This window comes from Silene latifolia, chromosome Y, assembly GCF_048544455.1.
Source record: "Silene latifolia isolate original U9 population chromosome Y, ASM4854445v1, whole genome shotgun sequence".
Lineage (NCBI taxonomy): Eukaryota > Viridiplantae > Streptophyta > Magnoliopsida > Caryophyllales > Caryophyllaceae > Silene > Silene latifolia.
Genome location: NC_133538.1, coordinates 195,166,281 through 195,238,369, shown reverse-complemented (window position 1 = coordinate 195,238,369; position 72,089 = coordinate 195,166,281). Strand labels below are relative to the sequence as shown.

General features: G+C 36.6%; 3 protein-coding genes across 3 annotated transcripts in view; 1 reads left to right on the top strand and 2 right to left on the bottom strand.

The window, feature by feature from the left end:
- The window catches only part of LOC141629745 (uncharacterized), a 12,957-nt gene extending 4,540 nt beyond the window's left edge, over positions 1 to 8,417 (top strand). Inside the window, exon 4 of the mRNA XM_074442702.1 lies at positions 7,847 to 8,417. Coding sequence (XP_074298803.1) covers positions 7,847 to 8,417 — 571 coding nt within the window. The remainder of the gene's footprint in view (positions 1 to 7,846) is intronic.
- A 47,399-nt stretch (positions 8,418 to 55,816) lies between these two features.
- LOC141629743 (protein FAR1-RELATED SEQUENCE 5-like) lies at positions 55,817 to 60,513 on the bottom strand. Its single transcript, XM_074442701.1, has 7 exons — positions 60,428 to 60,513; positions 59,321 to 59,427; positions 57,812 to 58,047; positions 57,075 to 57,514; positions 56,415 to 56,839; positions 55,922 to 56,331; positions 55,817 to 55,822 (listed from the first exon to the last, which is right to left on the bottom strand). Exons 1-7 carry the CDS (start codon positions 60,511 to 60,513, stop codon positions 55,817 to 55,819), a joined length of 1,710 nt encoding a protein of 569 aa, XP_074298802.1.
- Positions 60,514 to 61,276: 763 nt separating this feature from the next.
- Positions 61,277 to 65,168, bottom strand: LOC141629742 (uncharacterized). The gene is made up of 7 exons (XM_074442700.1): positions 64,800 to 65,168; positions 64,340 to 64,507; positions 63,118 to 64,218; positions 62,336 to 62,821; positions 62,159 to 62,243; positions 61,415 to 61,939; positions 61,277 to 61,317 (listed from the first exon to the last, which is right to left on the bottom strand). The coding sequence occupies exons 1-7, from the start codon at positions 65,166 to 65,168 to the stop codon at positions 61,277 to 61,279; spliced, it is 2,775 nt and encodes a 924-aa protein (XP_074298801.1).
- Between the last annotated feature and the right edge of the window lie 6,921 nt (positions 65,169 to 72,089).

Genomic DNA, 72,089 nt, shown 5'->3' with positions numbered 1-72,089 from the left:
GATATAAAAATATTTCTACACCAATAAATGAGAAAACCCATTATTGGGACGTCTCCAATAACGAGATTTAACACTTATTAATGTTAAAACCATTAAAAATCATAAAAGCATTTTCAAAATTTTAGTTTAAAGTTCTATAATAAGAATAATATCTTTACTAATTATGATTAAATACGGCTTAGTAACGCGGAAAAAGAGTAAGAAAAAGGAATACCTTACGAGAATAATTCAGGATATTTAGCTAACATAGAAGCTTCAGTCTCCCAAGTCTCCTCTTCGACATTTCCACAACGCCAAAGAACACGGAGTAGAGGTACAACTTTGCTCCTAAGTTGCTTGTTGGCTTTTTCGAGAATCCGGATTGGCCTTTCTTCAACCGCCAAGTTAGGCTCCAATTCAGGAATCTCTTCTTGGATGATATGGCTAGGGTCACTAATGTACTTCCTCAACTGAGAAACATGGAAGACATTGTGAACCTTGCTCAGATTTGGGGGCAATTCTAAACGGTAAGCAGCAGGACCAATGTTTTCAATCACCCGGAAAGGTCCAATATAGTTAGGGCTCAGCTTCCCTTTTAAGCCAAACCGTTTCACCCCTTTCATCGGTGACACTTTAAGGAATACGTGATCATCAACCTCAAAAGAAAGTGGTCGACGACGGACATCAGCATATGATTTTTGACGGTCCTGAGCGGCTTTCATCCGCTCCCGAATGATTTTAACTTGTTCAATGGACTCGGTCACCAAATCAGGTCCTAACATTGGAACATTTTGGGTTTGATCCCAACAGACTGGAGTACGGCATTTTCTACCGTACAGAGCTTCATATGGTGCCATTTTAATGGAGGCTTGATAGCTGTTGTTGTAAGAGAACTCAACCAGAGGTAAACATTTCTCCCAGGAAGTTTGAAAATCTAAGGCACAGGCACGAAGAAGATCCTCTAAAGTTTGAATTGTTCTCTCGGTTTGACCATCAGTGGCGGCGTGAAAAGCAGTGCTCATCAATAGTTTACTACCCAAGGCCTCCTGTAATGCGAAATCCGAAAAACGAGAACAAAATCGAGGGTCCCGATCTGAAACTATATCTTTAGGAACCCCATGATAGCGTACTACTTCATCCACATAGACACGAGCTAGAACTTCTAATCTCCAGGTCTCTTTGATGGGAATAAACCGAGCACACTTAGTCAATCGGTCCACAACCACCGAAACAGCATTCTTCCCAGTGGAAGTCCTGGGTAAAGCCATCACAAAATCCATGGAAATAGACTCCCATTTCCAAAGAGGAACATCCAAGAGTTGAAGCAAACCCCCGGGCTTTTGATGCTCTATCTTTACTTTCTGGCAGGTGAGGCATTTACTGACATACTCCATAACTTCAATCTTCATCCTAGGCCACCAGAATTGTAATCTCAAATCTTTGTACATTTTAGTACCTCCCGGATGAACGGAGTAAGGAGAGAGGTGTGCTTCATCAAGAATTCTTTTTCTCAAATCAGCTGCCTCCGGAACATAGATTCTACCATGATAACGAAGGTACCCATCATCATCAATCTTACAATCCTTAGCTTGCCCAAGTTGAATTTTAGCTCGAATGGATTTGAAAGTAGGATCATCGGGAAGGCAAGCACGGATCTCACGGTAGAATTCAGGTTCGGCTGACATGGCATTAAGATGATTAGAGCCCCTTTTTACAAGGCTTATTCCCAATTTTTGAAGTTCTAAAGCAAGTTCAAGAGGTAATTCCCGAAAAGAATTCAAAGAATGACAAGATTTTCTGCTAAGAGCATCGGCCACCACATTAGCTTTTCCTTCATGATAAATTAGGTCGGCATCATAGTCATTCACCAATTCCTACCATCTTCTTTGCCTCATGTTCAGATCTTTTTGGGTAAAGAGGTATTTCAGGCTTTTGTGGTCGGTGTAGATGTTGCAATGGACTCCAATGAGGTAGTGTCTCCAAATCTTCAAAGCATGCACCACCGCAGCTAATTCAAGATCATGACTCGGGTAATTAACTTCATGAACTCTAAGCTGTCGAGAGGCATACGCAATGACTTTTCCTTTTTGCATCAAGACACAACCTATACCGTGCTTAGAAGCATCACAGTAAACATCAAAGTCCACACCTTCTTCAGGTAAGGTCAACACCGGAGCGGTAGTCAACCTCTTTTTCAATTCCTGGAAAGCATTTTCACACTCCTCAGACCACACAAATTTAGACCCTTTCTTCAGCAACTGAGTCATCGGTCTAGCAATCTTTGAAAAATCCTTCACAAACCGCCGATAGTAACCCGCCAAGCCAAGGAAACTACGGATTTCAGAAACATTGGTCGGACTTTTCCAATTAACAACGGCTTCGATTTTGGCAGGATCTACCGTAACGCCCTCTTTCGAAATGACGTGCCCAAGGAAAGTCACTTTAGGTAACCAGAATTCACATTTAGAGAATTTAGCATACCATTTTTCACGGCGCAGAATCTCCAAAATAGCACGAAGGTGTTGGGCATGTTCTTCTTCAGATTTAGAATAGATCAGGATGTCATCAATGAACACTACAACGCATTTGTCAAGGTGTTCTCTGAAAGTACGGTTCATCTGATCCATGAATACTGCTGGAGCATTGGTCAATCCGAATGGCATCACTATAAACTCGAAATGACCATATCTCGTCAAGGCGGTTTTAGGAATGTCGACTTCTGGACTGGAATCGATGATAGCCCGAACGAAGGTCAATTTTAGAGAAAGTGGAAGCACCTCGGAGTTGGTCGAAAAGATCATCAATTCTAGGAAGAGGATATTTATTCTTGATAGTAACCCGGTTAAGTTCACGATAATCTATGCATAACCGCATAGATCCATCCTTCTTCGTTATAAAGAGAACAGGAGCACCCCAAGGTGAAGAGCTAGGTCGGATAAAACCTTTGGCAATCAAATCATCCAGCTGAGCCTTCAGCTCTTTCATTTCAGACGGTGCCAGTCTATAAGGAGCTTTAGCAATAGGGCCGGTACCCGGAATAAGATCAATAGTAAATTCAACTTCCCTTTCAGGAGGAATTCCCGGTAGCTCATCAAGAAAAACATCGGGAAATTCACATACCACCGGAACGTTCTCTTTAGAAGGCAGAGAGGAAGAATTTGAAGTAGTCACCATACACAAGAAGGCTTGATGACCCTTTTTCATCGCATTGACAAACTTCATAGCAGAAATTAATTTAACACCGGTTTGTCTTTTAACCACTTGATAAGACACACGGTGACCTGAAGGGCTTGTAAGAATTATTTTCTGGTCCCGACATTCAAATCGAGCATGATAAGTATGTAACCAATCCATGCCCAAAATGACATCAAATTCTTCAAGCGGAAATCGGAAAAGATTTGCTGGAAATATTGATCCCGCCATAGATAGAGGAACTCTCGGATAGATTTTAGAACAGGAAAAGACATCACCAGAGGGTAAGGATACAGATGTGCTTTCTCCATGTGATGATTCAAGTGATAACTTATCGGAGAGTTTCATTGAAATAAAAGATAAAGAGGCACCCGTATCAAATAGTACCAAACAAGGAACATCAAAAATAGAAAATGTACCAGTAATGATATCAGGGTGTGCCTCTCCTTCTGCTCGGCTCATGACAAAAATCCGGCCTTTCGGCCTCTCTGGGGCAGCAGGAGTAGTAGGAGCCGTCACTTTCTTCTCCGGGCAAACATTGGCCTTGTGGCCCGGTTTGTTGCAAGAAAAGCATATGATAGGATCAACGAAGCATTTACCAGGATGTGCTGGTTTCTTGCAGTTATAGCACACTCGGTCTTTAGCACCTTTATTGTTGTTAAAAGCCGAAGATTGACCACCCCGGTTAACTTGCACAGTAGGATCAAATCTCCTCTTGTTTGGGTAAGAGGGAGAAGAGGTGAACCTGGGCGAAGGAGTATAGGGCCTAGAAGATGGATATAAAGGCCTCTTGCCAAGACTGGAACTGGTTGCACGAGCTTCATTTTCAATGTCTTTCAGTGAATTCTCAGCCCATAAAGCATCATTGTAAATTGAAACAAAGCTGGTGGAGTCCCGTCGGACCATGCTTTTGATTTTAGGAGAGAGTTTTTCAAGATAAAAGAAAGCTTTTTCGTTGTCATCCTTCACCAATCTAGTTGCATAATGAGCCAACTCGTTGTATTTATCAGTGAAGGCCTGAACAGGAAGGCTTCCTTGCTTTAATTCCATGAATTCTTTCAACTTCTGCTGTTTAAGTTCTTGCGGATAGAATCGGGCCTCCACTAATTCCTTGAAACGTTCCCGTCAAAAAAAACCCGGTTCGGATGAAACAAGAGGGCCCACCATAGACCACCATCGATCTGCTTCTCCTACTAAGAAGTGAGATGCCAGCTTCACTTTATGTTCCTTCTTAACATCATACAACGTAAAGCTTTTCTCTAACTCTCGAAACCACCCCGCAAGAGCAACTGGATCAATTTCTCCACCATAAGTGGGAGTGTTGCTTCGGGTTAATTGGTTAGCCACCCAAGTATAGGTGCCTGGAGTACCCTCAGGAGGCGGGGGAGGAGGAGGAGCTTGTTGATTCTGCTGATTTTGTTGATTTTGGAGGATTTGAGTAAGAGCTTGTAAAATAGCATCATCAACTCTTCTTGGCGGAGCCATCTTACAAAAGAGAAAATTTAATTAGTACCTAACAATTAGCAATCACAAACAAAGCCACATAAAATCCTAAATCTACCCATCCTACCCATCTCTCAAGTTTATTATTTAAAGGTCAAGTGATTTTAAGTGGGGTGCACAAACGTGCGTCGGGAGCAACAAGCTCTGATACCAACTCTGACACCCTCATTTTTAGCGTTAAAAAAAAAACACGTAAATTCTACAGAAAAACTGACAGGATATGTTTGTAATTGGTTCAACTAGATAAAACCTGTAATTTTTAAAACTTTTCTAAACCATTCACAAACATTTCCAAATGAAGAGTGCCAAAACCTGCAAATACTAACAAACTAATTTACATAACATTGCTAAAGTCGCGAGAATAAAGTGATACAAACCAAAGTAAAAGAGGGAGACATATGTCCCTCCAAAATATAAACACAACCATATGTTTAAAGGGTTACTACAAAATATAACCAAACTAAGTCCAAGGTTCTTTTGCTCACTAGCTCGTCCGTGTACCCCATCTAATCATCATCAACCTGTCAATCGCATTTTATACAAACACGAAAGCCACAATTCAGTGGGGAGTAACTTCGAGTCCTCCCAGCCACGAAATATCATATTTAATGTAACATGTAAACATGTAAACAACATCATAAATAATTTAATTATCGAGTATTCTAACATATGAACACTAAGCTGACCAATTCGAACTATCATGTGAAACATATAACAAACAGTAATCCAAACTTTATCAATTGTAACCGGCTTGCATCTCACCTATTACAATTCATAAAGTCACCATACAAGAAAGGACAATATATCAAAGACAGGCATAAGTTCTTAGCACGGTCAATAGTCACTCTGTAACTCGAGTCTATACCACGAGGTAGGGAAGGTAATCGAACCGGTATCTTGGCTCAGAGGTTCTAGCAAAACATGGCCAAGACACAACACAACCCTAGTCCTAAATCTGCGCAGACCTAGACATGCGGATACACACCATCGCACCCAAGACCCACAATTTTATAAAACCATGTGAATACCCTAAGGAGTCCACCAAAGGGTTGGCTAGTACTTAAGCTGACCACTTACTCTCAAAATAAGTAACGAGGTCATGCCCCAACTTGGATATAAACCCACCAAGTCAGGAACACAAAGGCTATTAAGCAGTGAACATACACTCGCCAAAGACTATAAAGACCTATCTATGACAAACACAACAACCTGCAAGAAGTATTCAATACCAATTCCATTTCAAGCAATATTAACAATATTAAAGGTTTCAGGGAATCTAGGGCCGTTTCTACAATATAAGAAACCATTCAAATCAACTAACAACACATGTGAAATAAAAACATAATAGATGGCCTAAAACAAGAATAAGGCCAATTATCCCATTTACACAATAATTTCATCCAACCGAATTTTTACCCGCAACCCCAGCCCTGCGACAGGTACGGGTTCAATCGCGGCTGACCAATCACACAATTGATTGACATCGATTCAGTCAAAGGGACTAAGGGCTCAGTTTTCGGCATAATCATCCAAACATTGCAATTATCGCTATAAAATTCATTTCAAGCATATTCATTACAATTTCATCTCATAACCTATCCTAACATGTGCAAACTACCAATATAAGCATAATTTTACCATCAACATTATATTTACTACTGACATTATTCATTTCATATGATTACCCATATGTTACTTATACTAAATATAACATTAAATAACCCGAAACGACGAACAACGCATGAAAAATCGCGCAAACAAGCAACGGGCCGACCCGGGCCAACCCAGGGCTGCCGTGGGCCTGCATGGGCCTGCCGGGCCTGCTGGGCCAACTGGGCCGCCACCCCTAATCCCCCGTTTCTCCGTTTTTGTTCATTTTAACACCGTTTTAAGCATCAATTAACCATTCCCACTTCATTTCCATACTAATATGTGAACTTATACTTACAAAAGACATGAATTTAACCCATATTTTCATGTGAAACAAACCACTCAATTAACATACACAAAATCACACAAAAAGCAAAGAATATGACATTTATTCGTCGAGTAACTCGAAATATGTTACCTTAAGCTAAGAATGAGCAATTAGAACCTTGAAAACCAAACCCTAATATACATGATAGCCACTATCTTCAACTATATACGAGTCTCCAAACTCGTCTTCTAAATCTTCACCTAAACAAACAATAAAAACACAATTATAAGCACTAAAATCAAAACCCTAAAAATGGTGGATAAAATAAATTTAGGGCAAATGAATTTAATACATACTAGGATGTTGGAAATGAAGAGAGGATTCCAAATATGTAATCCTTATGAAATTTGGAGTAGAAATGAGTGAATTATGATGAAAATCACCTTAGAAAGCTTAGGTTTTAGTATAGAAATGGTGTTTTTAGTTAGAAGGCTTTAGAATGTTCAAGGAGAGTGAAGTAGGAAAAGAAAAAAAAACAAAGGGAAGGAGGGAGTAGTGGTGCCGCCCAAAAGGAGAGAGGAGACGGGATTTTTGGCGGAATTTCATTAGTCGGTTTTGGCTCGTTTCGATGATAATTAGAACCGTTTGTCAAATGCAAATTCCGATAATGCCAAAGTTCTTAAACACGAGATTACAAGAAGATTGAGTACTCATATGACCCATTTCCAAAATCGTTTGCCCAATTTTCATAAGAATTGCCATTTTTCCCGATATGCCCTTATTTCGAAATAAAAGGTTTTTACATGGTTTAAACTATTTTTAAACATTTCGAAACTATCAAAATAAATACTTTACTTCAAAATATAATAGAATTATATTTCATTTATTTATTATTACTTCAAATACATTAATATTAAATTCAACTTGATTAATAAATTACTTCCGTAATATAATAACGGTCCGAAATTACGGGGTGTTACAGCCGTGCTGTAAACAACATAACCATCAAATATCGCTTTCCAATACCGAGACTTGATGATATGCTTGACGAGCTTCATGGTTCGGTTATCTTCTCAAAAATCGACCTTAGAAGTGGTTACCATCATATTCGGATGCGTGAGGGTGATGAATGGAAGACGGCTTTTAAACGAAGCATGGATTATATGAATAGACTGTCATGCCATTCGGTCTTACTAATGCTCCGAGTACTTTCATGAGATTGATGAATGAGGTACTTAAATCATTCTTGGGCAGATTTGTTGTGGTTTATCATCACGATATTTTGCTGTATAGCAGGAGTATTGATGAGAATTTTGAACATTTGAGACAAGTGTTCAAAACATTGCGTGATCAGAAACTTTATGGGAAGCGAGAGAAGTGCTCTTTTCTAGTGGAGAGCGTGGTTTTCTTGAGATACGTGGTGTCCAAGGGTGGTGTCTCGGTTGATCAATCAAAAATCGAAGCAATTCGATCATGGCCGGAACCTAATACAGTTAGTGAGGTACGATCTTTTCATGGGCTTGCATCTTTTTATCGACGATTCATTCGTAATTTTAGCACCATAACCAGCCCTATTACGGAGTGTTTAAAGAAGGGCGGGTTTGAATGGGGCGTGGCAGCTAAACAGGACTTTGAACTGATTAAGGAACGGTTGTGTACCGCTCCTATCTTGGCGTTACCCGATTTTTCTCAACCATTCGAGGTTGAGTGTGATGCTAGTGGCGTAGGTATAGGTGCTGTTTTGATCCAAGAGAAAAGACCTATAACCTACTTCTCGGAGAAATTGGGTGGTGCTCGATTGACTTATTGCACTTATGATAAATAATTTTATGCTATTGTCCGGGCTCTTGATCATTGGAGTCAGTATCTCCGTCCTAACCATTTTATATCGCATTCCGACCATGAATCCTTGAAGTATATTAATGGGCCGCAGAAGTTGAATCATAGGCATGCAAAATGGCTTGAATATTTACAATCATTTCACTTTTCATCCAAATATAAAGATGGGAAGAGTAATGTTGTAGCCGATGCTTTATCTCATCGTTATACGTTGCTGTCCACACTTGATGTTCGTCTTTTGGGCTTTGAAACTTTGAAAGATTACTATGTTAAAGATGGAGACTTTGGTACAATATATCTTGAGTGAAAATCAGGGGCTAAGGGAGAGTATTTGATTCAAGACGGTTTTCTTTTTAAGGGAAATTGACTTTGTGTTCCTAAGCATCCTATCCGGGAACTACTTGTAAGGGAGGCTCACAGTGGAGGGCTAGCTGGTCATTTTGGGGTAGCAAAGACCGTGGAGATCTTGCAAGAGCATTTCTTATGGACACGATTGCAAAAAGATGTTCACAATATCGTGGGTAAGTGTGTTACTTATCAAGTTTTGAAAAGCAAGTTCAAACCGGGCGAATATACTCCTTTACCAATTCCGTTCAGACCTTGGGACGATGTTTCAATGGATTTCATTGTTGCTTTGCCACGCACTCAACGTGGTAAGGATGCTATCATGGTGGTGGTTGATCGTTTTTCCAAGATGGCTCATTTTGTTGCTTGCCATAAAACCGATGATGCTTCTAATGTGGCTGATTTGTACTATCGGGAAATTGTGAGGTTACATGGCATTCCAAAGACTATTGTGTCGGATCGGGATTCTAAATTCTTGAGCTACTTTTGGAATACATTGTGGAGGAAAGTGGGTACAAAGTTTCTGTTTAGTACCTCTCACCATCCTCAAACGGATGGGAAAACCGAAGTCAGAAATCGAACTTTGGGTACCTTGTTGCGTGGGCTGGTGAGCAAGACACAAAAGGATTGGGATCTCAATCTTTCTCATGCCGAATTTGCTTATAACAGGTCGCCTACTCATGCTACGGGTCATTCTCCGTTTGAAATTGTATACGGTATTAATCCTTACTTCCTTTGGATTTAATTTCGTTGCCTAAAGATGAGTTGGTGCATAAAGATGCCGAGTCCAAGTTGAAAGCGATGTTGAAGCTCCATGAGCAAGTCCGGGCCAAAATTGAGGCCGTGAATGCAGCCTATAAACGCAAGTCAAGCAAAAATAAGAAGCCGAGGGTGTTCGAGGTTGGAGACTTGGTTTGGGTGCATTTGAGAAAGGAGCGATTTCCAAGCAAGCGTAAGAATAAACTCATGCCTAGAGTGGAAGGTCCTTACAAGATTGTGGGCCGAGTTAACAACAATGCTTACAAGGTTGAACTTCCCGGTGATTATGGTGTTCATGCCACTTTTAATGTTGGTGATCTCTCTCCTTACTTCGATGACGATGGCCTAGCTGAATTGAGGTCAATTCCTTTTCAAGGGGGAGGGGATGATGCGAACCAAGCTAATGACTCGGAGTTAGTTGATGAGCTGGACGAATTTGTTGTGAACTCTCACGATAATGGTCTGATGTTGGCTCGTAATTTTCAGCCTATGAGCTCCAATTCTCCTTCCTTTGTGAATTTACTAAGTATGGAACAAGGGGGCTGATGATAGGCTTGCTTACCAAGGGAAGGACGGTCCAACATGACGTTTTTATAGTTGGTCGGAATATGGCTGCTCGGCTGGGCATTAATAAACTCCTAAGTAAATGATAGTTTCATTTGATATGCCATCTCCATTTAATTACTCTAAGCATGCATGGCAATTAATTTAAGGGATGTTCGGTTCCAATGGTTACGTTAAATGCGGCTATCTTTAATAGTGACTTTTCATTAGTAGTTTTATTTAATTAACGATGTCTTGGTAGTCTTGAATTCGGTTATATAATAGCCTTGTAACCATGTATTAACACACAGAGAATGAATTAAAAAGAAATCAAATTGTTCAATTGTATCGTTTTATTAACGTTCGATTGTTCTTTGAATTGACGCGTTCGATTCGCCCCTGTTATTGTTTGACGTGTTTTAAAACTTTAACCAGATTCGTATTCAATAGTCTTGAATACAATCACCATTGACGTAGCTATAGGTCTAGTTACGGCAAATATCTTTATTTGTGTTATTCCGCTGCGTTAATTCGCATCAAAGTTGTGTCAAGTTAGGGTACCTTTGTCCTCAATCGTTAAATGCTTTATTCAAGAGTGGACTCCCTATGGTGTTAGAAACACTGGAGGATCGTGGAATTCCCCTTCTTGCCTAGACAAGAAGAAGGGTCGTCCCCTCTCTACCATGCACAAAGATGGATACGATGGATAAAGGGATCGATAGTATTTGAGTTTCATTTGGGAGTTTGCTTTTGTTGTTGTTTTTTCCCCCAATTTCTTGTCGTATTTGACATTTGAGAACACTTTATTTTGCCATTTCTTTTGATTCTTGGCATTTCAATACTTGAAAATTTTCAACTTTTACATTTTTCTTTTGAACATTTTCAAAGTCACCCCAATTAGTAACGAGAGTGCCTTACATTTGAAGCATAGGAGTTTTCATTTTTGTTACTCCTCTTTTCTTTTTATGCATTTTGCAAACTTTTTCTTTTCTTTTCATTTCTTGAACTCAGATTTTTGAACAATGTCCATTTTGTGCCCATTCCCTTTGATCACAAAATATGGTAGAACATGGACGAATGATGGTTGCATGGTTTCAAGGGTCACCTTGGAATAAACGGTAGCCAAGGAGTTATCACACCACAAGGTACTCTTGACTAGGCCTTAATCCATGGGTCAAAGGATACTAGCATGACACATCCTGGGGTGTTTTACAAGTATTCTAACAAGCAAAGTCTTAAGAAGAAAAAACATCTACTAGGGCCTATATACACTTGTCAAGCTTCCCAAGTAGACGGTTTCACAAAATTTTTCTAACATGCAACTATATGCCATGATGCAACTAACATATATATATCCTAATGCATATTATTGTACCAACTAATATGCCAAATAACCAAAATGCAATCCTAAATCACATTGTTTATACCGCATCAATCAAAAATAAAGCCACATAGTCATTAACATAAAGAGGAAAAAGGAGATTGGAAATATCATACCATGCGGTCTTCAATATCCTCATGTCCCGGATGTGGCGTAGTCAATTAATGTGAGATAGGATGAACAAACAAAATATATACAATATGTACAAGACTACACTATAAAGGAAATGAACATGTTTTTGAGTTTTTCAATTTTTCAAATTTTTATGGTTTTTATATAGTTATGAACCAAAGAGACATGTTTTTGTATTTTTCAATTTTTATGTGTTTTTGGAATATAAATTCCCATCCCCCACTTTATTTTGGACATTGTCCTCAATGTACGTGTAGGAGTAGGAATGAAAAAGAAATATATGTTTTTGGATTTTTTTTGATTTTTGGAAATTGAAGTACAAATGCAATTATATGATATGAATGCTTGCTCTAACCAAATGCAATTCTATATGACATATATAACAAATGAATGCAATCTAAACTATACTATATGATGCATGATTTCTAGTAAACTATGGTCACCTATGATCAAACTAGAGCTGATCATGGGCCGGGACTATGCGGGCTTGGGCCGGGTCGGGATGATAAAAATGGCCCACATGTGCGGGGTGGGCCGGACCGGGCCAAATGAGAGGGCCTATTTAGCAAGCCCAAGCCCGGCCCTTATGGGCTAAATCGGGCTTTTGGGCCTATATGGGCTTTTCGGGCCCTAAAATTTACGACTTACCGAACGAGATAAGTAGTATAATACCTTCAACATGTACTTTAAATGTGCACTTAGTATAAAAAACCGTACAAAGTATGATGAAATACATATGAATTAATCTCCAAAAATAGAATAAAAGACAATCATCGACACATTATAATGCTTAACCATATCTAGTAGATATGATTTATGTTACGTGAACATCGCTTTTAAATCTCAATAAATATATACATGAGTTTATAAGGAATTATATATAAAATTTACGCTACTTAAAAAAATTTTATAAGAAAAATATTCTTTAATTAATAAATATGGGCCGGGCCGGGCCAAAAGTTGGGCCAACCGCTTGGCCCAAACCCGGCCCAAAAGTATACTGGGCTTTTTTAGGCCGGACCATGGGCTTTTTTGGGCCAAAATAAAAGGCCCAAGCCCTTCAAAAAAGCGGGCTGGGCCGGGTCGGGCCAATGGGCTTGGGCCGTTTGATCACCTCTAGATCAAACCTCCCCAAACCGATTTAAACACTATTTCTAGTGTAGAAAGAAATAGGATCGGTCATTAGTGACTATGCATGAATTCTAGTCTATTGCAACTATCTACATGAAATAATATATTACAATGCAACTATATTATATAAACTAGCTAGTATGAATGTAATATAATACAAATGCAAGATAAAAGTATATGTATATAACTAAATGCAAGTGTAAATGTAATGCAAAGTCAAAGAAAAGGGTATCTTACAAATGGTGGTTTGAGGGAGGACTCCACCAAACTCATTCATATTCCATTATCCATGGAGCTCAATGCTCTCAATAGTTGATCAAAGGTTTGTGAATGGTCCTCAAGTAAGCATGAATAAGTCTTGAACCATTTCAAAATGGAGTAGGGCCAATCCATGAGGGACCTCCCTTTGAACTCCTTCCCCTTCTCTTTTGCTTTGTGATGATGGCCTTCCCGACTCTTAAAACTAGCAAACTTGAGATTCTTGTCATGGGGGCTTTTCCGGTTGCTCCTATTTCTTCCAAAGTTGATGCCGCAAATGCTTGGACTAGTCAATTCTTCAAGGATATAAGGCGAACTTTCATGGCATTGATGATGGGATGTCTTAGGAGTTGGGATAGTGGATGCCAAATTTCCACATATAGACTCCTTCTTAACCGTTTCTTTGAGATTCCCCACTAAGTAATTCTTGTATGACGATTTGACTTTCTTGAGAAGGTCCATAATGTCATCTCTAACTATCATAGGCTCCATAGTGGGTGCTAAAAGGTTCTCATGAAGGCATTCCTCCTCTTCATCGAAGCAATCTTCAAACTTCTCAAGGATGGGTTGTTGGAATATGTGTCCTCCGACAATAATGCGATCACAACTGTTGATCATAATGATCACATGTTTAAATCTCATTTTAAGAATACATGTGGGATGTAATATTTTACAGTCAACTGGTCCACACATATCGGTAATGATTGGCTGACTAGAGTTTGACATTACTGTCGTGTGACGGTGGTGATCAGTTGATCCCCTTAGGTCATACCTATAGGGAAATAATCTTAATTGATTATTTAATTAATCGTATGCCGATACGAGTTAATTAAATTGCTTAAATATTGACGGATGATTTTGTGAGTAAAATTAACGTGTCTTATTGTAATTCGATTATATTAGATACGGTCTAAGTAATTGAATTGTTTTATTACATAGATAAAATTATTGTTTACGAAACAATTGAAATAGAAATTGAATGAATAATTTTTTATAAATACAAGACGTTGTAATTTATAATTTGATAAACCGTTTTGGTACAAGTAATTACGAATTATTAGTCAATTTTGTAAATGACATATTTTATGAGTATGTTGATTTTTAATATGTTAAAAATACATTACATTGTGACATGTCATGTAACATGTTACATGTGACAAAATTGACAAATGACAAAATAAAATGGACTACCCATTTTATTTTAAGTATGCCGAAATATTAAAGGGAGTTAGTGGAAAAATTGTGTTAATTGTTTTAAGTGGAAAACGCAATCATGAAAGCTAACTACTTGCCATGCAACCCTAAGATTTTGAGAAGAGCAAAATTAAAAGGCATTGGGCAACCTACCCAAGGGCCTCTTTTTCGGCCAAAACAAAAGAAAGAGAGAAGGTGTATTCTCCATGATTTTATTCATTCATTTTTACATAGAATTTCTAATGTAAGAAATTGCTATTATTCTCTCTACATCTTATGAAACTTTTAGAGAAATAAAAACTACAAAATCTCCTCCTCTTGGACCGAAATATTTCAAGAGAACAAATAAATATTTTGTCAAATTTGAAGTAAGACTAATCCTAATACTAGATCATATTATTTTAGTCTTTAAGAAGTATTCCTTGGCTATTCACTTTTGGGAGAGATTCTATACTTGAATCTTTGTTCATCCATTATTTGGAATGCTCAAGAACTAACAAGAAGGAGAACTTGTTGGTGCCCTTTTAATCCGAAAATCATATGGTGAGAAAACGATTTCTTCTCTATATTCACTTATGTTTGCATGCATAAGATTTATATTTAATTTTATGACTAAATTAATTCATCACATATATGAATATGTTAAGTAATGAGATATAGATTTCTAACAAGCGGTATCATGAGCCTTAGGTTGTTTGAATGCAAATCGGTTATAGTTTTTCCGAGTTATATGATTAACATATAAAACTTATAAATTTGTGTTTATTATGATATATCACGAAATCATTTTTGCATGTTAAAGTTTCTGATCCTAAAATGTATTTAGGATATTTTGGTTAATTTATGGATTTTTATTGTTCATTTTATATAATAATGGCATTAAAAATGTGATTTTATGATAAAAATGTCATTTTCGGACTAAAATTAGCTAAACTTCGAATTTTCCAGTGGTTTTTGGATATGTTTTCACATATATTATTTTTAGATGACCTGTAATTGTGCATAATTTTTGGAGTTCTTATGCTCGAAATATGGATTTTTCAAGATAAAAATCGAATTTAGATGAAAAATAGGTTAATATGAGAAATATTTTGAATATGGTCATATAAATTTAGTATTTTGTCACATGAAATTTTACAAGATGTGTGTAAAATAATAGGCTATAATAAAGTCTTTATGCATGATTTATGAATTTTTGATGAAAAATAGCAAAATAGTGATTTTAATTAGTGAATAATTACTAAAACATACTTCATGACTAAGAAAAAACGTCACATGTTGCATTTTATTACCCATTTCAAATAAAAATTGGAAATTTGATAAATATAATTTTTCTCATATTTTTATGATAATATATGATAAATCCGATAAACCGCAACATTGTTTTTCCGATAAATTTTCGAACTTTTAACCTAAGTTTTTGAACATTAGGAGTGTCATGGTATTTTTCCAGAATGTTCATGAGTTTAAATTTAAAATTTTGAATTTATTTGAAATTTTTGTGATTTATTTGGAGTTTATGGCTTTTTATTGTAATTTTGAGTCCAATAATGAACAAATTTTAAGAAATAAAAGTTAATTATTGTCAATATGTTAGTGGAGACTAATTTTTAGTCCTAAGTTGGTTAGGGTAATTAACTTGTGCATAAATATGATTTTATGTAATTTATTGTGATTTTAAAAGGTTGAATCACGGAAATCTGTAAAAACCGTTTAATATACGATATTGGCTCCTTGAAGGCGATTTAGCATAAAATTGGACATGTTCATACATATTATAATGTTGCATTTTATTTATGATTGTCATAAATTTTATTTTATGTAATTTTGAATTATGTAATTTTTACTTAGTATGGCCTTAGTTTTTAATTGGTATTACCCGAAATGTATGGGAATATCGATTCGGTTGTAATTTATTGTGATCTCGTATCACCGTTTTGTAATATAATAGATTTATTTTATTTTAATTACAAATGTATAATAGAAAATTATTTGATTAGTTATGTAATTTATTTATTTCGGAGTTCCTTGAAGACGGTGTCACTCAATAAGGCGATACATAAAGACATTGTTACCTCGAGATGCATGCCAACACGGAAGTTCAAGGGACCAATGGAGTTGGTTTCCGAATATGTAATAGTTAATTAGATTTTCTATTTTAGGAAGGCCATACTAGGATTTTATTTTTTATGCTTTGTATTTTATTTATATGTCGCATGCATCGCTAAATCGCCATAACTAAAACATGCATTATCATTTTAATCGAGTTTATCGACCGTGTCAATTACAATTATCGTATTTCACCGCTTTAGTTCACTTAAAACGTGATAGATAATAAATTGACATGACCTCTCGCTAAGAATAAACAATTGAGACTTAGCCTTACCAAAAAGTAGAAACCATGAAAACCTATTTCGTCAGGTAGTGCACTCGGCCACACCGGGGTACAAACCTTGTTACGTAGGGGAAGTGGGTGATAAATGTCTATCCACCGAATTCATGTTGATGAGGGTTTCATCGGCCACACCGTGCCCAAGTTAATGTGGGTTTGGATCATGGACAAATTTTTCGAAATTTGGATTGAACTCAACAAAAGTTTTTGATAAGGGTTCATCGGCTACAAGAAATGTCTCACTTCTATATAGAGGTATTACTTAAAATTTGGTGATCTAGATTCAGTTAATGATGAAATGGTGGCTGTTTCATTCGAGAGCAACCTCTGTCACACTTTCGTGTCCCGTTTTGTGTCTCACACATCATCCGACTAACATATTTGCTAAATCTTTTATAGGGAGGATTTGCAGTGGAGCAGAGAACTCATACTTCTTGTTTCATTCAACAATGACTTGAAACATTCATGTAATATGTTTCAGCTTTAAGGTTTGCCTATTTACCCCTTATACTGTGGTAAACTAAACCAGATCATCAATGTGGTTGTTTGGCGTACTTCTTGTATGTTGTTTCTGCATGGCGTTATAGTAGCTACGCCTGTTTATTCATGCATGTCTATGCAACCTTTCTAAGAGACCACTGGATATCACTGTCAATAATGGCATACCTTATTTATATTGAATCTCTCTAATTCCTTGCACAAGATACTGAATCCAAGCATTCCAAATTGGTTTAAGGAATTGTTTCAATTTGTCGAAAAAACTCAATGATGAAGGACAAGTATAAAAAGGCTATTAGCTCAATGGTAGAGCTACGTACATGTATGTGTACGGAGGTGTGGGTTCGAAACCCACGTAGCCTAAAAAGTATAATATGTCTTTATTATTATTCCATGCTATCAATGATCTATTTTGTAGATTAAATTCATCTCAGCAATTGCTTCGCCTTTCTTGTGCTACATTTAGAGTTACGAGAGACTTTGTGTAGACTCTGCCTCAACCCGACGTATTCCCGCTTTAACACCAGAATAACAGTATAATAACACCAGAATAACAATAACAGCACAATAACACGGGGAAAAAAAAGGAAAAAAATCAAAGTAGTAAAAAAATAAACAAAGTGACACCAGAGTAACAGTACAATAACACCAGAATAACAATACAATAACACATGGTAAAAAGAGTAAAAAATCAAAGTAGTAAAAAAAAACAAAGTGACACCAGAATAACATCACAATAACACCAGAATAACAGCACAATAACATGTGGTAAAAAAAAAGTAAAAAAATCTAAATGACACCGGAATAACATCACAATAACACCAGAATAACAACACAATAACATTTAGTAAAAAAAAAAAAGAGGAAAAATCAAAGTAGTAAAAAAATCAAAGTGACATCGTAATTACATCACAATAACACCAGAATAACAATAACAGCACAATAACACATGGTAAAAAAAAAGTAAAAAAATCAAGTAGTTAAAAAAATCAAAGTGACACCGGAATAACATCACAATAACACCAGAATAACAATAACACCAGAATAACAGCACAATAACATGTGGTAGAGAAAAGTAAAAAAAAATCAAAAGTAGTAAAAAAAATCAAAGTGACACTAGAATAACAATAACACTAGAATAACAACACAATAACATGTGATAAAAAAAGAGTAAAAAAAATCAAAGTAATAAAAAAATCAAAGTGACACCGGAATAACATGACAATAATAGCAGAATAACAGCACAATAACATGAGGTAAAAAAAAAAAGAAAAAAAATCAAAGTGACAGCAGAATAACATCACAATAACAGCGGAATAACAATAACAACACGATAACACATGGTAAAAAAACAAGAGAAAAAAAAATCAAAGTAAAAAGAAAACACAATAATAGCATAATAACACGAGATAAAAAAAATAAGAATAAAAAAAATTGGTACAAAAAGAAAAGGAAAAGAAGGTAAGAGAAAAAAAAAATCAAAGTCGTAAAAAAAAGAGCATAATAACACGAGGTAAAAAAAAGAGATAAAAAAAATTAAAGTAAAAATAAAAAGAGTAGCACTAGAAAAAAGAGAAAATAAGTAAATGACAGTGATTTTATATGAGAGGTAAGATTAGATCTTGACCACTCATCTCTAATATAATCTAGTGGCTGAGATTTCAAAGCCCAAAACTCACGACTCACCATAAGAAACCAAACTCACAAGATCCTATCTATATATATATATATATATATATATATATATATATATATATATATATATATATATATATATATATATATATATATGGTCGGGGTCAGGTGCGAACTAAAGTACGGTGCGAACTGTACGAACTAATTTAAAAACAACAAATCTACAACCTAAGTCAATCACGTGCTGATAATGTGATGGTGTTTCATTTTCACGCTACCTGTACGGCAGTACTCCCTTCTCTCTTCTCTCTTCTCTCTTCTCTCTTCTCTCTTATCTCTTCTCTCTCCTCTCTCCTCAACCTCCCGCATACCCAACCACCTCTCCGACGATATCCGCCAATCACCGGTATAAGTCGCCGCCACTTGACGTACAACATTGCTATCGGTGGACGATCGTTATTTCTTCTTTTGTCTCCTTGCCTTCCATGTATATCTCAATCAATTTTTTAAGAGATGAAAAAAATCCGGCGTACAACTCATCGTCGTCGATTACGACAACGTCTAATACCGTATTTCTGCCTCCAATCGCACATAGTGTGCGAATTTAATTCCAATTATTTGTTGTGGTGATTGTGCTTCCGATGCATTCCAAATCAGGATTTCTGACGGAAAAAAGTCGGCGACCTGGATTTCGGAAAACGCGGGTGAGTTGGGGGAGATGAATTGCGAGATGGTGTCGGTGAAGGTTATGTCAGTGATTCAGGTTTGGGGTATTGTATGGGATGGTTAGTGCGGTCTCTGAAGTTATCTTGGTGTTCGGCAGACGACACCATCAGCTAGTAACAACGAGATACATGAATGAAAACTACGAGATACACAAATATGTCACCAAGGAAGCAAGTGGCACCTGCATCAGCTTAAAGACATTTCCTGTAGAGGGTGTTTTTTGTCTGAGTATATCAGCTAGTAACTTCATTTTTGCATATCTCGAGTATTGGAACTAGCTTTTTAATTTCAAACATTGTATTTGGTTCCTATTTCCTTCAATTAACAAATGTAGTAGCATGGAATACTTGGATGATGTTGAGATTATGTCAGCTTCATTTTTTTTGTTGCTAGTAGCTCATCCGTTCTCTTGATACGATCAACCTCCGTTTGGTTAGTAGAAAAGTAGCAGAAGGAAGACCAACAGGCTGTTTCTATATTATTGAATATGAATATTGCGTCGATAATTGCATCAATGACTATTGCATTACAATATATAGGGAAGTAGCGGATGGAAATTTCTGTTATTTTATCCCCCCTCTGTATGCCTTTGAGTAAACGTTTAATTAGTAAGCACACGTGCTTACGAGTTATGAATTGCGCCAAATAGTTGAATTTATAATACATGGAGCAGTATCATAGCTGTTAGAATCATGATGCAGATAAGAGGATTGTAGCTAAGGAAAATAATTTTGATCGTGGCAAAGTCGTTCCTATCACAGAATCATTCGCTCAAATTTGTGGTGGATCACATATAATCAAATAGAGTTGTGTGAGATTGTTTGTAGGAGTAGTCAAAATTGTAAAAAACTCATTTTTCTAATCATGCATTTTTTTCTAAGAACTTTGTGATTCATTTGCTCTTCTACTGCAACTCTAATTAAAGATCTAAGTAGTAAATTATTATAATTACTATAAACTATCGCAAGATTTGACATAATTGCATTTGCTTAACCCTTTTGGAGGATATTACGATCATAATTTCCATTTTATGATCTAATCTTATCACTCTATCTTGTGTATCTAATAAGGTAAAGAATGTTTTTAGCTTGTCAAGGATGTATCTAGCAAGGTAAAGATATGTATCTAGCAACTTAAAGAAGTGTATCTAGCTAGCTAAATGTATGTATCTAGAAATGTAAAGTGTATCTACCTACCTAGAGGTATGTATCTAACAACTTAATGAGTGTATCTAGCTAACTAAAGGTATGTATCTAGAAACGTAAAGAAGTGTATCTAGCTACTTAGAGGTGAGTGTATCTAACAACTTAATGAGTTTATCTAGCTAACTAAAGGTATGCATCTAGAAATGTAAAGAAGTGTATCTAGCTACCTAGAGGTGAGTGTATCTAACAACTTAATGAGTGTATATGGCTAGTTAAAGGTATGTATCTAGAAACGTAAGTAAGTGTATCTAGCTACCTCGAGGTATGCAGAGATTACTTATTTACTTATCAGTTATCATTTATTAATGAGTTAGTAAGCTGCCGTTTACCTATGAAGGGCTAATAAACATTTGATTGTCGAGTAAATTGTATGGACAAACACCACTGGTGTCTTCTTGTAAAGCGAATGCATTGATTACTAGTAGAGTAGTAGTTACGATAATCGATAAGACTTGGTAGTTTATTCTGATGCAAGTGCGACTCTTTATTGCATTCACACTTCATTACAAGCAAATCATACAGCAAACAAAACACTAGTAGAGTGGTACACATCTGTTCGGAACTTGACTACAACGAGAACTCAACACCCAATAAAGATTTACACTACTACAAAGATAGGAATAAGTAACGCCTAATAGAGAACGGCCAAGTAAGATAACTGTTCTCTAAAAATAAAGAGAACGTTTTTCTTAGATAAGCGTTATGTAAAAAAAGAATAGAGAACGCCTTTTATATTAACAGTTCTCTACATTTATTAAAAAAAAAATAAAAAAAATAATCGGACTAAAACCCATCCGACTTTTCCTTTATTCTTTATAATAATAATAATCATATTAATCTACGGAGTATTATACACCGTACTTCACTCTACTTAGCAAAACAAAGATACAACCCCTCATGTTTTTTAATTGAATAAACCCCTTCAATCCTCACCCTCAGTAATCTCCATCACCCTCACTAATCTCCATCACCCATATTTCGTCGGCTATCGAGAACCGCCACCAACTCCCTGACATCGTAGATCGCATCACAACTGTGCACCACCACTTTCTGCCTCTTCATCTGGTCCGAAATTTTTAGGGTTTGCTCACATTACTCCAAAATTTTGAGAATTTATTTTTGTCACAGTTCGAATTCCGCATATTAATCGAGAAACTTACTTGTTTCTTTGAAAGTTGAAGGTTGGTTTTGCTAATCTAAGGTCTTTACTTTATTAAACCCTAGAAATTGGAGATTTTTTTAATAAAGAGGAAAATTGACGAAAATTGATAGAACTGAGGTTTGTTTCTTGTTTCACACCTCTTGTATTCAATATATTCGTATTCCATGTGCTTTCCTCAGTATTCGTATATATGTGCTGCAATTATTGGGCTTTTTTGTATTGATTTTATATGTCTCATTTGATTATGTTAGATATTACCTCAATATCAGATTTTCGTAATTGATGAATATGGGGTATGTCATGTTTTTCCACAGCTTCAAGAGACCTCGGATGTCACAACCAGGATCAACCAAGGTAGCGTTCTGTTTTTGTTTCATTATTTGATTGATGTTTGATTCTTTGGTATTAAGGACTATGACTTACTTGAAGCTCTTATATTGTACTATGATTCTATATATGAACAACAAAAACGATTATTGTGCTAAACTTGATTGTTGTATGATAATGATACTAACCAAACTCAATGCCTGCCTTGATTTATGCTTTAGTATTACAAGTAGCCTAGTCGATAAGTTGGAGTATATAGCATGTGTGTTGTGTTTGTTGAAAGTCAAATTTTTGCTTAAAATTGTGATTTGAAACTCTACGAGCTGATGGAGGTTGATCTCAATACTCCCTGTCAGCAGCATTACTGAAACACAAAGGATTTAATCACACGTATCACTTTTTTTCCATATTCTCTACTCTACATTACATTCTTTCTTATTATTAAACCTTGATATATATGTTTGCTTTACTTTAGTTAGTCCTGCTTATTAAAGTAAGCCAATAGATTCGCTTGGCAAAAAGTTATAAATTTCTTTTTAATGGGTTACAGGACTGATATGTTGTGTTATGGTATTCTCGATCCTGGTTGTTGTAAGATTCTCATTTTGAGTGATAATCGTGATTTGGATTCCTGTTTTTGTAGCTGAATTATTTGAGAATTTATTCATTTACATTTTAGTTGCGTTTGTATTACACGATTAACATTATCATTTCGAGATGTGCGTAATTGGAGGTTAATGATGGGATTAATGCTCATCGAAGCTCTTGACATGAGAGTATCAAGTACACATGCTGCCTCACACTTTTCTAATAGTTTCAAAGGATTGATTCTGATTTTCTCTACAATTCTAAACCATAATTTTCAGAGTTTGAATTATCGTGGTTAAGTACTCATCGTGATTTGGGATTTTCACCATACCGCCCATTGTAATTGTATCTTTTGCTCATTGGTGTCGCTCAGTAGAATTGTATCTTACGCTCACCACGACCTCGTTGACCGTAATTTCCTCGTTTAAGTATGAATATTTATGTCGTATTTTTACAGGTGATTGCTGTATCGGGAGCTGGAAAGCATGAGGAATGAACTTTCTCCTGTTTTGTGTCTTTGTTTTAATTTTCAATATTTCTCCATTTATATTATATACGTAGTAGTATTTTGTTTTTTTAAAAAAAAATAATAAGAATAGAGAACTGTTGGCTAAGCCCACCGTTCTCTATTCCTATGAAAAGAGAAAGCTTATAAGGTGTTCTCTACAGATCATTTCAACAGTTCTCTATGATTGTGAATAGAAAATGCCTCCTCCAACCGTTTTATAAGCTTTAAAGAACGCTGACCTAAAGAATGCCTCTAAGGCGTTCTCTAAGCCTATTTTTGTAGTTGTGTTAGCTCTGTAATAGGATTGACTGACTTCACTCATCATCTTATACGGTTAATGACAGTTATCGAAACTTCATACTTCTTAAAATCTGACCTTTAGTGCAACAGAAATACAACCACTTTTAAATAAGTAAATCAATTAATGATATGATTTTGCCCCTGCACATCACCCGAGTGCCGCCGTCGTCAACAACCTAGGTGACTAATTACTCCGACGACGATCCCACCACTCACCTTATCACCGCTCATCCACCGTCGCCAACCACCATTACTTGAAATTTTACAGATCTGGAATTTCAAATCAATTTTTTCATAAATATAGCATAACAACAAGTCGTAAAATAGTGTTAATGGGGGAAGTTGATGTCGCTGGAGGTCACTGATCGTGAATGTCACCGCTGTTGAAGAAGCCACCAACACCATCGTTATTGATAAAATGCAAACTTCGCAGAAGAGCAGCGGTTCTCCGAAGACAACTGATGTAGGAGCATAATCGGAACAAGGAAATGAAATTCTTATTAGTTGAAATGTGACTCAACTAGTAAAAGGGTTTGAGCTTGGGTCGAATAATGTGTTAATGCTGAAGTGGGAAGGCGTTGGAGCTGCACATCACGGCTCCTAGGACGGCTAGGATACACGATTTCCTAAATCGTGTAGGAATAATAAATTAGTTTAATTACTGTTTCCAAATAAAGTTAGGAAAGCTAGATTTTCCTAATCCTAGTATAATTTGAATACCCTAAAATCTGATTGTATTCTAATTATTAGTATTTTAATTACTTTCCTAGTTAGTTTAGGAAAGGGGAATAACTTTCCTAGTTAGTTTAGGAAAGGGGAAGATGGCTTGGCTTGCAAGCTGAGGAATTAGGACTCGGGTCGAATTGTGACCTCGATTAGGAGTATAAGTAGGACCGTGTGTAATCAGAAACACACACACATTGATTTTCAGAAATAAGATTGTTTACAATTGTGAGCATTGATCGATTAGGTTTGCGAGCTTAATCTTTTGGTCATCCTTGCGAGGTTGATTGCGTGAATCTGCGTTTGACAACTTGCGAGGCTAGGACTAGGAATTCACCATACTATCCGGTTACTCCAATATTCACGAAATAAACAGTCCAAACAATTCAATTTCCGCTGCAATTTAACTAATTACATCAACACAAACATCCACGGATTTAGAAATCTCAAACGAAAAGCTCCACGATCTGTACAAACCCGTTTTTCCACATAGTTTTACATCAAATTGGTTACCAGAGCTAAGTTTAGATTTATTCCTTAATAGATCTGTCTTGGGACGTTGCTAATCATGGTTAACGACGGTGATGATGGTCCGAAAACATGGGAAGATGGTCATAACGAGTTGAAGTGAGAGATGGCTCAGATGACTTATGTGTTAAAGAACATAGCAAACATGTTAAAGGTTAAGGAGAAGAAAAAGAATTCGGACAGTGAAGAGGAAGACGAGCAGCCAAAGGGAAAGTCGAGAAACAAGAACAATGACGGTCGGGGTTTAAAATTCTATATTCCAGACTTTGATGGCGAGATAGATCCGGAAAAATTTCTGGATTGGGTAAGACAAGCTGAGAGGGTTTTTGAGTATAAAGAGTATGATGACAAGAAGCAATTTAAAGTTGCAATCTTGAAGCTTACAAAGTATGCATCTTTATCGTACGAGAATCTGAAAAAACAGAGGAAAAAGGAAGGCAAAGACAAGATCGAATCTTGGATCAAATTAAAGAAGCACCTGATGAGATGATTCCTGCCAAGGGACTATGAACAAGATAACTACTTAAAGCTCCAATCTTTAGAGCAAGGAAGCATGTCCGTGACTGATTATATCAAAGAATTCGAAAAGATGTCAATCGTGTGTGATCTTGAGGAGAAAGAAGAGCTGAGAGTGGTGAGATTCATCAAGGGCCTAACACCCGCAATTGCAACGAAGGTAGAAATCCAGAATTATGACGGGTTTAGCGACGTTTGCAGATTGGCATTAAAATTTGAAAAACATGATAAGGCATGAAAACCTTATGCTTACTCCAGGGGACAAAGTTCGGGAACAAGATCGTATTCTAGGCCAGCTCCAAGCAAGCCTAAAGAAACCCCGAAAGAAGAACCTAAAGACAAAGGAAAGGGTGTTGTCAAGCCAAAAGGAAATTCTTTGAGGCGTTGTTTCAAGTGTCAAGGCTATGGTCATATAGCAAACGAGTGCCCTCAGAAGCGAGCCCTAACAGCTCAAGAGTTGTGTGATATGATCCCCGTGTTTGTCACGCCAGAGGAAGAAACGGTCCAAGAGAACGTTGGAGCTGATGGTGAGGGAATAGTCTATGATTTGGATCCGTTAAGTGAAGAGGAATGTTTAGTGCTGCGTAATTTGCATATGGAGACGGGTTCAGCTGAAAATGAACAACGAGAACAGATCTTCCACACTCGGTGCAAGGTAAACCGTAAAATTTGCAATCTTATTATTGATAGTGGGTCATGTGCTAATGTAGTAGCAAGGGACCTTGTTGATGAACTGAAATTGCAAACTAGAGACCGAGTTAAACCATACAAATTACATTGGCTGAATGGGGAGAATGGATTCAAGTAAAAAAGCAGGCCTTAATTTCGTTAAATTAAGGACCCTATACTGATGAGGTATGGTGCGACGTAATTCCTATGAATGCATGCCACATTCTGTTGTGTAGACCTTGGCAATTCGATAGAAAGATTGAACATGACGGGAGATCCAATGTATATAGCGTGATGGAGGGTAATGTGAAATATAATCTGAAACCTATGTCACTTAATAAGATTAAAGAGTCTAAAATAAAGAATGTTAGTATGTTTATGGAGGCTCGGGAGATCGAGGAAGCTTTGGCTCGTGGAGAACGAACCTATGTGCTGTTGGTTCGTGAATTGGGGTCCGTTGGTGTGAGTGATAACCGTGGAGTACAGGGGCTGTTAGAAGAGTTTCGGGATGTGTTTCCGGATGAATTACCAGATGGGTTGCCTCCTTTACGTGGTATTAAACGCCAAATAGATCTGATTCCAGGGGCGGCATTGCCTAATAAGCCGGCCTATCGTTGTAATCCAGAGGAAGCAAAGGAGTTACATAGACAAGACCAAGAATTGATGGATAGGGGATACGTGCAAGAGAGCTTAAGTCCGTGTGAGGTGCCTGCGTTATTAGTGCCAAAAAAGGAAGGGACTTGGCGAATGTGCATTGACAGTAGAGCGGTAAACAACATACGATCAAATATCGCTTTCCTATGCCAAGACTTGATGATATGCTTGACGAACTTTCTGGTTCGAGTGTCTTTTCTAAACTGGATTTGAGGAGTGGTTATCATCAAATGAGGATTCGAGAGAGGGATGAGTGGAAGACCGTGTTTAAAACGAAGCAGGGGTTATATGAATGGCTCGTAATGCCATTTGGACTTTGCAACGCTCCTAGTTCGTTTATAAGGCTGATGAATGAAGTGTTAAGGCCTTTCCTTAACAAATTTGTGGTGTTCTATCTTGACGACATCCTAATTTATAGCAAAGATGAAGAGTCGCACAAACGACATTTGCGAGCTGTGTTTGAAGTTTTGCGAAATCAGAAGCTCTATGGTAAACTAGAAAAATGTACTTTTATGGTGTCAAGTGTTGTTTTTCTTGGTTATATTGTGAGTAAAGACGGAGTAAATATGGACCCATCCAAGGTCGATGCTATTCAAGCCTGGCTAGTTCCGAAATCAACTACAGAAGTGCGAAGCTTTCATGGTTTAGCATCATTTTATAGACGATTCATCCAGGGTTTTAGCTCGATTATGGCTCCAATTACAGAGCTAACCAAGAAAGGAGAGTTTGTGTGGACTAGCAGCGCCCTAAAGGCGTTTGAAGATGTGAAGCGCAAGCTGTGTTCCGGACCTGTTTTAGCACTACCCGATTTTAATAAATTGTTTGAAGTCGAGTGCGATGCAAGTGGTGTTGGAATTGGTGCCGTGTTAGTACAAGAGAAGAGACTTATTGCATACTTCAGCGAGAAATTAAACGGTGCAAGGCTGAACTATTCAACCTACGACAAGGAGTTTTATGCAATCGTGAGAGCATTAGACCATTGGAGTCATTATCTGCGTCCGAAGTCGTTTATTTTACGTTCTGATCACGAGGCTCTTAAACACATTCATGGACAGCAAAAGTTAAATCAAAGATATGCTAAATGGGTTGAATTTTTACAATCCTTCACGTTTTCATCAAAATACAAGACGGGAAGTTCTAATATCGTGGCTGATGCCTTGTCACGAAGAAATTCATTGTTAATTGAGATGGATGCAAGAATTCTTGGTTTCGGACATATCATGGAACTGTACAAATCTGATCTAGAATTCTCGAAGGAAATTATTGATCCAACAGGTTTGTATACTGTTCAAGATGGCTATCTTTTCAAAGGTAATCGGCTATGCATTCCAAATGGGTAGATTAGGGAGCTGTTTGTACGTGAAGCTCATGGCGGGGCTATTGCTGGACACTTTGGAGTTAATAAGACGAGTGACATCCTAAGTGAGCACTTCTACTGGCCGAGAATGAATAAGGACGTGCAACAAATCGTGGCGAAGTGCGTGGTATGTCAAAAGGCTAAAAGCACGTTCAACAAAGGCTTGTATATGTTGGAATATGTGTCCTCCGACAATAATGCGATCACAACTGTTGATCATAATGATCACATGTTTAAGTCTCATTTTAAATAATACAATTGGGAAGTAATATTTTACTGTCAACTGGTCCACACATATCGGTAATGATTGGCTGACTAGAGTTTGACATTACTGTCGTGAGACGGTGGTGACCAGTTGATCCCCTTAGGTCATACCTAAAGGCTAACACTCTTAATTGATCATTTAATTGATCGTATGACGATACGGGTCAATTAAATTACTTAAAATTGACGGACGATTTTGGAAGTAATATTTATGTGTCTCATTGTAATTTGATTAAATAAGATACGGTCTAAGTAATCGAATTGTTTTATTACTTGGATGAAATTATTGTTTAAAGAAACAATTGCATTTGAATGAATAATTTATTGTAAATACAAGATGTTGTGATTTATATTTGGTAAAATATTCTGGTACAAGTAATTACGAATTACTAAGTTGATTTTTGTATATGACGTATTTTTATTAATGCGTTGATTTTTAATATGTTAAAAATACATAACAATTTTATGTGACATATGACATGTGACATATAACAAATTGACAATTTGACAAAGATAAAATGGAGTCCATTTTATCCATGTAAACCGAAATAATGGGAGGATTAGGAAAATATTAGGTTAATTATGTTAGTGGTAAGCATAATGATTTACCTAAAAACTAGCCATGCAAATCTAGTAGTCCTTGTGAAGAACACTTTGTTCATGCATTGGCCCTCTTCCCTTCCCCATTCCACCGGGTTTTTGAGAGGAGAAAACCATGGGTTTTTCTCCTCATTTTACCTAATATACACTACCCAAAAACATTTAGATTATTCATTCATTATTCATCTAAAATTAGAGTTTTAGAAAGATAAAATTCTTCCTTCTCTTCCTTCTCTCTAAACCGAAATAATAGAGAGTCCAATAATATTTTTGGGTCAATTTTAATACAAAATTAGTATTATTCTAGTAATAATAATATTAATTTTATTAAGTTGTTATCTTGGGTATAATACTTTTGGGAGGGATTCTCTTCTTGAATCCTTGTTCATCCACTAAGAAAAGCTCAAGAACAAGAGAGTAGGAGAACTCTCTTGTGTCCATATAAACCGAAATATCAATTTGAGATGATGATTTCTTCTTTATTTATTTTGTAGTTTACATACATAAGATCACCTTTTAATTTTATGACTAAATTAAAATCATAACATATATGAATATGTTGAGTATAGAGATCTAGATTTATAACAAGTGGTATCAGAGCCTTGGTTGTTTGCATGCAAATCGGTTATAGTTTTTCCGAGTTATACGATTAACATATAAAACTTGTAAATTTGTGCTATTATGATATATCGTGAAATAAATTTTGTATTTTAAATTTTCTGGTCCTAAAATGTTTTTAGGATAATTTGGTTAATTTATGGATTTTTATTGTTCATCTTATAAAATAATGGCATTAAAAATGTGATTTTATGATTAAAATGTCATTTTCGGACTAAAATTAGCTAAACTTCGAATTTTCCAATGATTTTTGGATATGTTATCACATATATTATTTTGAGATGACCTGTAAAGTTTCATAATTTTTGGATTTCTTATGCTCAAAATATGGATTTTTCATGTTTAAAATCGGATTTAGAAGAAAAATAGGTTAATATGAGATAAATTTCGAATCTGGTCATAGAAATTTAGTATGTTGTCGCATGCAATTTTACAGGATGTGTGTAAAATAATAGGCTATATTGAACTCTTCATCCATGATTTATGAATTTTTGATGAAAAATAGCATAAATAGTGACTTAATTAGTGAATAATTGCTAAAACATACTCTATGACTAAGGAAAAACGTCACATGTCGCATTTTATTATCTTTTTCCGAACTTAAATTTAAAAGTTGATGAATATAATTTTTCTCATGTTTTTATGATTTTTATTGATAAATCCAATAAACCGCAACATAGTTTTTCCGATAATTTTAAGAAATTTTAACCTAAGTTTTTGAACATTATGAGTGTCATGGTATTTTTCCAGAATGTTCATAAGTTTAAATTTTGAATTTTGAATTTATTTGAATTTTTGTGATTTATTTGAAGATTTTAGCATTTTTATTATAATTTTAGGTCCATTAATGAACAATTTTAGAAATATGAGTTAATTATGGTCAAATAGTTAGTGGAGACTAATTTTGAGTCCTAAGAGGTTAGGGTAATTAACTTATGCATAAATATGAATTTATGTATTTTATTGTGATTTTAAAAGGTTGAATCACGCAAATCCGTAAAAACCGTTAAATATACGATATTGGCTACTTAAAGGCGATTTAGCATAAAATTGGGCATGTTCATACATATTATAATGCTGCATTTTATTTATGATTGTCATAATTTTATTTTATGTAATTTTGAATTATGTAATTTTACTTAGTATGGCCTTAGTTTTTAATTGATATTACCCTAAATGCATGGGAATAACGATTCGGTTGTAATTTATTGTGATCTTGTATCACCGTTTTGTAATTTAATAGATTTATTTTATTTTAATTACAAATGTATAATAGGAAATTATGTAATTTGTTATGTAATTTATTTATTCCGGATTTCCTTCAAGACAGTGTCATTCAAGAAGGCGATACATAAAGACGGTGTTCCCTCGAAATGCGTGCCATAACCAAAGTTCAAGGGACCAATGGAGTTGGTTTCCGAATTTGTAATAGTTAATTAGATTTTCTATTTTTAGGAAGGCCATACTAGGATTTATTTTATGCTTTGCATTTTATTTATATGTCGCATGCATCGCTAAATCGCCATAACTAAAACATGTATCATCTTTTAATCGAGTTTATCGACCGTGTCAATTAGAATTATCGTAGTTCACCGCTTTAGTTCACTTAAAACGTGATAGATAATAAATTGACATGACCTCTCGCTAAAACAATCAATTGAGACATAGCCTTACCAAATAGTAGAAACCATGAAAACCTATTTCGCGAGGGAGTGCACTCGGCCCTACCGGGGTACAAAACATGTTACGTAGGGGAAGTGGGTGATAAATGTCTATCCACCGAATTCATGTTGATAAGGGATGAATCGGCCCTACCGTGCCCAAGTTGATGTGGATTTGGATCATGGACACATTTATTCGAAATTTGGATTGAGCTCAACGGAAGTATTCGTGACCGTAGTGTCATGTGTTCCGGGCTATAGATAAACATTAGAGTAATTTTATCGACCAAGAGTTCTAAAAGTAGAATTGATTAAGCGTTAATCCACCGAGTTATATTGATAAGGGATGAATCGGCCCTACCGTGCCTAAGTCGATATGAATTTGGGTCTTGGAATCATTTATCTAAGTTGGGTAGAGGTCACTAGATAAATGCAATAAAACTTGTTTAAACTTATTTTTACGAGTATTATTATTATTAAAACGACATATGTTTTATTCCTTCTATTTTGTTGTATAGACCGCTCTTATTTCTCATAACAAATGGCAAATCCAAACACCAACGTCACGCCTCTCACTAATACTTCATGGCTCCGATCCTTTATGGATCGATGTAAACTTGAAAAGAATGGGTCAAATTTCTCCGATTGGGATGCCCAACTCAAACTAGCCGCCCAAGGTGACGACAAGCTTCGTTACCTTACCGAGGCCTCTCCACCCGAACCTAATACTAGGTCGACCGCCGCCACAAGGGAAGCATATGAGGCTTACCATAAGGAGTCCGCCGCAATGAAAAATGTGTTGATCTTTGCGATGAAGGCGGATCTCCAAAGGAGAGCCTTTATGATGGGCACCGCTAATGAGATTTACTCCAAGCTTGTGACAATGTTTTCACAAACTCCGCGGATCGTCCAATATGTGGCGGTCGCGGCATTCTTTGATCTCGACTTCAAAGAGGGCCAAAAGGTTAGCCCTCATGTGCTCAAATTAATGGAGCTAGTCGAGACCTTGAAAATTCAAAAGGTTGAAATCCCCAAAGAACTCATTGTAAATAGGATTCTACACTCCTTATCCAAAGTCAAGGCATATGTTCAATTCCGAGTGAATTTTAACATGCAAGACAAGGACGTGTCTCTTGAAGAGTTGCACAAGTTACTTGTGCAAGCCGAAAGGGACATGGGGTTAAATGTGAACCCGCCAAAAGATGTGCTTAACATAAGCACCAAAAGCAAGGGGAAGTTCAAAAAGAATGGGAAGAAGGGTAAGAAGCAAGCTCCCACTTTCACCAAAGCTAAGACTTATGAAGCTAGCACCTCCAAGATCAAGAAGGGTCCTCTTGATAAATGCCATTATTCTAATGGTGTTGGACATTGGAAAAAAAATTGTTCCAAATACCTTGGTGATATTAAGGCTGGAAAGATCACTCCAGTAGGTAAATGACTATCCTTTCTTTTCTGTTTCTAATTTAACTATGGCATTGTGATACAAAGTTGTGATAATGTATCCCCTTTTTATTGTAAATAGGGCCTCCACCAAGCAAGGACAAGGGAAAAGAAAAGCAAGCTTGAGAAACCATCGAGAAGCTAGGGATAGCTTCCATGAAGCTTCGCTTTTTATTGTCTTATTTTAATTATGTTTTGGATTTTAGAACCTTTTGATTTCCGTGTTTGACATGGAAATGTATTTTGGATAATTGGTTGTATTTTGGATAATGGTGGCTTGGTTTGTAACCCAAGTCACCCGTTTTATCATTTTTATCCTTGTTCTAAAATCCGTCTATACATGCTTGCTCATAGAAACATATGATTATTCACTTAAAGTGATCTAATTAACAACTATAATGATGGGATTCATTATATAACCACAAGCTAAAGACTTGTGTATGATCATTTACAAAGTGATATTGAGTTAATGAACACTCTTAAAGGAAAGTTAATCACCAAGTACACTTACAAAATCTAAAACAATTAGTCAACCTATGAGATAGTTTAGTCAACCTATGAGATAGTCCTTCTTATACTTCAAAAATCATTATTTGTGACTCATATACTATCTTTGAATCTCTGGTGTATTTATTCTAAAGATAGAGTGGGAGAAAAATGAGGACACAACACCAAGATAAATCTATGTACTTGTGTAAATGAGATCTACGCAAGGGAGAATGATTTGAATAAAGGTATATCTATTTATATAGTATGCCCAATAGATGAGATATATGGTCTCGAATAGATCTACATGACAAAAGAGACCAAGTGAAGTAATCAAGAGAATGTTTTCTCAAGATAACTACACGAGGAGACCAAAAAAAAGTTTTGGAAGAAAATGACTAATGTAAAGCCTTAACAAGAGCTTTGACTAGTTTATGATAAATTTTGACCAATAGTTTCAACATTGATATTTACTTAAGAGCCTAAATGAATCAAAGTTACATCCTAGAAAATAAATGAGATTTATGACTAGAGGTTGCAAGGATTGATATACCGATATCCTTAATAGCTAAGTTAAGTAGTAACCACACAAATGTCATTACTTAACCTCATTATGAAAATGAAATGGTTAAACCTCCTTCCGAAAAGGGTTTTGAAGGACATGTACTAGATATTATTTATATTTAAACAATGAAATTGCTACGCATCATTATGATATGAATGAGTTAGAGATTAAAATCTCTTTCCATAAGGTTAAGATGAGACCACTTCAAAATAAGTATTTTGAAAGGATAAGATGGGACCATATATGGTTTTATCTCAAATAACTTAAACAAAGCAATATATATTTCAATTCTTGAAATGTCTCAATTGAGGAGTCAATTGCGAATTATGTGGAATTAAGTGGGAGTTGGAAGTTATCATGTGTAGACATGGAATTTAGTGGGAGCAATCATCTTGTAAAATTTATAACTCATCACTCATTGAAGAATGACGAGCTAATACCTTCCTTCACAAAGGAGTATTTGAGTTCTCAATTCTGGATGAAAATGGACTATGATGAATCCAATCACATCATGAGATGTTGGATAAGTATAGAGACATACACATCGAATCAACAAGTAACGTAGTTTATTCATGTAAATGAAAATGGAAAGGCCATTAAGAGTCATGGTCGTTCCTTGAACCTAAGAATACTTGATGACATGATTAAAGGTTACTAATGTTTCCGCCATTAGAATAATCATGCACATGTCCAAAATATATCATATGCATAAGAGCATGATGGATCGTTGGCAAGCCATACATGAAACGTCATGAATTCTCGAGGAGAATTTGATGAGCGATTTCAGTGTTTGACAAGAAGACTCTGTTGTGTGTCAAGAGGTTGCACATATTGCAGTTCGAACACAGGTAAGGATTTATGAAAATCCTAAGCTCTTAAGCTAAAAGGAGAAATAGGAAGTTTGGAAAGATACTTAGTTGAATAAGAAGTTACTCAAAACTAGTTTTTCCTATAATGCTAGGACTTGTGAGAAGTGCAAGGCTAATCATCTTGACAATTGTTGCAAGATTCTACAAAACATATACCTAGTGCATTATGTGTGGGTAGAGTACTTGATCAGTACAAGTTATATCATTCACCACAAATTCGTTTGTTATGTGATAATCGACAAGGAAGTTCTCTCAAGATAAAGAACCAAAACCGGGGTTGGGAACCTAGATGTGTACTTGGTAAGGTTCATGCTATGAGAAGATAACATGAACGTAAAGGAAAATGCGATTATAAGAAGTTTGAACTCATGGACACGTGGTATGTTAAACTTCTATTGCAATCAAACAAGTGTTTACACACTTACGATATGCATCACAAGGTTGTAATATGGTATTGACTACCGGAATGTGATGTCGACATTTATCGTTTGAGTTATTATTAACTCACCTTATACTTTGTTACATCCAAACGGGTTGTAGAGACAATTGAACCCCGTTAAAGTGAACACGGATTAGCATTGTATTTACCCATAGTTACTTACATGAGGTGACGTCTCTAAGTGACTAGAGTGTGATGCGACTGATTGCAAGTTCAAGTGCCATAGAGTCATATGAGAATGACTAGTCGATCACATAGGCAGACTGTGAGGAACATTTTGTCGGGCTTTATGACCGCTTATAGAGTTCTGGCAAATTTATATAGCCTGGTCGTGGCGAGAGCTACTATAAAATTCGAATGAGTCGATTCTTTTGACTAAAGACTATTCGCCAAAGATGGCACAACTTCAGATTAACTTTGATTTGTGTTACTACGACCTTCGTAAATGGGGTCAAATGGGCATATTTTGGGTTATGATGGTTGAGGCTAGTCGAAGGGAATGAGTGCGATAGGAATTGTCCACCCCTAGTCAGGGTTATAACAACATCTCAGGGCCGCTCGAGGAGTAATGAAATGGAAATGCGTGGCCACGCTCGGAATGTATCCATGGTGGATAACACCGGTCAATCAGTTGTTCTCCAGATCGAGGAAACCACTCTCGATATGATCACTTGCAAGTACGACCTGAAAGACACCTTACATTGAGTGGGAGATAGTAATAGGACAAGGGAATTGGTGACGCACACTTGTCGAGGACAAGTGGGAGATTGTTGGAATATGTGTCCTCCGACAATAATGCGATCACAACTGTTGATCATAATGATCACATGTTTAAGTCTCATTTTAAAGAATACAATTGGGAAGTAATATTTTACTGTCAACTGGTCCACACATATCGGTAATGATTGGCTGACTAGAGTTTGACATTACTGTCGTGAGACGGTGGTGAGCAGTTGGTCCCCTTAGGTCATACCTAAAGGGAAACACTCTTAATTGATCATTTAATTGATTGTATGACGATACGGGTCAATTAAATTACTTAAAATTGACGGACGATTTTGGAAGTAATATTTACGTGTCTCATTGTAATTTGATTAAATAAGATACGGTCTAAGTAATCGAATTGTTTTATTACTTGGATGAAATTATTGTTTAAAGAAACAATTGCATTTGAATGAATAATTTATTGTAAATACAAGATGTTGTGATTTATATTTGGTAAAATATTTTGGTACAAGTAATTACGAATTACTAAGTTGATTTTTGTATGTGACGTATTTTTATTAATGCGTTGATTTTTAATATGTTAAAAATACATAACAATTTTATGTGACATATGACATGTGACATATGACAAATTGACAAATTGACAAAGATAAAATGGAGTCCATTTTATCCATGTAAACCGAAATAATGGGAGGATTAGAAAAATATTAGGTTAATTATGTTAGTGGTAAGCATAATGATTTACCTAAAAACTAGCCATGCAAACCTAGTGGTCCTTGTGAAGAACACTTTGTTCATGCATTGGCCCTCTTCCCTTCCCCATTCCACCCGGTTTTTGAGAGGAGAAAACCATGAGTTTTTCTCCTCATTTTACCTAATATACACTACCCAAAAACATTTTAGATTATTCATTCATTATTCATCTAAAATTAGAGTTTTAGAAAGATAAAATTCTTCCTTCTCTTCCTTCTCTCTAAACCGAAATAATAGAGAGTCAAATAATATTTTTGGGTCAATTTTAATACAAAATTATTATTATTCTAGTAATAATAATATTAATTTTATTAAGTTGTTATCTTGGGTATAATACTTTTGGGAGGGATTCTCTTCTTGAATCCTTGTTCATCCACTAAGGAAAGCTCAAGAACAAGAGAGTAGGAGAACTGTCTTGTGCCCATATAAACCGAAATATCAATGTGAGATGATGATTTATTCTTTATTTATTTTGTAGTTTGCATGCATAAGATTACCTTTTAATTTTATGACTAAATTAAAATCAAAACGTATATGAATATGTTGAGTATAGAGATCTAGATTTCTAACAGTATACACCTCTGCTCGTACCTGTGCAACCTTGGAACGAGGTAAGCATGGATTTTATCCTTGGTTTACCAAGGACTCAGCGGGGTAAGGACTCAATTATGGTGGTAGTTGATCGATTCTCGAAGATGGCGCATTTTATTCCATGTCACAAGACTGATGATGCAACTAAAGTGGCTGATTTGTATTACAGAGAGATCGTTCGATTACATGGAATACCTCTTACTATTGTTTCAGATCGAGATGTGAAGTTTCTTAGTTACTTCTGGAAAACGTTATGGCATTTGATAGGAACTAAGCTTCTTTTCAGTACATAACACCATCCACAAACAGATGGTCGGACCGAGGTAACCAACCGTACTCTGGGGAGTCTATTGCGGGGATTGGTTAGTAAAATCACGAAGGATTGGGATATCAAATTAGCGCATGCTGAATTCGTTTATAATCGTACACCATCGATGACGACAGGACGAGCTCCATTCGAGATTGTCTATGGCGTGAATCCATACCTGCCCATCGATTTAGTGCCCATTCCAAAGAAAGATGTGTTGAGTTTTGAAGCCAAGGAGGGCAAGCAGCATTTCTCCGAGTATGTGAACAAGTTCGAGCTCAAATTGAGAAGGCAAATGCTATATACAAGGAGAAGGCTAATAAAAATCGTAAGCAACCTGTTTTCAAAGAAGGTGATCTTGTGTGGTTACATTTAAGGAAGGAACGATTTCCGTCCAAAAGGAAGAACAAGTTGATGCCACGAGCAGATGGTCCATTCAAGATCCTCGAATGTTATGGATCTAATGCGTACAAGCTGGAATTGCCGAGTGAATATGGCGGGGTGAGCGCAACATTCAATGTAGGCGACCTGTCACCGTATTTAGAGGACGAGGATTTGAGGGCAAATTCTCAAAAGGAAGGAGAGAATGATGCAGGAGCATACTCAGAACAAGCAAATGAAATCCTTATTAGTCGAAATGTGACTCAACTAGTAAAAGGGTTTGAGATTGGATCGAATAATGTGTTAATGCTGAAGTGGGAAGGCGTTGGAGTTCCACATCACGGCTCCTAGGACGGCTAGGATACACGATTTCCTAAATCGTGTAGGAATAATAAATTAGATTAATTATTGTTTCCAAATAAAGTTAGGAAAGCTAGATTTTGCTAATCCTAGTTTAATTAGAATACCCTAAAATCTGATTGTATTCTAATTATTAGTATTTTAATAACTTTCCTAGTTAGTTTAGGGAAGGGGAATAACTTTCCTAGTTAGTTTAGGAAAGGGGAAGATGGCTTGGCTTGCAAGCCGAGGAATTAGGACTCGGGTCGAATTGTGACCTCGATTAGGAGTATAAGTAGGACCGTGTGTAATCAGAAACACACACATTGATTTTCAGAAATAAGATTGTTTACAATTGTGAGCATTGATCGATTAGGTTTGCGAGCTTAATCTTTAGGTCATCCTTTCGAGGTTGATTGCGTGAATCTGCGTTTGACACCTTGCGAGGCTAGGACTAGGAATTCACCATACTACCCGGTTACTCCAATATTCACGAAATAATCAGTCCAAACAATTCACTTTCCGCTACAGTTTTACTAATTACATCAACACAAACATCCACGGATTTAGAAATCTCAAACGAACAGCTCCATGATCTGTTCAAACCCGTTTTTCCACATAGTTTTACATCAACAACTGTGTAGTTCGGAAGGGAGATCTCTGACGCCGACGTTGGTACGGGTGGTCGGCGTCGATATGGGTGGCCGGGGGTGTTAGGTTAATATGTGAGAAGTCGGGGTGGGGTCTGTGTTTGAAAGGAGAAATGAAATAAAAGAGTGTTTGGGATTTAATATTAACCGTAGATTTATTTGAACTTGGGGATGAAGGGTAGTTCGTAGGTTCGCACCGAACTTTCAGTTCGCATGAGATCCTATTTCATAAAAGTTAAAAAAATAAAAATTAACATAAACTTACCAATAACGACCTCGCCGAGAACGGTCCTCTGAGAGAACCACCTGCATGCCCTCTTACACCTCTGTTCGAGCTGTACGGTTGTGATCCTCAGCCTCCTCATTCTCCTCATCACGACGAGATCCACCACTACCACTCCCTATCATGCGTCGAAAAAAATTCGGCATAGTCACTGCTTAAAAACAATGCAAATTGTTAGTCCAAAGTAAAATCGTTAGTGCAAATCAACCATTTCTGCAGGCTATATATAAACACTGGAAACAAATACTAACTATATATAAACAATGCAAATTTTATTGAATGTTTAAAATTCAAACTTTTTTTACAAATAGATTAATAATTGTACAATTACAACTTGTCCTCCTCATTATTTAAGGATCCTTCCATCTATGAACCTATGAAAAAAACAAAATGTTAATTAAGGTGTTATATTCTTTTCAATATTTAATAAGAAATTCAAATGTGTAGTTTAATTTCAAAGAAAATGTATCATCACTTTCTTCATTTCGGAACCATTACGGAAAACTTTCATCATGTTTTGTCCAAACATCATCAGAGGACGTGACATCAGGAAATATGAGTTTGATATGAGCCTCAAATTCCCTATAAGTACCAAAAGCATGTTTTAGTTATGTATTACCTATAACTTTAATCTAATTTGATAATTAAAAAACAATTGAGTAATGATAAAGAACTAACTTACTTTTCATAAGACTATAAAAATTCTCCACAGTTCCTTAGCACATAAAAATGAGCTTCTTCATACTCTTTCTCAGTCAAGTACCTTTGAATACATTTCCCGGTTGTAGTTCCCATGTCATCATTGAATAACTCGGGTAACTTAGAATTTAACTCGTCATCGGAATTTACACCAACATCTAAGTCTTTTGCTTTTTTTGTCAATGTCATCTTCGAAATAAAAGGAACAGAAATTTGAAATTTCCTCTAACAAAAAAGCGTTGCATATTGAACCCTCCACCCGAGCTTTGTTACCAATTTTTTTTAAATGATTAAGAAATCTCTGAATGGATACATCCATCGATATTGAACAGGCCCTCTAACTTTCGCTTCATAAGGTAGGTGAATAGGCAAATGCTCCATGGAACTGAAGAAAGACGGGGGAAATATCTTCTCTAACTTGCATATTATCTCCGCAATGTTTGACTCTAAACATTCCATAGAATCAACCCTAATCGTAGAAGTACACGGGTCTCTAAAAAATTGGCTTATCTCAGTTATTGTATTCCAAGAGTCTGTCGGGAGCAACTGTTTCAAGGCAACAGGGAGTAGCCGTTCCATAAAGACATGACAATCATGACTTTCCATGGAATGCAACACCATCTTTTTATGGTCAACACACCGACTCAAATTTGAAGCATAACCATCCGGGAATTTAAAATTAGCAACCCAGTCATATAGAGCCTTTTCTCCGCGGTTTCTAAAACAAACCTAGATGATATGGTCCGTTTATAGCAAAGTTCATTAAAGTAGTCTTTACCCTTAGGCCCAAATTTAGTTTTACCTGGTACATCCATCATCGTGTTGATAAGCTGTTCAAAATTTTTTTTCTCAATGTGCATAACGTCTAAGTTGTGTCGAATCAACAACGTTTTCCAGTAGGGAAGTTCCCAGAATATGCTTTGTTTCTACCAACCTTCATTCTTATCTTTCAAACTTTTCAATTCTTGGTCAGAAGCATCAACTATTTTTGGCAAGTCTTTTACACAATTCCACACTTCATCACCCGTTAATTTCGAAGCGGCTATGCGATCCTCAGTTTTTCTGTTCTTTAGAAAATGCTTACAATTGTTGCGGAAAGAATGATCAGGTCTTAAGAACTCACGGTGACAATCAAACCAACAAACCTTTTTGCTATTTTTAAGCCAAAAAGATCTATGGTCATTTTATGGATAATAAGGACAAGCACGGTACCCACTTGTGGACCAACCGGAAAGCATGTCATATGCCAGGAAATCGTTGATCGTCCACATTAATGCAGCCTTCAGTTGAAAATTTTGTTTCTTAGAGACATCGTAGGTGTCCACGTCGGTTTCCCAAAGTTGTTTCAACTCTTTGATCAACGGTTGGAGGTAGACATCTAAATTTGACTTAAGGTTCTTAGGACTGGGGACGAGCAAAGATAAGAACATAAATTGTCTCTTCATGCACAACAAAGGAGGTAAGTTGTACTGAGTCACAATCACGGGCCAACAGGAGTATTTCGTCCAAAATTGCCCAAATGGTTGAAATCAATCCGTACACAAACCTAGCCGATCATTCTGAGGCTCAGTTGCAAAATCTGGATGCTCTATATCGAAATGTTTCCACGCTTCTCCATCGCTTTGATGTGCCATTGTCCCTATTTCTCTTAATCGGGAGTTTTTGTAGTGCCAACTCATCTCACCTGCTAAGTGCTTGGTTGCATGTAGTCGTTGTAACCTTGGCGCAAGCGGGAAATATGTTGATGGTTTATAAGGAATTAGCCTCCCACTTGAATTCTTTTTACCTTATACCGAGATGCACGACACTTTGTACATTCCTCAAGATTAGCGTTTTCCTCCCAGAAAAGCATGCATCCATTGAGACATGCATCTATATTCTCATGGGGTAGTTGTAGTCCCTGAGAACTTTCTTATTCTCATTAAAATTGTGTGTCATTTTATTTTCCTTTGCAATTAGGTCACCAACGAACGACACTAAACCATTAGCGCATTAAAGAGATATGTTGTTCTCACATTTGAGTGTTAACAACCTAGCATCCCCTTGCAACAAACTCATATTACTTCCCTCATACACTGGTTGTTCGACTTGCTCTAACATTTTAAAGAAGGATAAAACCTGGGGGTTCGGGGTTTCATAAAACACTTATTCATCGTTTAGGTCATCGGGATTGAGTCGATCCTTCAAAATTTGGTCAACAGTATCACGCAATGCATTCTCCACGAACTCACGGTAAGGATTCTCACTAGCATTTGTACATGCTTCACTAGGTAGTTTCTCACCGTGATATGTCCATACATAGTAATTATCAGCGAAACCATTCGACCAAAGATGAATTTTAACATCACTTTTCCTTTTAAAACCTAGGTTTTTGCATTTCTTACATGGACACCTCATTTCACCTAAATTCTTATACTCACTACTTTCTTCCGCGAATTTAATAAACTCTTTCACCCCCTCTGCAAATGCTTTCTTGGGTATCTTTTTTCGTCAAATCTTTCATACATCTACTGCCGTTCTAATCTTTTCATGTTATTATATATCTACATTTCAATATAATATATATATATATATATATATATATATATATATATATATATATATATATATATATATATATATATATATATATATATATATATATATAGGATCCGGTGAGAACGAACACTCGGTGAAAACGGTGAGAACGAACTACAACCATTGGATCAAATTAAATTGTACGGCTGTAAATAACTCAAAATCATCGAGTAGATATTTCGCGGATATACCCATGCATTGAGCAAGTCTCTTTCTCTCTCCTCTCATTTTTTCCTCGTTCCATTCTCTCTACCTTTTCCCCCAAAATTAGGTTTCCCCAAATTAATTTCCCCCATTTTATTCGTTCGTCAAAATTTCAGTGAATCAAACGATTATGATGAAGAAAGAGGATAATTTAACTGCAATTTCTTCAGTTTAGCTGCTGCGATTGAATAATTTCTCTATTTTTCGAAGGTAATTTGTTGTTGCTTGAGCTTCATCTTCATTTGTTTTAATCATTCTCATTCAATTTAACGATTTCGACTTCAATTATATATTTTATTTTTATGCTCATAGTTGATTTCACTCGTGCAGGACTAATTTTGTTGCGTTTTCATTGAGTACTTGTTATCCAGGTAATATTGCTGTTCTTGTGATTAAGTTCATTTTCCGTTTAGTTTTGTACGATTTATTTATACTTTTGGTTGTGTATTCGCTGCTGTTTTCTGATTGCTGTTTATTTTTCGTTCATTATAACTTTATTTTCATCGATTTCGCATAATTTTATTTAACAGTTCATGTTGATTGTTGTCTCTGACTGCAAGCCGTTGTCGGCGTCAGTTTATGTTAATTATGCTTCAACATCTTCTAGATATGTGTAATCAGCATCTATTTACGTTTAATATGTCATATCTTCGGTGTGTGTTATGATGACATTAATATGAATAAATTATCTATGGTATATTTTGAGATTCACTGTTTCTAAACACTTAGGGGGCTCTTGTTGTAGCTAGGTACGTTATACCGGGTTATAGGTATGCTTATTTAGCTACTAGATAACTCTCTGTCATTAGGTTGTGATACGATATATATTCTTCAAATATACTATCAGCTATTACCCTAATTTGTTTTTGTACCGGCTGACTTAGTATATGTACATTTATTGGTTCTATGTTTAAGGTTAGGACAAAATGTACCGCCATACCATACACTGGTTTTATACATATAAGGAACTCTTTCGTCACTATATGCATCTTAACGGGTTCTAGTTACTTCTATTTACATTCCAGATCCGTTTGTATGGGGGTAGTGAACTACCATGACTTTATCAGGATCCACGCTTTGCTTTTGTACCTATTGTCCCACATTATACTGTATTCTACAATCTTTAACTTTGATCTCCCTAAAGTTTACATACTTTTTAAACTATGCACTGTATGTATAATTTTAAATTCGTTCTTTCTTAATTATTGACAACCGGAATATTGTTGCATATATGTAGGTACACGTATGTGGTTGTTGCGTACATTAATGATACGTGTGGTTATATTTTTTATGTACAGGGGTAATAATGTAGAGGTCCATATCAGACAAGTTGGCAATGGAAGTAGCTGGCACGAGCAAACAACAAGCGGCATCTGGCACAGCTACACACCAGGCTGGTTGTTCCTCCAAAGAAGCTTTCCCCGTTTTAAAAACTAGGATGAGTCCTAACTCCCTCCTACGGTTCATAAATAGTGGTCTTTCTGACATGCAAGTTTCAGACATTCGAGAGATGGGTTTCAGTGGTTTACTATGCCTTAAGACCGACATGATTCCTGGACTACTAGCCTACTGGCTTGTGTCAGAGTTTGACCTATTTACGTACTCCCTCTTAAACAACTAACTCCCTATCAAGGATGAAGATGTCCATCTCACCACAGGTCTACCTATGGGTCAGGTTACGATTGAACAAGCGACTAAATATGAGCAGACAGAAAAGTTTATGGAACTGCTTCAGGCATGGAAGTCCCAATATGCTGGTATTGAAAAAATTAAGTTTATCCATATATTGACTAAGATGGCTGAGCAACGGCAAGGTGGTGAACACTTCAAACGAAATTTTATCGTTTTCATAGTGTCTTCCTTCCTAATGGGGGTCAAGGGTAATTTGCCAAGCCTCAGAATTCTCAAGTGACATAGCGATGTCTCAATCATACCAGCCCTAAAATGGTGCGACTTTATCCGGAACAACTTAATTGATAGTGTCCGATAATGGCGGACTGATAAATTATGGGAAGCCAACGAGGGTCGTCCGAAAACGTTCAAATGTCCTATAATGGTGCCGATCTTCATTTACCTTGATAGAATGGTTTTCAAGTCGAGAAAGGTTGAATGTGTATTTCCAACTTTATGCACGTGGACCAAGCAGGAGATTTTATTTCGCATATCTCAAGAAAAGGCGCATGCTCATCAGTTTGGTGATGGTTTTATTTAAAACCGGTTGGAGAAGCAACCAGGATGTTTTGGGGAAGAGTATGTGGAACCCAACATTACATCTAACAATGTGCCTGAGCAAGTTCATCCTGATGTGACTAGCAATTATGATCACGTTGGAAGCGATGACAAACGATCGCGTATCAGTATTTGCATTGAAAACATGGCCCAGACAGGAAAAGCTCTTGCTCGTGCATTCGAGAACTTTTCAGAAGAGATCAATAGTGCTAAAATTATCATGCCACAATCTGTAATTGTCGGGCAGCTTTCTGCAATGGCAGATTCTCTGATGGGTGGGTTTCAATTAACACCACCCACCAAATTTCATGGAGATGTTATGACTAAGGGAGATCATAATAAAGGCAGGTTTGATGATGCGTGCAATGACATGTCTAATGTTGTAACTGGTGCCGCCCAAAGGTCAAATGTGTCTAGTGGATCAGACGGTGCTCATGTGACGGCTGCTACGGTGAATATGGCAGATGTGAACGTTCACGGTGTCTGGGTGACATCTACAACAAGGGGTGCAAGTGATCACCCCTGTTGGAATGACTCAACCTTCATGGAAACCCTTTTTGAGTTAAGTAATGCATTTAACGAGGAACTCGTTAATGAGCCTCTTCTAAAGAAACGACAAGTTGCTCCCGAGTATCCCACCTTCAACCTTTTTTAATCTCAGGAAAAATCCAAATCAGCTGGTACATACGATCTGTCCTGCTCCAATTGCTACTTCCCCCCACATCAACACCTACTTCAATTCAGATCCGTCCGATCATCTCTGCTTTCCCAGTTCAGAAAGAGGCCAAACCATATAGCAAGAGGGACATAGTTGTTCTAGATGTATTCAAATCGCCCTTTGTGGTAAGGAACATAGCCATGCTTTCTGACTTGAGCCAAGCTGAGAAAGATGCTTCTGAGTTAGTCTTTCGGGATGGATTTGATGATAGGTAAGTTTGCATATTATATATATTTTTTTTTTTTTTGCGTTCGGTTGATACAACTCACTTATTCATAGTTATCTTTGTTTAACGTACCTATTACCTAAACAATCATATATATATCAGTAACCAATGTACCTACATGTGTTCATATTTTCAGTGATGTATTGTTCATAAATCAGTATTTCCAATTAAGACGATGCGATTTAAAGTCCTTGATCGTAAGCACGAAGATATCTACAAATGTAATCAATGCATGGGGTAATCTTTTAAACAAGAAAGAGGAGTTAAAAGAGGCCTCATCCCCTTTGCGTCTATACGCTTTTGTTACTCACAATGTAAGAAACTCATCTGTAAATATTATTTTTATTATTGACATGAATTGGTGTTGTCATATAATCCCCTTTATTGGCTTGCATTGTACTATTGGGTTTCAATGATCGTGTCGTGTATTATATATAGGGAATTATATGTGAAGACGGCACTGATTATGATCAATTGAAACTAGTGAGTCTCTCCCATATTCGTTTCATTTCTAGTAGAATATCTAATTTTTGGCTGGTTATTTTCACTAAGGTAACCATATGGTTTTTCAAATCCAGATGTTCTTTCCATTCACACTTCCCGAGCCGTTCCTGATCTGTGTCAACTTCATGGCCTGAACAATTGAAGTTATCCACCAAAAGTGACCTCAAATTTTAAAATTCACTAGACCTGTCCGGATGGTGGTGACTATTTGATCCTACTGACCTTTACACTTGACAAAGTTTCATTGTCAGTTTTCATTCCATCCATATTTTATGACGTTAGCCTGATTTCTTTCTTTTAGAGGGATTCTATGTGGCGTGAGATGACTGCCAGATCGACCAGATTCGGGGCAGTTCAATTTTATAAATGTGAAGAATTTGTGCCCAAAATGCAAATGATTGATGATGTGGATGACGACATTTACCTGATATGTTACATGGAGATATATACATGTTGCCATCAAGCCCTCAAAACATAAGTTGTAAATGTAAGAAGTGTCTTTTTCTCTTCTCACACACTAACCAATTCAATAGATACATCAACCACATTGATAAAGTCATATGCCTTTCACCACGTAGACCAAGACAGAAGCTGCAGTTGACATCCTTTTTAGACAGAAGCTAAAGTACTATTTTGTTATCCTCACATGCGTTCAGAACGAACTGTCGAACAAAGTGTTGATAACTGCAAGGCTTATGAACATCAAAACTGGGCAAGCAGACCTTTTTATTCGTAAAAACTTATTTGAATTGTTAATGTTTTACTTTACACCAACTAATTATATCTTTTCCATTTTTTATAAAGGAAACAAGTTGTTGAAGAAGAAGTCAGTTATTCAGATTCGCATCTTTTGGATTATGTGTTCTCACCGTCAAATGGAGATGCAGCTAAATAGTAATAATATTGTTATACGATCATTTTGAATTATTGAAATTCTTCAATAGCCTCTACGTGGTAAGTATTTTTACCACATGCTCACTATACTGCGCTTATTTCAGCGACGTCATAGTTCAGACAAACTTTGGGCAATTAACAAAAGAATGCATGTCCTCTTTGAGACCTCGAGATTGGGTTGCTGATATGGTACTCTTATTTCCTATGTGATAACTTGTCTCTTTCCATTTTACACAGCACCTAACAACATTCATTTAACATTGCACGTAGTTGACATGTTTGGGATATATTCAACTATACTCTCACCGGATTTGTTTTATATTCCAACAACTGCACGTGTGAGCATCCCCTTTTTTGTTGTACCTCAATAAACAATATCTTGAATTTCCTTTTTATTTTTTTTTATTTTTTTGTAATGATTATCTGTGTTGTGCTGTTCAATACATCATCTTAATCCAGATCGAGACAAAACTCTTGGTCGCAACTACAGTAAAACCCCATCGTACATGCCAAAGGATGGGACGGATGTAAAAGCTGTAAGTCCACTATTGTTTTCTTCGGCATGTAATATGTGACATTTGTTCGATGTGGGGCACACATTAAAACATTCATGTAGTTATCAAAGCGCTATCAAAACTGGTACGCGAAGGACAGTTTCCGTTATGTCAACTTATGTGTCGTTTATATCATGTTACAGATTTTTATCCCCATCATCGAAAAGGATAACTGGTTTCTTTGTGTGTGTGACTTGGATATGAAGAAGAACTACGTTCTGAACTCGTTACATTCTAAGGATTCCCATGCTGACACGGAGCTTGCTGCTGTAGTGGTACACACTATTAGATTTTATCCTCTTTTTTTAGTAGTTTCCTTTTATTTAACTCTAAATCTTACAGATTAAATTTATTGTCCTTTTTTTAGGTTAGTGATGTCCATATTTTATGCCATTCGAGAGGGTAAAAGCACTTTGTAGGTGTTCCTCTATCTGAATTTACAAATCAGGATGTTCCACAACAGCCAAACTTGTAAGTTCATCTCTTTTATATCTTGTTGCCTGACGTTAGCCACTCGGATTTTAATTGGCTGTTTTTGTGTTATGTTGGCAAAGGCATGATTGCTGTCTTTATGTACTCAAGTGGTTAGAAGCTGGCCGTGAAATATCTAAGTGGGAAGCTAAGAACTGAAACGGGAGAGGAGGCCGAGCTAGACCGCGGATTGGGACCTTCTTCCAATTTGAGGTCTAACTCAAATTCCGTCTAAGAAGACATGGTAATTTTTGTCACGTCTCAATTCTATAATGAATTTTGAGACTTTATGCCTAGGGACATTTATTTAAATAAGGATCCGAGCTGAGATGAATTCACGAGACAAAACCGAGTAACGAGTTTATCGTTTTTCAACAATCGAGCTTAGTTTGCTTCCAATCGGCCCCATCTTTTTTATTAAACAAATGAAGACAATCCTAGGCCATAAACCAGCTGCTTGGACCGTCCAAATCAGTCCTAGGAGGCTGTTTTATTATTTTTCAAAAGAGCTCAAATGTCGCTTTCAAGGAAGGTCCAAAGTGTCACTATCATTCTTACAATTGTGTAAGAGCTTTGGGGGCTGCTCTCAAGGGACTATAACAGCTGAATATTTGACTAAGGAAGCCTCCAATTGTGTGTTCCTATGTTAGCTCTTATGTCCCTATTGTTGTAAGACTTTGAGAAGACTAATTGGATTGTTCATGTTGGGGTGAGGCTCACGGCTGCCTAGAGGAGTTTTCAGCATCTTTTTTCTTGTTTTGTTCCTTGTTTAATGCTAGCCATTGGATGTAAAATAAGTGGTTAGGATTAGAAGGCTTGGTACTATATAAACCAAAGCCCTTGGTTGTAAAATCTCAGATTTGCTTAAGTTAAAAACCAAGTAAGAAACATGAGTTGTCTTCATTAAAATCTGTTCTTTGCTTTGTGCTTGTAGAGCTCCTTTGCTTTGTGCTTGGAGTTTAGTAGTTTACGTGCTTGTGTGCTTAAACTATCTAGTCTATTCGAATTGCTTTGTGTTCGGGTCTAGACATATCACAAAAACCGTCCCTAGGGACGCGCCTAAACTTCAGTTTGTTTCATGCAAACTTAGGCTCATTTCCTTAGTTTTCCACTTAAATTATCGAGTTAGAGGTTTCACTCCAACTTGGTATCAGAGCTTTGGATTAGTTTTGTGAGTCCATTTTCCTAACTACATTCAAAAACACAAAAACAACCCAGTGAGTGAAACAAGTGAGGAGAGAATACTCGGTCTTGAAAACAAAGTAGACCGATTACCAACAAATGTGGATTTGATCTTGGAATCCATAACAACCTTGATGTCCAATGTTCCAACAACACCAAGGCAGGGAGGACGACCACCACCACACCATGGAAGACGGCGTGGCCGTGGGTTTGGAGAAAGAGGCCAAGAGCATGACCACATGGAGGACGACTTGCACTGGAATTCGGGGGATTCTTTGGTTGAGGCTTATCATCAGAAGCATCCTAAAGACTTAAAGGTAGAAATTCCAGACTTTCATGGTAGTTTAAATCCCGAAGATTTGATAGATTGGCTTAGAACTGTTGAAAGAGTCTTTGAGTTTAAGTCATATTCGGATGCTAAGTGTTTTAAAGTTGCCATCTTAAAACTTAAGGGATATGCTTCACTTTGGTATGAGAACTTAAAAAATCAGAGAAAAAGAGATGGTAAGGAACCCATTTAGTCTTGGTTAAAGTTGAAGAAGAAGCTTAATGAGAAATTTGTGCCTAAAGCATACACTCAAGACTTCTTCATTAAACTCACTCAACTTAAACAAGATCAACCACTTGAGTCTTACATTAGAGATTTTGAGCAACTCACTTTGCAATGTGAAATGAATGAGAAACCGGAATAAAAAATTGCTAGGTTTGTTGAGGGTCTAGATGAGAAAATTGCTCAAAGAGTCCGATTACAACATGTGTGGTCCTTTGATGAGGCCGTTAACTTGGCCTTAAGAGTTGAGAAAGTGGGAAAGGGAAGGGCTAACCCACAAAAATACCCGACCAAAACAGGCCACTACTCAAAGCCTCACGCAACAACCGAGTCAAAACCTAAAGACACCTCAAACTCACAACCAAAAACAGCCTATGTTGACAAAGGAAAGGCACCCGAAAGCTCTCAAAGAAAAACCGTAGACCTTAAGTAATGCTTCCAATGTCAAGGATATGGTCATTTCATGAAAAATTATCCAACCAAAAGGGCTCTTAGCACCTTTGAAGTAGTCCATTGGGGAGAGGATGAGATTCTTGTTTGTGACAATGATGAGAGTGATGAGGAACAAAAGGAGGCAGCTGAGGTAGTCATGCCGGATTCGGGACTTAGTTTGGTTACTTGGAGGGTGATGCACACACAACCACAACCATTAGAACTAGACCAAAGACAACAAATCTTTAGGACTAGATGTACCATCAAGGGAAGAGTGTGTAATTTGATAATTTATGGGGGGAGTTGTACTAATGTAGCATCGAGTACTTTGATTGAAAAACTCTCATTACCCACAATAAATCATCCTTGTCCATACAAACTAAGGTGGCTCAACAAAGGAGCCGAGGTTAGAGTTGATAAACAATGTTTGGTTTCTTTTTCTATTGGAAAGAATTATGTTGATGAGGTCCTTTGTGATGTCTTACCCATTGATGCTTGTCATTTGTTTCTTAGGAGACCTTGGGAATTTGATAGGGATTCGATTCACCATGGGAAAGAGAACACCTATTCCTGCAAATTTGCTTCAAAAAGAGTCATATTGTCACCATTACCACCCACCATCAAACCTACAACACCACCTTCAATGGTTGAACCTTCTAAGGAAATCCTATTAATCAATGGGGCTGAAATGTTGCAAGAGTTAGAAGGGGAGCGGGATGTATATGCTCTAGTGATTACGGGGTTGGTTAAGGGGGCAGGAGGTGGCAGAGATGGTCACGGGCAGCAGGCCACGGCCAAAGAGGGAGTGTCGAGGGAGGTTCAAGAGTTACTTGATTCCTATGGGGATGTCTTCCCTAATGAACTTCCAAGTGGGTTACCTCCTCTTAGGGGTATTGAGCACCAAATTGATCTTATTCCGGGAGCCTCTTTACTAAACAAAGCGGCTTATAGAAGTGATCCAATAGCCACCAAAGAGTTACAAAAACAGATTGAGGAACTAGTGAGTAAGGGATTTGTGAGGGAGTCACTTAGTCCTTGTGCGGTTCCGGCATTACTTGTTCCAAAAAAGGATGGGTCATGGAGAATGTGCACCGATAGCCGAGCCATCAACAACATCACCGTTAAGTATAGGTTCCCAATACCTAGACTTGACGATATCTTGGATGAGCTTAGTGGAGCTCAAGTGTTCTTAAAGATCGATTTAAGACAAGGCTACCATCAAGTTAGAATCAAAGAAGGAGACGAGTGGAAAACAACCTTCAAAACCAAGCATGGCTTATATGAGTGCCTTGTCATGCCATTTGGTCTCTCTAATGCACCAAGCACTTTCATGAGGTTGATGACCGAGGTCCTTAGACCTTATTTGGGCCGATTTGTGGTGGTATATTTCGATGATATTCTGATTTTTAGTCCATCCAAAGAAGAGCATCTCAAGCATTTACAAGTGTTGTTTGAAACACTTGGGGAGCACAAGCTTTATGGAAAATTGGAAAAATGTTCATTCATGCAAAAAGAAGTCCAATTCTTGGGTTTTATCATTAGTGATCAAGGGATTCTAGTGGATCAAGAGAAGGTTAAGGCTATTCAATCTTGGCCAAGACCGAGCACTATCACCGAAGTAAGGAGCTTCCATGGCTTAGCTTCCTTTTATAGGAGGTTCATCAAAGATTTTAGTACCATTATGGCTCCTATTACCGAGTGTATGAACAAAGGGGAGTTCTCTTGGAATGATAGGGCCGAATCAGCCTTCAACAAAGTCAAGGCCTTAATGTGTGAGTCTCCTATTCTTGCATTAACCAATTTCAATAAGTTATTTGAAGTCGAGTGCGATGCTAGCGGAGTTGGGGTTGGGGCCATGCTACTTCAAGACCACAAACCAGTAGCATACTTTAGTGAGAAGCTCAATGGTGCCAAGCTCAATTACTCAACTTATGATAAGGAATTCTATGCCATTATTCGAGCTTTGAATCGTTGGAGCCACTACTTGAAGCCAAAGCCGTTTGTTTTGCATTCCGTTCATGAAGCTCTCAAGTATATCAATGGCCAACACAAGCTCAATCATAGGCATGCTAAATGGGTGGAATTCTTACAATCATTCAATTTTTCAAGCAAGTACATTGAGGGCAAGAAAAATGTGCTGGCCGATGCTCTTTCAAGGAGGTTCACCATGTTGAGTTTTATGGAACAAAGAGTACTAGGGTTTGAACACATGAAGGATTTGTACATTGAAGATCCGGATTTCAAAGATGAGTGGCTAATACTCCAAGAGGGCCGGGAATGTGAGGAGGGCAGAAGGAGTAAGTACTCGAGTCAAGGAGGGTTCTTGTTCTTCGGGAATCGATTATGCATACCTAAGGGACCTTATAGAAACTTGTTGGTCAAAGAAGTTCACTCAAATGGCCTTGCCGGTCATTTTGGCATCCAAAAGACATATGATATTCTCCAAGAGCAATTCTTTTGGCCAAAAATGCTTGGGGATGTCCAAAGTGTGATCAAGAGGTGTGCTCCTTGTCATCAAGCCAAGTCTTCCTTCCAAAAGGGTCCCTACACACCCCTACCCGTCCCAAATTAGCCATGGGAGGATGTTAGCATGGATTTTGCTGTGGCCTTGCCAAGGACACAACGAGGCAAGGATTCCATCATGGTCGTGGTTGATTGATTTAGCAAAATGGCTCATTTCCTTGCTTGCAAAAAGACCGAGGATGCTTAAAGTGTTGCTAATTTATATCTAAAGGAAGTGGTCAAGCTCCATGGTGTACCCAAGTCAATAGTTTCTGATCGGGATACTAAGTTTATGAGTCACTTTTGGAGGTCCTTATTGAAATTGCTCAAAACAAGGCTTCTTTTTAGCACCTCCCATCATCCTCAAACCGATGGTCAAACCGAGGTTACTAACAAGACCTTGGGCAGAATCTTAAGGGCCACGGTGTGCAAGTCTTTGAAAGATTGGGATCTCAAACTATCACAAGCCGAGTTTGCATTTAATCGAGCTCCTTCATCAAGCACCGGGAAATCTCCATTCGAGGTGGTTTATGGCATTAATCCACTTATGTCTACTGATTTAAAACCTATTAAGAGGAATTTCATCGACTATGATGCCAAGAAAAGGCTCGAACAAATGCTCCAAATCCATGCACAAGTGAAGAAGCAAATTGAGAAAACAAACGAGGGGTATGTGAACCGTGTCAAGAAACCGAGTCATCCAAAGAACTTTGAACCTGGAGATCTTGTTTGGGTTCATTTAAGAAAGGAGAGGTTCCCACAAAAGAGGAAAAACAAACTCATGCCTAGGGCCGATGGTCCTTTCGAAGTTGTGGAAAGAATTGGTCCGAGTGCTTACAAAATCAATCTTCCGGGTGAGTATGGTGTCCATGGAACCTTCAACATTGGTGACTTGAGTCCGTTTTATGAAGACCTCGAGCATGAAGATGTCGAGGATTTGAGGTCAAATCCTTTTCAAGAAGGGGAGGTTGAAACGGGAGAGGAGGCCGAGCTAGACCGCGGATTGGGACCTTCGTCCAATTTGAGGTCTAACTCAAATTCCGTCTAAGAAGACATGGTAATTTTTATCATGTCTCAATTCTATAATGAATTTTGAGACTTTTTGCTTAGGGACTTTTATTTAAATAAGGATCCGAGCTGAGATGAATTCACGAGACAAAACCGAGTAACGAGTTTATCGGTTTTCAACAATCGAGCTTAGTTTGCTTCCAATAGGTCCCATCTTTTTTATTAAACAAATGAAGACAATCCTAGGCCATAAACCAGCTGCTTGGACCATCCAAATCAATCCTATAAGGCTGTTTTATTATTTTTCAAAAGAGCTCAAATTTCGCTTTCAAGGAAGGTCCAAAGTGTCACTATCATTCTTACAATTTTGTAAGAGCTTTGGGGGCTGCTCTCAAGGGACTATAACAGCTAAATATTTGACTAAGGAAGCCTCCAATTGTGTGGTCCTAGGTTAGCTCTTATGTCCCTATTGTTGTAAGACTTTGAGAAGACCAATTGGATTGTTCTTGTTGGGGTGAGGCTCACGGCTGCCTAGGGGAGTTTTCAGCATCTTTTTTCTTGTTTTGTTCCTTGTTTAATGCTAGACATTGGATGTAAAATAAGTGGTTAGGATTAGAAGTCTTGGTTCTATATAGACCAAAGCCCTTGGTTGTAAAAACTCAGATTTGCTTAAGTTAAAAACCAAGTAAGAAATATGAGTTTTCTTCATTAAAATCTCTTCTTTGCTTTGTGCTTGAAGAGCTCCTTTGCTTTGTGCATGGAGTTTGGTAGTTTACTTGCTTGTGTGCTTAAACTATCGAGTCTATTCATATTGCTTTGTGTTCGGGTCTAGACATATCACCAAAACCGTCCCTATGGACACGCCTAAACTTCAGTTTGTTTCATGCAAACTTAGGCTCATTTCCTTAGTTTTCCACTTAAATTATCGAGTTAGAGGTTTCACTCCAAGAACTATTACAAGGTTTATTCCACTTATACCTTTTTTTTTACCTTTGGTGTGTTTAATAATTGTTGAAGATCATTTACAACATCAAAGTTGATACTCTGGCTATGGCTGTATATAGAAAGACAGTTGCAGTCACCTTATTACGATGGCAAGAAAATCAGCGAAAGGTATTAAATTTTCATTTTGTTTCCCCATGTTCATTTTTTCTTCCGTCTATAGACTTATGTTTCCGTCTATATGTCTGATATGTAGGTATTAACAGCTATATGATGTTATTTTTTTGTTCCGTCTATAAACTTATGTTTCCGTCCCATCCTTTGCTATGTAGATTTTTTGAGTAGATGTGGAGGTGTTCACTGACAGGCAGAAGTGTGCGGCAGAAGTGTGGATGCAAGCAATCAAGGAGTGTGTCCTCTTTGTCGGAATGCGTGATAGTGCAAAACAGCTAGGGTTGTGTTATAATATCTTTTGTTTAGGAGTGTAATGAAAAATGTAATCCGAACTCGTTCAAGAGCCGTGTCAAGTGGAACGACTTTTATGCCAATTAGCTAGACATCATTTTGGATAATCCATATGAATTGGAGTTGGCAATGTGCAAGAATGGTTACACATTCCGGTTTCTTGGTTGATGGTTTTGTTTTAAATACTTTTGGAGATAAAAGGCGTAACTCTGACCCTGGTTCATTGTCGAATGTTGGCTTAAAACTGGCATGCAGGAATTATGTTACCAGTTACGACATCTTAAAAGTGACACGCATCAATTATATTTCCAGATACGTCAAATCAAACATTGGAAACATTATTATTTTATTGACTAATTTTAGTCAGAGTTACGCCTTTTAATCCGATATGGTTTGGGCCGTACTAAATTATGGGGCTCATAAATCTATGACAAAAATTATTTGTTCCATATATAATTTTTGTAGTTACACCAGTTGACTTCTGTAAATTCACGAAAAAATCATGTGGATGCACCGATTATTTGCGAATAAACCCGAAAAACAGTATAATTGTTTGTGGCTAATTTCTATAAAAAAAAAAATCTAAAGTTCTTCAATACCAAAAAAAAAAAACCAAAAAAAAATCAATGGTTTCACTATGTGTCCATTCCTTTCTCTTTATTACTGTAATCTTTATCTTTCTCCTTTTTTTGCCTGCAATATCCTTCTGTTTTCTCTTCAATTCTTCAAACCTACATCAAAGCCTTGTAAATTTAGAGCTAAAAATTTATTCATAATTAGAGTCAGAATTGTATTTTCCTAAATGTTGTCTATCAAAATTATTATTTTACCTGTTCATAATTATATGCTCTCCTAGGGCAATTCCGACTATCGTGGAATCCTAAGTCACCACAAGCATTACATTTTCTCGGCGCTTTCTTATATTCTTGCACAGCTTTATCCTTTCTGGATACCGTTCGTTTTCCAGACCCCTTAGTCTTTGATTGTATAGGATTTAAGACTGTAACTTCAGTCGGTATCGTTGTACCTAACAACATTTCAAGCTCCTTATTTTTGTTTCTGGACTTTTCACATGTGACACCACTACTACATTCAGACGAACTACTTTCTGAGAGCATAATGTCCTTTAAACCTTTAAGTATGTCCATTAACTCATCGATATACTTCGGCTTCTGTTCTGCTATTGTCACACATGAGAATAATTCGGACCATAGGTTGCCAAGCTTGATTTTCTGAACCTCTAAAGCATTGCAATCATCATTCAAGGTCTCAGGCAAATTACCACAAAGTGGTTGACATAGAGAGCATATCGGCATAGAATACCATGCCTCTCAAATTTTTTGCAAGAGTAGCTCAACTTCACTCCATCAGGAATAAAACAAACATAATATACCTTATTTCTCTCACGATCATAGATGGGAATGTTGTCTGTTGTATGAACCCCTAAAACTTTAACACCACAAGTAAAACAGGCAGCGTTCCACTCGACTTGAAATTCAGAAAATATGATCAGAGTGTAGAACACAGAAGCGTGCTTATCCAAAGAGTGAGGTGTTTCTAGACTAGGGAAGGAGTTTTTTGAATCGACTATTAATTTTGACTGTTTCCATCTTTGAGCATCTATAGCACTTTCAAATCTCATCAAAAACTCCACCAATGTTAAGTTTGGTTTCATGAAATTTCCGAAAAGGCTATTTTCGGACTCAGATCTAGATGTGGTCCTCATTAGTCCACCTAAAAACAAATTTCTGAAATATGATGGGATCCAGGAAGCCCTCATGTCAAACATCGAAGTTAGCCATTCATGTTCGGTCAACCCGTATGAGGATATAATAGAACACCACCGTTCCTCAAACTCAGCCGGCTCAATGTCTTCTGCCCATACACACACACACAAATAGCTCTTTCATGAAGTTTGTTTCTCTATAAAGTGTAGATCCAATCTTATCAGGTAGTTTTTTCATAATGTGCCACATACAATACCTATGATAAGTTTTGTCTTTGAATACTTTCTTAACCCCTGCCTTTATGCCGGCATCTTGGTCAGTAATTATGCACTTAGGATACTTTCCACCCGTTGCGGCCAGAAAATATTGGAACAGCCATGCAAAACCTTCATCAAACTCATTTCTTAGAAGCCCCGCTGCAAACGTCACACATTTTTTGTGATTGTCAACCCCCGTAAAAGGAGCAAATATCATCTTATAAGTATTCATATTGAATGTTGTGTCGAACGATGTCATGTCACCAAAAAGGATGTAGTTTTTTATTGATATAGGGTCAGCCCAAATACCTCTAGAAAGTCGTCCACGTTCGTCAACGTCAAAATCAAAGAAGAAAAAGTTACACATAGCTTTCTTATGCGTGAAATTCTCAATCATCATTTGAGCATCATAACCCTTTATGAATTGTTTCACATCTCTCTAAAAATTCTTGAAATCCTCTAGCGATGCTCCAACATTTTGATATCCTTTAACATACTCCTTAAACATCTTGAAACTCTGTACGAGCCCTTTATTCACCTTTTAATTCTCTAAAATCATAGTCTTGTGTATCAGAGTTAGTTCCCTTGACTCCGACAAATGTACCAATGTGTTTGGGGTAGATAGAAGGTGCGTGTGACCTTCATGAAAGTCAACAATAATATATTTTCCTTTGTCATTCCTTTTGAGAAAAATCCTTGCACTACATGAAATTCTTGTCGTCTGCCTCCTTTTCACCTTTCCTCTAGGTTTACTCTCACCCGCCAAACTACACACACAATTTTTAGTCATCACCACCCCATCTATAATTCTTTGTGTCGACTTTCTCATTTTAAACCTAGCATTGGCAGCATAAGTTTTGTAGAATTGTTTTGCACCAACCAGATTTTCGAAACTCATTCCCACATTAGGCTTCAAATTCGGTGCACAAACAGGTATCCTTTCTTTGTAGTTGAGAGGGATTACTGGTGAGTCTTCAAATATTAGATAACATACATTATATTAATACATGAATCAGCGGAAACCTTAACAACTGAAACACACCAATAATATTCCTAGATACACTAATCGATAACAAAATAGCCTATAACTAGCATCGTTTAAATTTGTGCCAGAATTGATTCACATCAAGTATATTACGATTGTCTAGCAAAGCGCTGGCTCATTGTGGATCATTACACCAAAAAAACCAGTTTGACTATCAAATTTAAAGGTAAATCTGAAGGAATGATAGGTTCAATATAGTGCACAAATTACCCCAACATGACCATAAACAGAAAATTGGTTATTGGAAACAAATTTAGTGAGTCCTAATTACCATCAATTTGATATCCAGATACATTATTCAGACTTGTAAATTATCAGGACAACAGGTCTAATTCATCGCCTAAATTCGTCTTAAAACCAGCATGTGGGATTTATATTAACAGAAACGCAATCTGAAATCGGACACGCATCAATTATATTACCAGGTACGCTAATCAAAACATAGAAACATTAGAAACATTAGTTATCCGTAATGATCATAATCAGAGATTTGGTTATCGGATACAATTTTAGTCAGTACTAATTATCATCTATTTGATATCCAGATACATTTTTCTGTCTTGTGAAACATCAGGATAACATGTATAATTCATCGCCTAAATTCGTCTTAAAACTAGTATGTAGAATTTATATTAACAAATACGCAATCTGAAATCGGACACGCATCAATTATATTTCCAAGTACGCCAATCAAAACTTAGAAACATTAGAAACATTAGTTATCCAGAATGACCATAAACAGAGATTTGGTTATCGGATACAATTTTAGTCAGTACTAATTATCATCTATTTGATATCCAGATACATTTTTCAGTCTTGTGAAACATCAGGATAACATGTATGATTCATCGCCTAAATTCGTCTTATAACTTGTATGCAGGATTTATATTAACAAATACGCAATCTGAAATCAGACACACATCAATTATATTTCCAGGTACGCCAATCAAAACATAGAAGCAAGAGGGCTAGTTTGACATCGGCTTTTTTTACTGAAAATTAATACGCGTGAACTATATTACTATATACACCACATAAACGTCAAAAACACAACACTAGATAACCCTAAACACTATGTATCATCTGACTAATGTAGCAATAATTCACACCAATTACTTCACTAGATACAATGCATGGCAGTAATAATAATACACTCAAAACAGACCTTCAATAATAATTCCGCAACAATTAAAGACATACCTATACCCAATTCAGAAGATATCTGTCCGAGTTCATTGTTAGCAGCTAGAACAATTGAACCAGTAGGATCAACCAAATTATCGTATTCTTTGATTTCCATTAGAACCCTAAAAATCGACACAAAAAAAATTACGAAAGCCTTTGAAATCTAAACATTACAAATTGACAGGTATGTTCATCAAATATGTGACAAAAATAGAAAGATTTAGCGAAACTTACATCAATTCCTGGAAGAAATTGTTCGATTGAATCAATTTTCGTTGAATTTCGGGCGTTATTGATCGATAATCGCAATTTTGGGGGGTTTTTTTTTTCTTATTGATGTGTTTAGTTAGATATTTTGTGAGAAAAGGTAACGGTGGAAAAGTCAATTGAAGTAAATAATACGAGATTTTGTATGCGTTGACATTATAATACAGCAGTACGATTTATTTAATCTGGTGGTTGTAGTTCGTTCTCTCCGTTTGCACCGAGTGTTCGTTCTCACCTGATCCCACCTCTCTCTCTCTCTCTCTCTCTCTCTCTCTCTCTCTCTCTCTCTATATATATATATATATATATATATATATATATATATATATATATATATATATATATATAGGGGCGGGGTTCGGTGCGAACTAAAATACGATGCGAACCGTACGAACTATGCCAAATCAATAAAATAAAAGATTCAAACATACGCAAATCAACCCCCTGACATTAATCTCTCCTATATTCTTTCATCCATCACCACTACCAACTACCCTCCCTCTACCTCCCCAGACCACCACCCTCCGACGACGACCTATTCGATGGAACTCTGACGCCGATCACACAGACGCAACTCTGACCGACGACGGTATTGCTTTTCATCTTCTCCATTCGTGTTTTTAGTGTCTCTTCGTTTTTATAATTCACGCATTGTCTTTGTTCCGACGACCAATTTTATTATCCGGCGAGTCACTCCAGCGTAGTATCGCGAAATTTCTATTGCATCTCCCTTCCCAGCGATTTAGTTATTTAAAACTCCTAAAATCTTGTAATTTTAATTAGAGATCTACTAAAAAAGAGGTGGAAATTCGATAAAAACATTGTAAAAATGGCCTAATCGGAACATTTTGAAACCTTGAATCAACATCACTAGTTGTTGCAATTGCCAAATCAACCCCTAAGCCATGGTTGTTGTGGCTGATTACGTGGAGTTGGCCCATTTTTAACGCCAGTAAATGTAGTAGCCTTTGCTCCTTCATGTTGGCAAACATTGAATCTAGTGTTCTAAAATTCTGGTGGTGTGTCAACTCTTTCCTTTGCACACGAGGTTGAAATTGATTTTGCTACAAAACAGCTAAATTGAGCCTGCAAAATAGATGCCAAACATACTCTGAGCAAAGAAAAACACGTCCAAGATTTTGTGTGAACTATATGCATTTACTTATGTTATTATTGTCCTATTGCTCGAGCAAGGGCCCGCTGATCACGCCAACATGAAGTGTGAACTATATGCATTTATTTATGATCCTCATACTGCCTGTCCGCTAGATCATGCACTCTGGTCGTTAAGGTACTTATGTCCCTCTTCAACCTTTACTCTTTTATTACTGTAACAAGGCCATCATTCTGATTTAAATTGTCACTCTTATTTCTCCCTTATGCCAGTTCTAAACCGCATCTACTCCCACAAACTCCAACTGTGTTGGTAATGCTAAACTGTGCACCCATTACTCAAGTAACTGACTTAAACCAAATACCCAAGAATCTGTGGTGTGGGAATTGTAGTTTTTTTAACTATATTAATCGTAATTTGTGGTTGTTTTTATGTGATGTTGATATTCGTCATTGATTCGAGCTGAAATTAATTAGATTATCTCGGTTAGGTAGTTTAGTTTGATGGTTACTAACTCAAAGTTTAAGTTTGTTTGTTTATTCTACCAAATCATGTGAAGTTTTTTTGGTAAATGGTAAATATATATTAAATCAAACACCAATATACATCACAATTGTTTTCTGAGTATCAGCTATGTATCAAAAATAAAGAATAGAAAAAATAGAGCCCTAACAAAATCAATAAAGCGATCTTTGCTAGCCACTCTGATTCTTTCCTTGTCAATGTACCAGCATTCTTAGACCAAAACCGAGATAAAACTTCTTTAAGAACATGCTTCATCAAAGCTAGTGGCTGAATAACAACCTGATCAACCCTTGCCTTATTACGAGCTTTCCAGATTGCATAGACAACAACCACCTGACCTGAACACATCAGCTTCTTCTGCAGCTTTGAAATCCCATGATGCTTACTAAACCAGGAGGAAAGTTCACGAGCAGGGAAGGTAATTTGCAGTTGTTGCTGCCAGAGATGAATACAGTACTCACTAAAGCAACAATCATAGAAAAGATGTTTGTGAGATTCCTGAGCAGTACCACACAAAAAACAAGTAGTATCAACTCCATATCTCATCTTAACCAGACGATCTTTTGTTAGGAGTCTTTCTTTCACTGCAGCCCAAAATATAAAGGAGGTCCTAGGTATGTTCATAGAGTTTTGGCAGGTATACCTCCAACTAATTTTGGGTTGTGGAGCTCTCAACCACTCATAGCCTCCCGCAACAGTATACTCTTTATCCTCTCCCAACCATTTACCTGAGGTATATGCAGGTGCAAAAATCTTCAATAAGTGGGCAATTTTCCTCCAAGACCAGCTACACTCACTAGGTGGCTCATAGCTATTCTAATCACCTCCTTTCATATAAACATGATTCACCCATTTGACCCATAGGTGATCTTATTTATTAGCTAGCCACCATACATAATTCCCCAGTAAAGCTTTGTTTCAAATCTTCGAAGCTTTAATCCCCAAACCATCTTCATCTTTAGGAGTGCAGCAAGACTCCCACTTAACATTAGGAGTTTTCATATAAGTATCATTGCCCCCCAAATATAATTCCTACATATAGAGACAATTTTGTTGAGGATCCCATTAGGTATCAAGAACACGGAGGACCAGTAAGAGTGCAAACCAGAAAGGACAGAGTTCACCAGCACTAGTCTCCCTGAATAAGATAGGTGTTTTGCACCCCAAGATCTTATTCGAGCAGTGATCTTATCAATAAGCTTCATTCCTTCATTCTTAGTTAATTTTTTAGAAGAAATTGGCATTCCCAAATACCTGAAGGGTAGCTTGCCTCTCAGAAACCCTGATACTTGCAAAATATTATCAATACTCCCTTGGCACATACCATTAAAATATATATTAGACTTTTCCTTATTGAGACAAAGGGCAGAAGAGACAGAGAAGATTGAGAAGGCTCTTAGGAGCCACACAATATAACATTCATCACCTCTTGAGAACATTAATAAATCATCAGCAAAAAGAAGATGATTAAGCCTAAGAGAGCCACACAGAGGGTAAAATTTAAAGTCTTGATGTTGACCAATAACATGCAGAATACGGGGTAAAAACTCCATGCATAGAGTAAAAAGGAGGGGAGACAAAGGGTCTCCCTGGCTTAATCCTCTACTTCCCTTAAAAAACCCAAAAGAATTACCATTCAAGGACAAGGAATAGGACGGTGTAGTCACACAGACCATCACAAGGTCAATAAATTTCTGAGGGAATTTCAGGGTAGAAAGCATTTGGGAGAAAAGTCCCATTCTATAGTGTCATAAGCCTTCCTAAGATCAATTTTGATGAGGCAGCGTGGAGAAGCATATTTTCTATTGTATAATCTCAAAATGTCCTGACAAATTAGGACATTTTCTACAATATTCCTACCTTGAATAAAACCTCCTTGATTGAAACTAATAATATCAGGAAGTACCTTCCCCAATCTAGAGCACAAAAGTTTAGCAATGCATTTGTATATGGTGTTACAACACGCAATGGGTCGAAATTCTATGACACTACCAGGATTTGTATTTTTGGGGATGAGTGTAATATTGGTAGAGTTAATTTGCTTTAGGATTTTACCAGTATGAAAGAAATTATTCATAGCATCAAAGATGTCCTGTCCCACTTTCTCCCATGAGTCATTAAAAAATTGGCTAGAATAGCCATCAGGACCAGGTGACTTAGTGGAGGGGATAGAGGAAAAACAGTGCTTGACTTCCTCAATACTCACAGGTCTAAGCAGCTCAATAGTATGTTGATCAGAAACCATGTTACATGTCCTTACAGTAGGTACATGAACACTTTTGACAGCCTTGCTAGTGCCCAACAGATCCATATAAAATTCCAGGAAAGCCTTCTCAATGTCTTTAGGATAAGTCTGAGTAGTACCATGCATATCCTTAATCTGAAGAACTTTATTGTGAACCTGCCTAGCTTTGATTTTCCTATGATAATAAGCAGTATTTTCATCTCCCTCTTTAAGCCATTTAGTCTTTGCCTTCTGTTGAAGGAAACTAAACATTGCTTTCTGAAGACCATAGAAAGTTTTGGCAGCCGCCTTCTCAGCTTCAATAATCAGAGGATCATCAGGTTGCCTATGCATTTGGGTTTGTAATTCATCCAGTTGTTGTCTAGCTACCTTAGTAGCTTTTTCAATATCAGAGTACCTGTTCTTGTTAAGTTCCTTCAGAGGCTTTTTCAAGTTCCTTAACTTAGTGATAACCTGGAACATTGAAATTCCAGATATAGGAGTATCCCATTCCCTTTTAACAATGCTTTTGAAGTTTTCATCCAAACCCCACATATTGAAGTTTCTGAACGAGGTTTTCCTGATCTGACAATTCTTTCTTCTATAGCAAATAACAGGCGTATGATCAAACAATCCCTCATTCATAAAATAAGCATAACTGTCAGGGTACTGGTGAATCCAATCCTCAGTGACCATACATCTATTAATGCGAGAAAAAACCCTAGTGGACGGGTATTGTTTGTTATTCCAAGTGAAAAATGCCCCCCTGAGCTTGGATATCCACTATATCACAGTAATCCACACAGTGCCTAAAATCTGTTGTTTCAGTCCATGAAACACTCCTGCCTTTCCTTTCATTAAAATTCAACACAACATTAAAATCCCCACATAAACATCATGGTACAGAGTTCATATCCTTAATATGCTGAAGCTTAGTCCATAGACTCCTTTTATCATCCTCATCATTAAAAACATAGACCACAGTAAACCAAAAGACAGCTCCAGTTTCCAATTCAGTGACTTCAGCAGTGATTTGTTGCACAGAACAAGCTATTTGAGTAACATGAAACACCTGAGGAACCCAAATAAGCCAGATTCTACCATCATTGTGATGTATATTATTATTCATACCATACCAATTCTGCCCCAGGTTATTTAAAATAGAAAAGAAATCCTGAGTTTTAACCTTAGTCTCCACTCCAAAAAGTCCTACTTTATTTGGATGCAAGAACCATTTTATTTCAGCTTGTTTATTAGGATTATTCATGCCCCTTACATTCCAACATCCTACGTTATCCATTATTAGTTATAGTTGGCTTAGTTGTTCCCCCATTCTTTTCTGGACTTCTATTACCAGGACTCACAGATTCAGCATAAGTTTTCGAAGTAGTTAAAGGAGAGTTATGTTCCTGTCTCACCATCTGAATGATAGGGCTATCAGGCACTAATACACTGGAATCATGGTAAGTAGGGCCACCAAATTTGAGAGCATGGCTTACAGGATTGACAACAGTAACTTGCATAAGTGCCTTACCCTTCTGAGTAATCACAGGCCTTGGTCTCACAACAGGACGCCATACTTGAACTGGTTTAGCAGGGACATGAGTAGGGGCAGGACCAGGAGCAGAGCTCACACCTGCTTTCCTGCATTTTCCTGACATGTGGCCTATACCCTTGCATACACTACAGATATTAGGCCTCCATTCATACTCCACCAGCACACTAACTTCCATTCCTTTTTCATCTTTGAAGTAAAGTTTATCAGGAAGATCCCGACCCTTGGCTCATACCATTAAAATATATATTAGACTTTTCTTTATTGAGACAAAGGCTAGAAGAGCCAGAGAAGGTTGAGAAGGCTCTTAGGAGCCACATAATAGAACATTTATCACCTCTTGAGAACACTAATAAATCATCGGCAAAAAGAAGATGATTAAGCCTAAGAGAGCCACCCAGAGGGTGAAATTTAAAGTCTTGCTGTTGACCAATAACATGTAGAATACGGGATAAAAACTCCATGCATAGAGTAAAAAGGAGGGGAGACAGAGGTGTTGGAGTAAGTGTCCCCGACAATAATGCGACCACAATTGTCGATCATATTGATCACATATTTAAATCTCATAATAACAATACGAAAGGGATGATACATTACATATATATAGTCAACTGGCCCACACATATCGGTAATGATTGGCTGGCTAAAGTTTGACATTACTGTCGTGCGACGGTGGTGATCAGTTGATCCCTTGAGGTCACACCTAAAGGACGATTCCCTTAATTAAAAAAGGTTAATCAATTGTATGTCGTTACAGATTAATTAATTCCTTAAAATTGAACAAATTATTATCATAAGAGAGAAAATGACATCTTATTATAATGTGATTAAATAAGATTTTATTTAGTAATTTAAGAAGTTATATTACTAAAATTAATCGGTGTTTGCGAAACACGCGAGATGAGAATGATAAGTTAGTTAAAATTACAAGATGTTGTGAATTATACTAACTAGTATTTAAATGACCATTTTATGTGAAAGTAATTTTGAATTACTAGTTAATTTGTTAAATGTGATTTATTTAATTTGTAAATAATATTTAATTTGTTAAATATGAATTTTAAATCAAAACGTGACATAAGACATGTCACATGTCACATGACATACAATTGTACAATTGAAAAAAATAAAATGGACTCTATATTACACATGATAACCGAAAACATTGGTGGGCAATTTTAGAAGTTTTGTCTTATTTATTTGTCTTATTCATTTGTCCATGACATTTGATAGTGACTTGACTATGACAAAGGCTTACACTAATTAGTCTTGTGATGACAAAAAGGAAAAAGAAAAAGGTCCTAAAAACCACCCACACCCACCGGTTTTTACAAGCTACAATTGAGAGATTTTTCTCAATTTATTCATTCTCTTATGTTTTATGAAAAACACAACACTCTCTCTCTCTTGTTCTTCATAAAAATTATTTTTATGAATCAAATTTGTACAAATCAATCACTAATAATACTAGTAGTAGTATATGAGTATTAGTAATCGATTTTAAGGTAAACCACGTTACAAATATCTAATACATATTATTTTGTGGGATTTTGGGATAGTCTTGGGTGCTACTTCTTGGAGGTCTTCTATTTGAAGTCATGGATGATCATCCTAATGTATTTTCTAGCTCAAGAACAAATGAAGGTAGGAGACCTTCATTTGTGCCCATTTGGCCGATTTTTTGATGGTGAGAAAACAATTTTCTCATCTCTTGTTATTTAGTTTGCATGCATAAGATCTAGATTTAATTTTATGACTAAATTAAATGTCACATATATGAATATGTTAAGTAATGGAATTAGTGAATCCTAACAAGTCGTATCAGAGCCTTAGGTTGTTTGCATGCAAATCGGTTTATAGTTTTTCCAAGTTATATGATTAACATACAAAACTAATTAATTTGGTTTTATGAATATATACGTAAAAATAACCATGCATATTAAAAGTCTCTGGTCCTAAGTGTTTTTTAGGACATTTTGGTTTATCTATGGATTTTATTGTTCATTTTATATAATATTGGCATTAAAATTTGATTTTTATGATAAAAATGTCATTTTTGGACGAAAAATAGTTAAACTTCGAATTTTTCAGTTATTTTTGGATATGTTTTCACATATATTCTCTACTGATGGCCTGTAACTTTTCATTATAAAATGAGTTTTTTTGCTTGAAATATGGATTTTTCAAGTTAAAATCGTATTTAAATGGGTAAATAGGTTAATATGAGTTATATTTCGAATCTGGTCATGGAAATTTAGTATGTTGTCACATGTAGTTTTATAAGTGCGTGTAAAATATTTGGCTATAATGAAGTTTTATGCATGATTTATGAATTTTTGATGAAAAATCACATAAATAGTGACTATAATTAGTAATAATGCTAAAACATACTTCATGACTAAGGAAAAATGTCACATGTTGCATTTTATCATATATTTAAGATCTAAAAGTGAAAAGTTGATGAATATAATTTTTCTCATATTTTTATGGTCATAATTGTAAAAATCGATAAACCGCAACATTGTTTTTCTCGATAAATTTTCGAAATATTTAACCTAAGTTTTGAACATTATGAGTGTCATGGTATTTTTCCATAATGTTCATGTGTTTAAATTTTAAATTTTGAAATTATTTGAAATTCTTATGATTTAATTTGAAGTTTATAGCATAATTTTGTGTTTTTTAGTACATTTATGAACAATATTAAGAAATCAAGTTTAATTATTGTTAAATGTTAGTGGAGACTAATTTTGAGTCCTAAGATGGTTAGGGTAATTAACTTGCACATAAATATGAATTTATGTAATTATTGTGATTTTAATAAGTTAAATCACGCAAATCCGTAAAAACCGATTAATATACGATATTGGCTCTTAAAGGCGATTTAGCATAAAATTTGGCATGCTCATACATATTATAATGCTGCTTTTTATTTATGATTGTCATATTTTAATTTTATGTAATTTTTGAATTATGTAATTTTACTTAGTATGGCCTTAGTTTTAATTGATATTAGCCGAAATGTATGAGAATATCGATTCGGTTGTAATTATTGTGATCTCGTATCACCGTTTTATAATTTAATAGATTTATTTTTATTTTATTACAAATGTATAATAGGAAATTATGTAATTCATTTTGTAATTTAATTATTCCAGAGTTCCTTGAAGACGGTGCCATTCGAAAAGACGATCCCTCAAAGAAAGTGTTGCCTTGAAATGCGTGTCAAAACCGAAATTCAAGGGACCAAAGGAGTTGGTTTCCGAATTTGTAATAGTTTATTAAATTTACTATTTTAGGAAGGTCATACTAGGATTTTATTTTATGCTTTGCATTTTATTTAAATGTTGCATGCATCGCTAAATCGCCATAATTGTAACATGCATTTTATTTAATCGAGTAAATCGACCGTGTCAATTACAATTATCGTAGTTCACCGCTTTAGTTCACTTAAAACGTGATAGATAATAAATTGACATGACCTCTCGCTGAAATAAACAATTGAGACTTAGTCTTACCAAAAAGTAGAAACCATGAAAACCTATTTCATGAGGGAGTGCACTCGGCCCTACCGGGGTACAAACCTTGTTACGTAGGGGAAGTAGGTTATAAATGTCTACCCACCGAATTTATAAAGATAAGGGTTGTATTCGACTTTACCGATGCCCAAGTTGATGTAAATTTGGATCATGGACACATTTATTCGAAATTTGGGTTAAACTCAACGAAAGTATTCTCGACGGTTGCCGGATGTGTTTCGGGCTAAAGATAAATATTAATGTAATTTTATCGACCAAGAGTTCTAAACGTAGAATCGATTAAAGAGTTAATCCACCGAGTTATATTGATAAGGGCTGTATTCGGCTTTACCGATGCCCAAGTTAATATGAATTTGGATCTTGGAATCATTTATCATAGTTGGGTAGAGGTCACTATGTAAATGCTTTACTTGTTATTTACAAGTATTAATAAAACGATAAATGTTAAGTTTTCCACTATTCCGTTATCATATTGTTCTATTTCTTTACCACAATTAATATACGATATCATTTCGATTTTTGATTCAAATCTCCATTAAAACATCGTAACTAAAGACAAAATTTGAATTTTTCTTCTAAAAACCTCGTATTATCCATTGTAAGGATCTCTTGTGAAGAGTATAGATAAGAGTTATTCGTGATCAAAAGGGTTTTTTGATTCTTGACTAACATATCTACTTACAATGAATTGTTTCTCATATGCTTAATTGATTTAAGTACTTTGAAACGTTACATCATTTTGGTAACTAGATTTGTTTGAAATCAAAATTGACCTAAATACCACAACCACTTCAATGAAAGTTTTAAGACTAAACAAATGAATTGAAGAGTAGTCTTCATGAAATTAAATTTTTGCTTCTCTAAGCAAAGACTCATTGAAATGAGTGGGAGCATTCTCTTAAACCGTTAAGAAAAGGACGAAGTTCAAAGAAGTAAAATTGGAATTGATACAAAGTAATGTTAAAAGTAAAGTTATTGAGAATAACGATACTAAACCTATCAATCCCGACCGATAAAGTTTCCATTGTCTTAATTGTTGGACGCTAGAAAGGAAACTACCCCAAATTCTTGAAGAATCAACAAGTTAGTTTTGGGACATCTAATGGGACCTTCTTCTTTAAATGTTTATTTGATTGACATAAATTTTGCTAGTACTACTTCGTCAATATTAGAAACCAGTGGTAGTTTTCATCATTGTATTTGATACATAGGATGATTAGAATATGACGACTGGCAACAATTATGTTGAGAGATAGAGTCATTGTGTACGCAATCTAGTTTTTGGGTTTAAAGTTGTAGTTAATTGTGACTATTAAGTGTATAAACTCTAAATAAAAATATAAACTTGTTAAGATACAAAAGAGGTTTCACTTTTGTGACCCTATACACCATGATTTGATGTATGGCTAGCCCATTATCAAGGTGATTATATTCTAAACCAAACTAGAATGATACATCATGTAGATGATGCAAGACTCAAATTTGTAACCCAAGATTGAACCTTAGATTCTGGAACAATGAACGCAAAGAGTTATCGAGTACTCTTGAAACCATTAGATCTTATGGTATATGTGTATCTTGTATTCAAAGCAAGATGTCTCGTGCCTTTTGGTTGAAAAGGAGATCGAGGTTGTAAATCATTGATACAAAATCGGTTGATCATTTTCTTTTACCAACGATTTAAGTTGACGCTAATGTGTTCACTTAATATAGTAAATAGAGAAATCTTTGAAGAAGTTCAAAGAGTTCAAAGAATCACGATTTAGTCGTGATGTGATTATCAAAGTGAAGACTTTGATATAAGCCAAAGGAAATGTGATATAGTATCACAAGTTAATCTCTCTTAACACACATTATGGGATAATGTGTGGTTGGATAAGAAATCAAACGCTATTCGATATTGTTTGGACTTCAATCAAGTTACTTTGAGTTACTTGATCCTTTTGGGGATTTTATCATTTTGTCTAAATTATTTTTCCACTAAATCTAAAACGAATCATATCAGATATAAAATGGTAGGGTACCATGTTTGTAAGTTTTCAAAAGAAACAAATGCTCATTTTTCCTTACTATAATCACGAGTACAACGGGATTGTGGCTCGTGAAGCTGTCTTTCTACAGTACAAGTTTATTTCTAGAAGACAGAGTGGGATAAATTATTCAAGAGCCACAAGAGCCACAAAGAATGTTATGAGCCACAAAGAATGTTATGTCGCAAGAAACTAGTCTTTCTTGGCTACATGAGCCGTTTTGTGTAAAACATTGTTTCTTCAAAACCTAGGAGGTTAAAGTCATCATGTAACACTACGGATTTTCTTTGGGGACTACTCGACCGAGTAGAGCCTACTCGGCCGAGTAGTGCTATTGTTAGGAGTTGTTTTGGTTCTGCCGATGAATACTCGGCCGAGTATAGTGAATACTCGACCGAGTAGAGGATACTCGGTCGAGTATAACTTTACTCGACCGAGTATTCGGTCTGGCGAGTATAATTCGGTTTGATTAGGGAGCGTTTAAGTTATATTTTATATCCCGCGTCGGTTTTCAAAAACATCATTTCTACTTCATCATTTTACGTTAACCCTAATCTCTCCCTAATCACCCAATTGCCTTGTTGTTTGCGAAACCTTCGGAGTCCTTCCGTACAACCCTCATCCCACTGTTGGTAAGTTTTATCCTATGTTGTTGTATTTGTTGGGGTTATTGTATAATTATGGAATTGGGAATATGGGGGTTGTGCAATGTGTAATTATGTGATATGATTATGTTATAGGAGAAGACTTCGTAGAGGAGCCTTTCTGAGTGTGCAAGTTCATTTCCTCTGTTGATTTCTAAGGTAGGGTTTCCTACTCAGTTTACTGTTATTGTAAGACATGTGGTTGTGTTTATTGTTATCTGTTGATCATCGGAGTATGGAGTTGTGGTGATGATGTTGGTGTGAAGGTGTTGAGATGGCTGCGACATCTTGTGTTTATGATTGTGGTGGAGTCACTTGCGGGAGTGGCTTCACACCCTAATTCGCCCTCCGTGGAACCTGCCACGGGAGGGGATGTGCACATTAAGGGACAGGGATGATTGTCGCTCGTGAGGAGCTGGACTAGGTGGGATCGGCTGCGGTCACCCATCAAGCGGCGAGGATTACTGTTTGCAATGGGTAATCGGCGAGCTACACACTTCAGTGTGTAGTCGGTTACTGTGTGTGAATGAAGGATTGGGGAACTGACGATGATTTGTTAATTTATTCCGTTTGTTTGTCTTACTTATTTGTGTAAGACTGACCCCGTGTTGTTTGTGGAATCTGCGGTGATCCATTCGGGGATGGTGAGCGGCTTGACAGTATTGCTAGTGTGAGCTTGGGGACTGTCTTGGGAGAAGTGCCATCACGAGTCATAGCATCACCGTCTGAGTCTTAGTGGGATTTCTTTTATTATCAGACTTTAAAGTTGTATTTTATTAAAACAGTATTTGAGTTTGGTTGATGTAAACTTTACATTTTACAGTACTTTAATAAATGTGCTCAATTCAGACGCTTATTGATATGTACTAACCTCGGGCAACCGAGA

Excerpts from the sequence above, each read along its gene's own strand:
- LOC141629743 (XM_074442701.1), bottom strand. The coding sequence starts at position 60,513 with ATGGGCCAACTCCACGTAATCAGCCACAACAACCATGGCTTAGGGGTT. Across the intron at positions 57,515-57,811 it reads AGAGTAAACCTAGAGGAAAG|AGAGATGTGAAACAATTCAT; the intron begins GTGAAAAGGAGG and ends AAGAATTTTTAG. Across the intron at positions 56,332-56,414 it reads CAAAAAATTTGAGAGGCATG|AGGTTCAGAAAATCAAGCTT; the intron begins GTATTCTATGCC and ends GCAATGCTTTAG.
- LOC141629742 (XM_074442700.1), bottom strand. The coding sequence starts at position 65,168 with ATGGAAGTTAGTGTGCTGGTGGAGTATGAATGGAGGCCTAATATCTGT. Across the intron at positions 64,508-64,799 it reads CGAAAACTTATGCTGAATCT|GTGTTTCATGTTACTCAAAT; the intron begins GTGAGTCCTGGT and ends TGGGTTCCTCAG. Across the intron at positions 61,940-62,158 it reads CACTCCTAAAGATGAAGATG|GTAAATGGTTGGGAGAGGAT; the intron begins GTTTGGGGATTA and ends CATATACCTCAG.